Here is a 55,150-nt window from a genome sequence, read left to right on the forward strand (position 1 = left end):
GTTTGAGCCCTGAATTCCAGACCTGAGGAGGCAGGAGCAGTGAGGAAGGCAGCTTCTTCTCCCAGAACTGATAGGTTTGGCTATTAGGCCTGTAGTAGACTGAGATGTTCTAGCAGTGTTCTCAGCCCAGGTATTTTAGGAAGCTGAAGATGATCTTGGGGTCAGATAAGAAAGAATGAATGCAGCCACAGGAGCTTAAAACTAGAAGGACCCTTAGAACACAGAGCAGAGCTGGGAGGGTCCTTAGAACACAGGATGTCAGAGCTGGGAGGGTCCTTAGAACACAGGATGTGAAAGCTGGGAGGGTGCTTAGAACACAGAATATTTGAGCTGGGAGGGCCCTTAAAATACAGGATGACAGAGGTAGGAGGGACCTTAGAATACAGAATGAAGAACTGGGAAGGGTCTTAGGATATGAAATGTCATAACTAGAAAATATCTTAAAACATAACAGTTGGAAGGAAATCACTTAACCCAGCTCTCATATCAAATAGATGAGGAAAAACAAAGGTCACACCAAGTAAATATTTTCAAGTCAAGCAACCAATTTCAGATACTTTCTGTTTCGATCAACCAGGGTCAGTACAAGGCTCCTCACAACAATATTCTCTACCAATGGATTTCATCATCAGAGCTGACATGCTGCCACAAGGGAAGTCTAAGGGGGGAAGGACTTGGCTCAGAGCTTTCTGTGGGTCCCTTCTCTAGGCAGTCAAGGTGAGGAGGGCTGGGTACCAGGTTATCATCTGGAAGAAAAACAAAACCTTGGGAGGACAGAGAGAGAGAAGGAAGAGGACCTGGACAATACTGATGGAACCAAGCTCATGCAAATGACTTCCCTGCTACAAAGAAATCAGAGATTTTCTCTGGGAGCTCCCAAAATTGCTTTTCTGAACCCAGTAGGGGCAGGGAAGAATCTGGCAGAAGCCAAGTCCAAGGTCAGTCACTGGACAAATCTCATCAATGTGATGGGATACAAGATAGAGCAAAAGTCAGTTAATTTTTAATAAGGCAGAATCACAGGTTGCTGGAACCCGAAGTCCAATCCTCTCCCCTTTTGCTGAATAGGGAAAGTAAGGTCCAACAAGAGGAAAGGACCTGGCTCAAGGTCATGAAGGTTGTGTGGCAAGGCTGCCTCCCTGGCACCATGTTCCACATATCACACTACACCATTCTTCTCAGTTCTGGGTTAATTGCTGCAAGGGGTCTAAACCCTAACCCCTCCTGAGGAAGAAGACTCAAGGCTATCTATAGACTCAGCACCTTCCTTTCACCATCTTTGGACCTGGCTTTGGGTTCATTTCTTAAAGTGCAAGCTGTTGGGTCTTTGGATGAGTTGGGTTCTTGGAGTCAGCTCATATTTGGGCTGCTCAATGGGCAGTGTTCTGGTCTTCAGCTTCCAGCTTGAGTCTGTCTATGGAAGGGCAACCCACTCACCTAGGCCAGCAGGGCTCACACCCTCCCTCCCTGTCCCCCTTCTCCATAGAGAAATGGGAGGAGACTGCAAGGCAGTTCTTTGGAGAAGAAATGAGTTAAGACCAAATGGACCTAGTTTTGTAGAAAGAGAAGAGGTAAGAGAAAAGCTGGACTCCCCCTGGAGAGGGGCCAAAAGGCTGGTTATAATACTGTACATGACATGGTGGGAGATGCTCAATAGCACTTATGTCTGAGTGGGAGTCCACTGAATAAATAGGCTCAAAATATCCTATAGTTTGTAAAGACAAAAAAAAAAGCAGAATAAAAAAAGCTGCATTAATAATGCCTTTGGTCTAGTGGTTGATGGGGCCACCAACGTTCTGAGGATGAAGGGACCTGTACTCCTTCCCTTTCCCATCCCCCAAGAGGATGACTTTGGTCCATTTGAGTAGTGATTGCTGGCCTCATTAGCCTGCAGACACTCAGAAGCCAAAGAGGTCGTCCTGTTCAGAGGCACCCAAGTCTGGCTTGTCCCAGTCCACTGGAGAAAGGCACTGGTCATACTGGATGTCCTGGGCTGTCAGCCCAATGTCCAGGACTTGTGGATTCGTCCGTGACTGTGCCAGCCTAGGAGAGTCCAAGAGAGCAATGTGAGAACAGAGATCTGTAAGAACATTACTGGGCTTGGCAACAATAGTGACAGACATAAAACAGAGTATCTCTGTTGGGCCTTGGGACCCTAGAACACAGAGAATTAGGGGTCCGTGAACTTATAAGTTGATTAGTGAATTTCAGGAGAATAAATTTCCTTTGTAATTCTATGTATTTTATCTTATGCATTTAAAAATATTCTCCTAGGAGAGGGTCCAGAGGCTCCCAGATGCCAAGGGGGCCCATAACAGACACTCTAACCTGTAGAAATTTGCTTTGTCTGATTCTACAAATATTTTACAGACTTTCTCTCTTTTTTTCCCTTTCCTTCCTTCCCTCCCCCTTCCCCCACCCACTCTTTTTTTGTAGGGGAAAATGGGAGAGAGAGGAAATGAAAGCTTGTTGTTTGAAGAAAAATTAAATACAATCCAACTTGCTCATTTCATAAATGAGAAAACTGTATGATTAGGTCCAAGGTCACAATGGTTTAGTCAGTAGCTGAGCTTGGGTTACAAAATCCTACCTCTAGCCTTCCAGGCCAGGGCTCTTTCCCTCATTCCTATTGCTGAAAATAGTGGGGTGAATGCTATACACTACCCCAAGGGGGCTTGGGTTAAGAAAACCCTGAGTAAGAGTAAGAACTTAGAGAAGTAAGGGATGGGAGGGGTAAAGAGAGACAAAGCCACTGAGAAGGGAAAAAGAAACATTTTAAAGTTTGGGGCCTTCCATGCAGCTATGTCAAGACCATGTCAAAGAAAAGAAAAAAGTCAGCTGTCTGATGACCCAACCTCTAGCCACTCCATATCCTGCCTGGGTTGACTTCGGCCTTGAAGTCAGAAGAGCCAGGTTAGAGTGGTGGGGCTCAGTGACAACTCTCCAGTCAACCCATCTAACTTCTCTGAAGTTTGGGTTCCTCATCAGTAACATGGGCCATCTTTGGCCAGCCCCTCTCATAGGAAAGGAAAAGTGCTCCATAGCTAAGAAATGGGGAAAAGAGAAGGGGAAGTAAACACCCATCCATTGGGGGATGGCCTGTGAATGGGAGGGAACATTCTTATTTTTTTGCAAGAAACCTAGTGAACAGGATGGAAAACAAAGCAAGGGAGGGAAAGTAAAGGAGCCAAAGTCAGGCAAACACCACATCCAATTGACAAGATGTTAGACAAAAGAAGTCAACTCAAAACCACAAAACCAAATATTGTGAAATGATAAGGAACCAACATGAGAGCTGTGAGAAAACACATCCCTGGGGCTCCTTTGCAGGGGGCAGATCAGAGCACTGCAGAGAAAGTCACATTTTTTTTCCAGGGGATGTTTGGGTGTGATGATTTTTTTCTCTCTTTTTAAAAAAAAATCTTATTTAATATTTTATTTTTCCCAATTACAAATTATAAAAACAATTTTAACATTCTTTTTCCCCAAAATTTTGAATTTCAGATTCTCTGTCCCACCCTAGCCCCCATTGAGAAGGCAAGTGATTTGACATGTGATATACAGGTACTGTCACACAAAACATATTTCCATATAAGTCACTCTGTGAAAGAAAACACAGACCAAAAAAGTGAAAATGAAAGAAGTATCTTTACTTAAAAAAATGTCTTTGTTAAAAGATGGCTCTACAGAGGGGGGAAGCAGGGGCTGCATGAGGAAATCTGGATGATGTTAAAGCATAAACAAAAGAGATCAACAAATTCTATTTTTAAAAAGAACATTAGAGAATGACCACAGGAATGGAAATGTCAAGAACAACCACAAAGATGAATGGAATGAGCATCTGAGTCCCCAAAGGGAAAAAAATGCAGCTACCTCCCTTTCCTGGCAGAGGTGGGGGGCTACCGCAGTGGAAACCTATATGTGTGTGTGTGTGTGTGTGTGTGTGTGTGTGTGTGTCTGTGTGTGTGTGTGTGTGTATGTACTGTCAGACTCAGCTGATGTTTTACTCAAGTTGGGTTAAGCTGCCTCTCTTCTTCTTTTTAATTTATTCTTAGTAACAAGATATGGTTCCACAATGGGGAGCAAGGGGAAAGGAATACATTTAGAAATGGGGACATAAAAACAAGACATGGCAACAAAAAACCAGAACATTAAAATAGAGTTTGCTACAATAAAAAAAAAGCCCTGCAGAGCTATGGATTCTTCCTGTTAATGAAGGCAGTTGGTGGGGGGGGGGGGGGGGGGGGAGGTCATTGCCTCACCAGGGTTTCAGCTGCTACAAATCCCTGGACTTCCCATGACCCAGGCTGCCCTTCACATATCAATACAAAGGGCTCACATGGAAGCCCTGGTGTGGGGGCTCAGGACTCACCATGTGATCACTGCCAAACCCCTAATGAACTGTGCTGTGTCAAAGGGAGAGGAGGAGAGAAGGGAAGTCAGGAAGGGTCATTCTCTCCAGTTATAGTCTCTGGGTTTAGAGGTCAGCCAGGGATGCCTCTTCATCCCTCTGCACCAAGGCTTCCTTCTCTGATTGAATGGTCAGTTTTTCTTCCTTTGTCTCTCCCTCCTCCTCTCTCTCTTCTCTCCCTTCCTCTCTTCCTTTCTTTCTGTTCCTCCCTCTTTCTTTCTCTCTCCTTCCCCCTCTTTTTCTTTCTCCTTACTCTCTGCCCTCCTTTTTTCTTCTCTCCCTATGATTCTTTTTCTTTTTCTCTTTCCCTCCCCCATCTTTTTTTCTCTTTTTCTCTCTCTTCCTCTCTCCCACTCCCCCACTCTTCCTTTCTCTCCTTTTTCCTGTTTTGTTTTCTTTTCTATTTCTGTTGGTCTCCATTTCTACCAATGAACCTAGGGAGGCTCAGCCTCTCCATCTTCCCCCAAGAGGCTTCCCATCCAGGGTCCCTGTTGGCACCAGCCCAGCCCCTCCTAATATGGCAGTGTTAATTAACTTACCTTGAGAAAGCTTCATCAAGGCCATCATCTAGCTCCTAAGAGAAAACAAAAGCCTGCATTAGGATGCATCCTCGGTCTGCCATTGATCTCATTTATGCTCTCCAGAACTAAAAGGGGAAAGGAAGAACTGTCATCTAGCTGGGGGTGCTACCTGAAGGCTAAGGGGACTCCAATCCCACCCTTTAGTCTGCTCACTTGGTGCTGTGGACCTTCATCCTAAAATAATCAACAGCAGCTTTCTCTAGTGGATAGTTGGAAGGGACCTTGGAACTCAGTTTCTCCAACTAAAACATTTAAGAGTGAGATTAGTTGATCTCAAAGTCCTTTCTAAGCTAGAAATTTATGCTTCTTATGAAATATCAGGGTTACTGTCCAAAATGTCATTCTGCCTATCCCAGACATTTAATGTTTTTTAAGGAGTTGTACCTAATTATCTTGGCTGATCTTCCCCTATGAAGAGACTGAGGCTGAGAGGTGAGGACCTGTCCAGTGTTATACAATGAGTAAGATGGATCTGAAATGTTCCTAATACACTCCACCTTGTCCCCAAAGATTCTCCTGTGATCACTATGCAAGAGGGGTTGAGGTGATCAGGGAGGTTAACATACCATGTCTGGGCCCAGGGGCAAGGATTTTATTGCTAATCTCCTAGGCAGCTGGACACGACCAGAGCAGAGCTAGTTATAGAAGCTATGGGCACGAGGGGGCTCAGCTGGACCTTGGAGGCCAGTTCGATTCAAGAGGTTACTGATTCTCCCTCTTTCCCTCTCATATCCCGGAAGCCCAATAGGGCACTGACCCCCTATACAAAGCCCAGATAGGGCAAAGCACTGGACCTGTCTGAGCATACAGTTGGGGCCTCAGGGCATGTCATCCCTGAAGGTGGTGGGGTGACCATGCCCGAATCACACAGTCCAGCATCACACGGCCCAGCTGCCCACTCCTTCTCCTCATCCTCCCACTCTGGGGACTCACCCAGACCACGTTGTTATTGGCCAGGGGCTCAGGCCTCCCCACCTCGTCCAAGTTGGCTGCATTGGCACTCACGGTAGACAGGGGGGCCTTGACTGTTTCCTCCAGGTCCAGCAGGTTTCCAGTGGTGACTGCTACAGAGGAGACCCCAAAGCAAAAGAATTTAGGCAGATGGACCCCCTCCCCTCAACTTCTAAAGACCCTCTTAGTTCTGACATTTGCGATCTAAGGACCCTCCCAGCTCTGACATTTGTGATCTAAGGACCCTCCCAGCTCTGCCATCCTGTGTTCTAAGGGGCCCCCAGCTCTGCCATCCTGTGTTAAGACACTCCCAGCTCTGACATCCTCTGAAAAAAAGAGTTCTCCCAGTCCTCCCCACACTCATAATGAGCTCACCAGTTTCCTTCAGACTGCCCCAAAGCCCACCCCACAGCCTGGCAGACAAGGCACCCACACTTCCCCCCCAAAAAAATTCCTCTTTTTCTTTTCCCTGCTTCTTGTTTGGGCCCAAGCTGAGGGAGCTTCATGGAGCTCCTTTCAGCCCCATCCCTGTCCTAGCAGAACTCCCATTTTATCATTAGGCCTTTTTTAAATGGCATCTTCCTAATGAAAATGACAGAAATGAGGAATAGCTGGTTCCACTTGCCCAGTCCTTTAACACACTCACACACCCGCTCTCCACAACCCTCAGAAGGTCTCAGAAGCATGGATCAATACAGTCCAAGTTCATCCGCTGCGTCAGCAGGCTGAATCAATGCAGGCCATTACACCCATTTTAGAGATGAGGAAACTGAAGATGGGTGGTTTGTCAAATGATTTGTCCAAGGCACAGAGCATGAACAGGACCCACACACCCAGGACCCCCAAAGGATCTGCACACTGTGCACAGGGAGGGGAATGAGCCAAGATGCTGGGGTTCTAATCCAGTTGGATTTCTGCTGAAGCTCTCAAGCCCCCTTAAGGCCTCAGCTCCTGCAGCCCAGACCTATTGACTCACGGCCTTTCAGGGAAGGGGAACCATCCAGCCGAGCCCCACAGGCGACCTCTTCTAAGCTTGCCTTCTCTCTCTTCTCCTTCTCTGCAAGCATCAAAGGCACAGACATCAGAGTCTTGGGGGGGGGGGGGGGAGCCTGGCCTATCAGGAGAAGGAACACTGGGGATGTGCAGGGAAGGATGTTACGGCAGTCTGGGAGGGCCAAGGGCAGGGTTCATGGAGCCAAGCAAGCAAGGTCTGGGGTGAGCGTGTTTGCCAATCATGTTGCCACAATGGAGTTTGTGAGCTTCCTCTCTCCTTGCCCAGGCAAGACTCACCTTCCTTGGACACCTGCCAAAGTTCAAAGGCGACTTTGAAGGCCTGTGCCACTGTGAGGGTTACTGCCTGTGCCTGCAAGAGAGGAAAAGGAAGATGTCGGGCATTCAACCAGATGAGGCCCCACATAACAGTGGTCTGGGTGAAACAGAATGGGTCACAGGGTCCAGGGATGCAGGCTTGGCCACCAAAGAGCTTAAGAGCCAAGGAAACATCCCCTTATTTGGAGGGGGGGGCAAGAAACCTATGCAGAGGCTGGCAAACGAATATCAATGCCCCTCTAGGGCTGAGGTTGTCACCACCTACCCCCAATCCCTGTGTGTGTAAATGGAGATGGTCCCTGAACCACCACCAAGAGAAAAGGATGAAGAGGGCCTAGCTGGAAGCCTGGGAGCAGATGCTGGGGACCCATCAGAAAGCATCCAGTCTAACCTAGAATAAGAATCTCCTCTAGAACACTTCCCTCAAAGGGGCTTCTGATGGAAAGCTTCATACCTAAATTGGAGGATTAATGGAAAGGCATGACTCCTGTGTATCAGCAGAGGTGGTAGCCTACAGAGGCTGAATGAGGTTGACATTTTTAGACAAGCTGATTTGTTTTGCTTTACTGAATGTTTCTGAAAATAAATTCTTTTTATTTGCTTGTTTATTATTTATTTACTTATTAATTTTTTTTATTTTTAGGTTTTTGGCAAGGCAAATGGGGTTAAGTGGCTTGCCCAAAGGCCACACAGCTAGGTAATTATTGAGTGTCTGAGGTTGGATTTGAATCCAGGTACTCCTGACTCCAGGGCCAGTGCTCTATCCACTGTACCACCTAGCCACCCCAAAAATAAATTCTAAAAATGGTTATCCAGCCTTTCCTTGTAGGGCTTCAGTGGTGGTGGTGAACTCCCTGCCTTCTGAGGCAGCCTTCTCCATTTGGAGTCAGCTCTCTTTGTCATAAGATCCCTTCCCTCAAGCTGAACCGAAATGTACCTTTTTGTCATTTTTTTGTTTGTTTTTGCAAGGCAATGGTGTTAAATGATTTGCCCAATGTCTTGCCCAAGCCCACAGCTAAGTAATTATTAAGTTGGATTTGAACTCAGATCCTCCTGACTCCAGGGCTGATGCTCTATCCACCTTTTTGTCATTTCACACCAATGATCCAAGTCCTGCCCCCTGTGGCTGCACCAAATACGCCTTCTTCTACAAGACAACCCTTCAAATATGTGAAAGCCAGTCCTATCACCTCCAAAGAGGCAGCAAGGTGATATACAGGACTGTACCTAGACTCAGAAAGACCCAAGTTCAAATCCACCCTCACGAACTTACTATGTGACCCCATCACACTCAGCTTCCTCCTCTGTAAAATGGAGATAATAATAGCACCTCCTTCCTGGGTTTGCTGTGAGAACCAAAAGGCTTGGCACAGAAGAGGCGCTTAAGGGAACTTCTTTTAATAAAAAAAAAAATGCTTCTTTCTTTACTTCTCTTTCCATTCTTTGCTGGCTCTTTCCAGCTCCAACTCTAGTTGCTCCTCTTCAGCCTATGAACCTAGTTAACCAACCTCCATGTAGCATGGTCCTCTTTGCCCACAGATCCAATGTTCTCCGATTCTCCCTCCCCAGATGAGCTCTATTCATTGGCCTCCTTCCAGAAATATGGCCTCCAGAAGGGAACCCCAGGAGACAGTTGTGGTCTGACCAAAACCAAGGATCAGGGATGCTATCAGTTTCTTGTTCCGATCCTGGGCTTCCCTTGAATGCACTGCTGATTCACAGTGAGCTTGCAGTCCACTAAGACTCAGAGGTCTTGTTTTTTTTAGCCTCTAAGGCAGGAGCTGGGATCCCTTGGCAGGGATGCAGGGAAATTGGGAAAAAAAAAAAACCAAGAGTACTCTGCAAAATGAAAGAGACCAGAACAAAGGTTGACAAAAGCTTAGTCCTTCCCTTTCCTCAATCTGAACTACTTCCCTGTGAAAGGGAATCCCTTCTTTAGCCTTTGTTGACTTCCAGGGGATGATGTAGCTTTGGTTTCCATCACCCATCATCTCTTTCTGGGATTTGCCCAGAGAGGCAGTGCTAGGCTGGGGGCTGGAGAGGGAGAACTGTGAGTCAAACCATGAGACAAGGGGCCACAAACTGGGTGACTCAGCAGAGCTGGTTCCCACGAAAGGCTGGGGAAGAATGCTGGGTTTTAGGGCTACTTGCAGCTCCCAGGTAGGAGGAATTTGAAGGTCACAGGGCCTGAGGGCATCAGCTTGCCCTCCCCAGATTTATTTATTTTTTTTTCATCTGGCTCCTACAGAGCTACTCTTCAAAAAAGATCTAAGATTCCTACAGAAGAATGAGACATATGCTCCAGTCAGCTCAACAGAGAGCACAATAAGAAATGAAACTGAAGTTTCTGGTTCCAGAAGCAGCAAACGGCCAGAATCATTTAGGTTATTTCTACTGTCTCAGGGTAACCATTCCCTGTTCAATCTGGTCTCATCTTAGGTTATGCAATGCCCTCTTCTTGAAGGAGGCAGCATGGCATAGCACTGGCCTAGGGTCAGTCAATACACCTGAGGTCTTCTTCAAGTTCAATATTGGTAGTCTGTGTCCTAAGGGTCCTCCCAACTTTGACATTCTGTGTTCTAAGGGCCCTCCCAGCACTGACATTAGGTGTTCTAAGGCCCCCTCCCACTTCTCATATTCTGTGTTCTAAGGGTCTTCCCAGTACTGAATTCTTGATATGAGTGTCCTCCCAGCCCTCCCCACACTCATCATGGCCTCATAAGTTTCTTTCAAACTGCCCCAACTCCCACCCACAGTCTGGCAGGCATGACACCTACACTTCCCTCAGAGGTTGCTTTTTTATTTTTTCTCTGCTTCATGTTTGGGCCCTGCCTGAGGAAGCCTCATGCAACCGTTCTAAGGCCTCTTCTAGCTCTGCTCACCTATCTAAAGGTCCTTCCAGCATTGACCTTCTGGGTTCAAAGAACCCTTCCAGAGCTGACATGCCTATGCCTTAATATCCTTTGTAGTTTTAACATTTACTGCCTATGGATATGGATGTCAGCAAGCGATAAGAGCCTTTGGGTATAAAGGTGGGAATATTTTCAAATAAACCTGCAGAGGATATAAAATGACCCAAAGTCCTCATTCACTCTTGATTTCCTGGGAGGGATTGGGGTCCAGACTCTAGCATCGGGCACCCAAGTCTTGCCAAGATGTAGGACTGTCTGACTGGTATATAATTAGTCCATATTTTTAGTTCATGGACAATTCTCAATGGTAACTGGGTCTATTAAACTTGATTCCAACGTGACAGCTTAAATTGTAAACAGCTGTGAAGAGTTTCATACTTAATTACCATATTTAAGTTTTGCCATAAAGTGTTCGCATTTCCATCAAAAATGTAAATGCCAGAGACATTCAAATGAGATTTTATACTTCATGAAGTTTAATTGGCACAAATCACTCAGCGTGTTGGGGGATTTTCAATGTTAAAAACAAAACAAAAAAACTACCACTTTTATTTCTTTTTTTTAAAAAAGGCAATAGGCGACAATTCATATCTCAATTAAATCATGGTGTTTTTGGGAATGGACTGTGGGGAATGGAGACAAGGCTCAGGAAGGGGTAGGGAAAGGAGAGAAGATAAATGATTGAACTGACTCTGCCCCCACACTCTAAAGGGAAGGGGGAGGAGGATGAAGAGTGGGGCTGAGTCTTTCTGCCCAGGACCTAGGTGCTTCCCATAGAGGACTGAGCCAGAGAGAACTAAGGCCCTTGAGAACTGAACCTGGAGACTCCCCCTACTCTCCTCCTAAGCCAGTTAGTCACTGAGAACAAAAGAGTTGATATATTATTCAGCAGGATGGGGCCTTAGAGGTCATGACATCCAATCTCTTCATTTTATAAAGAAACCATTGGAGGCTAGAGGGGGGGGCAAACTGACTTCCCAAGGTCACACAGTAAAAGGCAAAGCCCAGATCTGCACTTAAGTCTTCTGACTCTGAATTCTGCCAAATAGCCATTAAAAGTGGGAGGGGACCCTAAAACTGGGCATCCCTATAAGAGGACAAAATGTCAACTGGCTGTAGTCAGAAAAGGAGAGAACTTGAGTCTATAACATCCCAGAAGCATGAAGTCAAAAGGTACTTTACAGCAACGAATGTCAGAGCCAAAAGGGACTGTCCCAGAAAAGAAAATGCCAGAGTGGAGGGGCCTTGGAGATAAAGCTTATTAAGTGCCCACCGTCTGCAAGCTGCAGTGTGAGGCACTAGGGATGAAGAGACAAACACAATCCAATCCTTCAATGCCCCCTCATTTAAAAGATGGAAAAGGGGAGGCTCCAAGAGATCAAAGAATCTGCCTAAAGTCACAGGATGAGCTCAGGGCTGAGCTGGGCTGAAACTCTGGGCTCTAGACTTCCAGTCCAGGGCTGGGCACTGGCACTAGAACATGGAAACTAAAGCAGAATGAGGAGGTCAGGAGCCCAAAGGGAAGAAGTAGAATCTAGAGCAAGGACTGGAAACTGCAACTAGAGATGGAGAGACTTTGAATACAATTGATCATACAAGTAGGTCATAGATCCCTAATCCATTTGGCACATTTCCCTCCAGGGCCAGGGTCCTGTCTTCATCAAACTCTGCCTTGACCTGTAGTGACTTGAACTCACATCTCATCTTCACTACTATGAGGTCCAGCCTCTGAGGGGTGCACATCTACAGAGAGGGAAGCGTGGTCTAGTGGAAGGAGAGTTAGCATGAAGCCCAAATCTGGGTTCAAGTCTGATCTCTGACACTGACAATGTGACCCTGGACATCTTTCACTTCTTCATGCCCCAAGGTCACAGAAGATTCAGACAAGGTGCCAACCTGAGGGTTTAGGACAGGAAGGTACTATATTACAATTGAAATGACAAGGCCAGACCCTCTTCCCATCCTATCACAGGTAAAGCACTTCAGAGTTTAAAGATTTTTTCGCTCTCCATAGTCATAGGAAAAATTGTTCTAAATCACTACTTATAAGAGAAATGTAAACTAAAGCATCTCTGAGGTACCACCTCACACCTCTCAGACTGGTCAATATGAACAGAAAGGACAATGATCAATGTTGGAAGGGATGTGGGAAATCTGAGACACTAATACATTGTTGATGGAGCTGTGAACTCATCCAACCTTTCTAGAGAGCAATTTGGAATTACGCCCAAAAGGCAATAAAAATGTGCATCCCCTTTGATCCAGCAATACCACTACTGGGTCTATAACCCTGAAGAGATGATGAAACAGGGTAAAAACATCACTTGTACAAAAATATTCATAGCAGCCTTGTTTGTGGTGGCAAAGAATTGGAAATTGAGTGAATGTCCATCAATTGGAGAATGGCTGAACTAATTGTGCTATATGTATATTATGGAACACTATTCTTCTATTAGAAACCAAGATGGATGGGACTTCAGAGAAGCCTGGAAGGATTTGCATGAACTGATGCTGAGTGAGATGAGCAGAACCAGAAGAACACCATACACCCTAACAGCAACATGGGGGTGATGATCAATCTTGATGGACTTGCTGATTTCATCAGTGCAACAATCTGGGACAATTTTAGGGTATTTGGGATGGAGAATACCATGTGTATACAAAGAAAGAATTGTGGAGTTTAAATAAAGACCAAAGACTATTACCTTTTATTTTTTAAAAGTTATCATATTATGTCATTTTGCTATTCCTTTTATTTTATTTTTTCCTTTAGGATATGATTTTTCTCTCAACACATTCAATTTTTTATTTAAGGCAATGGGGTTAAGTGGCTTGCCCAAGGTGACCCAGTTAGGCAGTTATTAAGTGTCGGAGACCAAATTTGAACTCAGGTCCTCCTGACTCCAGGTCCAGTGGTTTATCCACTGCACTACCTAGCTGCTGCAACACATTCAATTTTGATCAATGTATAGCATGGAAACAATGTAAAGACGATCAGACTGCCTTCTGTGGGGGGAGGGGGGTGCGGGGAGGGAAGCGAGATTAGGGGAAAAATTATAAAATTCAATAAAAGTAAAAATAATAATAATAATAATTTTTTTTTACTCACAGCAACCCTGAGAGTTAGGATGGCGAGCAATGACTACCATGATAATGGTGGAAACTCACTTGGCACAGTTCCTAGGAGGCTCTTTGCCAATAATAACCAACAACAATCATATGAGACTCAATCATAAGGTTATCTAGCTAGCTAGTGTTGGGCTGGGACCTGAGTTGGAACCTTCAGATTCCAAGTCTCACATTCCTTCTTTTAGGCCACATGGCCACTGGAGCAGAAAGTGGGCCAGACCTGGCATCAGAAGATCTTAGTCAAGTCCAATCCCTGTGACTGGCCTACTGTATGACTTGGTAATTTAACTGATTTCTATGAACCTCAGTTTCTTCATCTGCAAAACAGGGAAAATATGCCTTATTTCACAGTGGTGTTGAGAGTATTCAATGATGTAATGGACAGACAAAGCAATGGGGACCCAGTGTCCAGGCTGACCGCTACAACAAGCATTTGTGAAATGTCTACTGCTTACCAGGAACTTATAGCCTCTGGTCCTGACTCAAGGGAGGGATGTGGACTAAATTACCTCTAGATTCCCTTCTAACGCTAAATGTCTGCTCCTCTGAAATAACTATACTTTCACTAAGTAACAATCAGTTCTGCAGCACAATGCACAGAATGATGGGTCTGAAGTCAGGAAGACCTGAGTTCAAATTCAGTCTCAGACATTTATTAGTTGTGTGACTCTGAACACATCTCTTTATTCTGTTTGCCTCAGTTTCCTCATCTGTATATTGAACTGGAGAAGGAAATGGCAAATTACTTCAGTATCTCTGCCAAGAAAACTCCAAATGGAATCAGACTGAAACAATTCAAATGACACAGCCCAAAACACTGAACATCACTGAGCCCCAATCTCTTCACCTGCTAAATGGAAACAATTATACAGATAACTTCCCAGTAAGGATTAAATATGCAAACTGAACATGGGGACTAAATAGGAGCAATTAGGAAACAGGAGCCACATTTATTCCTGGGGTCAACAGTGGTGCCTCTTTCCCAGACCCAGATAAAGGCTTGGCCTTACCTGGTGCTCAGTAAATGTTTGCTGAAGGGGGTGTGGAGCTGCTCCAGGAAACACCAACACACACACACACACACACACACACACACCAGCACACTTTCCTTTCCTCTTCTGTCTTTCTGTCTTTTAGCTGGGAAGAGACACACCTGGTGCAGATGCAAGATCATTCCAACCAGACGACAGGGCCAACTTCAATTTTAAATTTCAAAGGACCTTATCTTGGCAGAGTCTGGACAGGGCCTGCTCCAGGCTGAAGGTGGCCTGGGAGTGTGAGCATCATCTTCATTATGACACATTTGTCTGCAGGGCCCACACCAGGGATCTGGTTCTCTTGGGAGTTGTCTGTTCTGGGGGGAGGCCTCCTTCAAACATCCTGAGCCTCACACAAGGACATTCTGTTCTCAGATTCCTCCCCAGTTCTGACATCCTGTGTTCTAAGGGACCTCCCAGCTGTGATCCTCTATGTCTTTCTTTTCTGCTCATCCAGAGAGGCTAAGAGAGCCAAGGGCCTTCTTTCTAAGTTATCTGTAACAAGAAGACCTGGGCTTAGATGGTGACAACTTCCTTGCCACTCCCCTCCTATGCTGCCCTGAGAGAGGGCAGGGAGGAGGAGGAGGTTTCATAGATCTGATCAATCCCAGAAAATCCTCCAGATGTAAAAGCAATGACAAGACTAAAAGGCTGAGCTGGGAAGGGAAAAGCCAAAAAGAGGGGATCCAGATAATAATGCACAAACTGAAGAAAACTCTGGAATAGCGTGGAGTAGAGTGTGCTGATAAAAAAAGAAAGGCATCATCCAGGCCCCCAGTTCCCAGGCAGAGTCTCACTCAGCCAGTGGCCATTTCTGTTCCATTCTATGCTTTCCTTCTTCTCTGGTTTCTTTCTGCCAAAGCCCCCCGGAGGCTCGGAGTACCAACCCCCCAACCTCCATTCAGCGGTGAGCTCCTTGAAGGCAGGCCTCAGTCCAGGGCTTATCTTTCCCTCACTCTTAGTCAAGTTGCAGACTCGCAGCAGAGTGAGGCAGTCGAAGCAGGCTGGGCCCATAACCCAGAGGTCGGTGGAACAAAACCACCATCTGCTAGCTTAGGGCTTGGGGCAGCTAAGTGGTAGAATGAATAGAACCTTGGCCCTGGAGTCAGAAGAACCTGAGTTCAAATCCATCTTCAGGCACTTTTGAGTTTGTGGCCCTGGGAAAGTCACTTATCTCCAATTGCCTTGCCAAAAGGGAAAAAAAGTGTCAAATTACAAATTCTCTCATCCCAAAACGGAGAGAAACCTGCTCCCTCAGCCCCAATCCTCCCTCCCACCTGCAACCCATTCCCCGGCCCCAAGCTTGGCCAGCTGCATATGACAGGATGAGAATGAGGGGAACAAAGGGGATTAATGAGCTGGTATTTTTAAACCTGAGCCAGCAGAATCTCAGAAGCTAAGCAACTGGCCACTAATGACTCAGCTAGAGGACAGAAATGTGAAGGAGATGTGCCAAGACCCCAACCCAGAACTACCAGATATCAGGAGGAGGGGGGAGAGGGGGGAGGGGAGAGGGAAAGACAGACAGAAAGAGAGGGATGGGGTGGTGAAGGGGGGGGTCTTAGAACCCAAAATGGTAGGAAAAGCACTGGAGGGGGAGGCAGGGGCCTGTCCAGTATTGCTGTGCTACCTTGGCCTTCCCCAGGAGCTTTAATTTCCTCACACAGAACTCTCAGTGACAAAAAGCCCCAGAAGAACTGCAATGGCCCTAACACCATAACTCATTTGCATTTCAAAATAATGATAGTTAAGATCTATATAATGCTTTAAAATAGAAAGTCTTAATGAGGGGGTCCACGGAGCTATAAGTTTGGGTGGAGGAAAAAAGCAACATCTTTATGTTCATTAACTTTTTAGGTTTTTTTTTTGCAAGGCAAATGGGGTTAAGTGACTTGTCCAAGGCCACACAGCTAGGTAATTATTAAGTGACTGAGGCCAGATTTGAACTCAGGTACTCCTGACTCCAGGGCAGGTGCTCTATCCACTGTGCCACCTAGCCACCCCTATTTTCATTAATTTCTAACAGAAATTTATAGTATGTTGGTCAATGATGAATTTTGTTTTAAAAAACACCTTATTTGAAGGGGTCTGTGGATCTCACAAGATTACCAAAAAGGTTCACAATACATCCCCTGCTTTAAAGGTTTGGCAAAGATCTGACTTCTATAACAAGCCTGGGAGGTAGGTGTTAACATTATGCCAATTTTACAGTCAAAGAAACTAAGGCAGAGGGAGGTCTTAGGAGGACCCAGGGTCCCAAGACTGGCAAGCATGTGAATTAAATTCAGATCTTCCTGACTGCAAGTCATGTGCTCTCCTCCCCATGTGTTAGCATATGAAGAATGAAACCAAGTGATAAGCACACATTTATGAAGCACCTACTTAATAAGCCACAGGAATTGGAAAAAGAAGCACAAAAAAGAGATAGTCCAGAACATCAAATAACTTAAGTTCAAAAAGCGAGGGTTTGAACATTGGGTGATGATCTATGCTGAACTTTCTCATCTCAGCATTACAATAATCAAAGATAATCTAAAAGACTTGTGATGGAAAATACCAACCATAACCAGAGAAGGAACTGTGGAGTTTAAATGCAGACCAAAATTTATTATCTTCAATTTTTAAAAGTTGACTTATATATATTAAATCTTTTTTTCCCTCACTAATGTTTTTTTCCTTCCATATGGATTTGATTCTTCTTTCACAACAAGATTAATATGAATCTATGTTTAGCATAATGCAGAGCCTATATTAGACTGCTTTCTGACAGGGGGTAGGGGAGGGAAGGGAGGGAGGGAGATAAATGTGAAACTCAAAATCTTGCAAAAAAATGAATGGTGAAGACTATTATTGCAGGTTGTTGGAAAAAACAAGTAAATAAAAATATTTTTAAAAAGTGAGAGTTTGGTCTAAATCAGTACTTCTCAAAATAATCCAGTCACAATAAAAACTAACATTTCTACAAGGCTTTAAGATTTGCAAAGCACTTTACAAATATTTGTTCCTTTGAGATGAGTGCAATTATATCCATTTCATAGATGAGAAAACTGAGGTTAAAAGAAGTTTGAGGCCTTATCCAGGACCACCCAGCTAATGTCTGAGGGGAGATTTTAACTCAGATTTTACAACTTCAAGCCCAGTGCACTATCCACTGTGCCTCTTAATTTGGCCAAAGAATCCTTCTGAGATTGAACTACACTGATGAAACTCCAATTCTGGTCCAGCAGAGGAACAGAGGGTGTTAGGAGCCCCACAGGAGGAAGGTGGGACAGAACAGGGAAATCTTAAGACCAGAAGAAAAAAGCAAGTTTATATTTCTTTCCAAAACAACTGTATATATTTCCATTCATTTCTTACACAGCAAGCTCTCCCCTAGTCTCAGGATGTCATCTTTCCAGAGCCCCTACTCAAGGTTTCCCAGGACGCACTTTGGTGAGGGTCTCAGAGCAGCACAATGGCACAGTAGGAAGCCTGGGTCTAACTCAGCCCCTGACTCTGACCGGAGGCTTTCCTGGGTCTCAGATTCTGCTGCCATGAGAGGAAGAGCACTGAGACTAGGGGCCTTTCTGGTCCTCTGCTATGAGAGCCACAGGCAGACAGAGCAGGCCCCTGAGCCTGGGGGAAGTGGCCTAGGGCAAGACCACCAGCATGTGGGGAGCCACGCCTCAGAGATGGCCCCAGCCAGTGACCTCCCCGGAAGCTGCTCTAAATCGGCTCACACTCAGGACTTTAATGTGTGCTTGTCCTCAAACTCACAGGGGTCTAGATTCATCATCATCCCGCTTACAGGCCTCTCCTGACCCCTATGTCCTTCCCCTGCCCCATAACACCACTCCTACTAGGGCAATATGGGGTTCCTTACAAACGGGGATTTGGTGATTGTGAGCAGCAGAAGGAACCCCAGATGGGGGGGTGGGGTGGAGACCTGGGTTGTGGTACTAGATCAGCAGTTAACTCAATGCATAAGTTTGGACCTTGTTTTTTTATTCCATATAATACAGACTAATTTAAGGACCCTCCCAGCTCTGACATCCTGTGTTCTAAGACCCCCTTCCAGCTCTGACATCCTTTTTTCTAAGGACCTCCCAACTCTGACATTCCATGTTCTAAGGGCCCTCCCAACTACAACACCTGGAGTTCTAAAGGTCCTCTCGGTTCTGACTTCCTGTGTTCTAAGGACCCTCCTGGCTTTGACATTCCATCTTCTATGGGTCTTTCCAGATCTGACATTATAGTTCTAAGGGCCCACCAAACTCTGGCATTCCATAATTCTAGGATTCTAGAGGACTCAGAACAGACTAAGTAAGAGGAAAAAAAAGTAGGGGGATCTGACCATCCCACAGGCAGAACACAGGAGACTGTACATAGCCAGGGGCTGGGAGATGGGAAAGAGGTGTCCTCCCTGGCAGACCCCACCTCTCTGACTTCACCCTGATCCAGTTTTGTTTCATGGTTCCCTGGATGTGTGCCATCAGAAACTCCCTCTGCCCGGGCAGGTTGGTATCTGCTCTGCATCTTCCAGTCTTGGAGAGTTTCTATCTAGGCCCAAGCCCCCCCAAGCAGGAGGTCAGGGGCAGACCTCAAGGTGAGGCCTCCTTGACTCTGGGTCACAGTACCCTCTCCCCAGTATATAGGACCTCATGTCCAGGTGTTTTCTGAGGCTTAAGACACTTTCACATTCCATGTTCTATGGGAGGAGGCTATAGGCCTTCAAACTCAAACCAGGGGATTGATCCCTGAGGGCAGGATCTTCTGGGTTTCCCCTTCTCCTCCTCACCTCTCGTCTAGGGTCTCCATGAGGACAAAGTCTCAATTGTCATTTATTTCTTCAGATTTCTCTAAGTCACAGAAGACACATAAAATGATGCCAAGTTCCAGAGGGCAGAAATAAGGACTAGAGATGTGTGGGTACAAAACAAGTTACTCCCAATTCACAATCTACCCCCACCCAAGATCACAGGTAGCTCACACCTCCAGGGCCCAGTTCTCCCACTAACCATTTTCCGCTTGGAGCACAGAAATGCATGGCACTCCAGGCTCTCACTCTGCTGGTTCTGGGCGATATATGCAAAAACCTTGTCGTGCATCTTGTCCGCAGTGCAGTAGGAGATCCTGGATTAGGAAGACGGGAGAGGGAGACCAAAGACACAGGTTAGACGCCTTTCCCTTGGTCAACCCCAGGCCCTCCTTCAGGTAGGCTCAACCCCCCTGGGCTGTCCTTGATGAGGAACTGCAGCTGCCAATGTGCTCCAGGTGCCGGGCAGTCTTGAGCCCATGCTGGCCAGCCAGCCACCTCAGAGCTACTGCAGTGAGCAGAACCCCCAGGACCCTCACTCTCAATTCCTGCTTTGCTTTACAATTCTTTATTTCTTTGACTTCATAAAGCTCAAAAGAGGTCTTATAGAGTTTTTGCAAACTATAAAGTGTTCTATTTAATAGTGATTTTTAGAGAGTGCTTCTCCCTGTGTCCTACCCAAGAGGCCTTACCCCAGGGGGAGGCCATGGTTAGGATGCAAGAATGGAAGAGTGCTGGTCTCAGGAGACCAGGATCTGAGCCCGGTCTTGGCCCTGTCAACAGCAGCCCCATAACTCCTCTGCCTATAAGGTTTTACTTCTGGACGGTGGGGATAATCATGTGTCCTTCCTGCCTGGTGGGGCTGCTATGGGAAAGCCCTTCTGTAATCTTTACTGCACTAGAAGAGAAATGGGGGCTGGCCTAGTGTGAATTATTTCAGTCTTGAAATGACCTAAAAGGATGACAGTACCATGGCCCCACAGCACATCCTTGATAAACACCTATCAAAGTGAGTCACAGAGAGTTAGAGCACAGGATCAAGACATTAGAGCTGGGAGGGTCCTTAGAACACAGGATGTCAGAGCTGGGAGAGGTCTTAGTGCATGGAATGACAGAATTATGAGAGATACCAACTTTTCAGACGAATAACTGAAAACCACAGAAGGGAAGAAATTTGTTGACATTTATATACTGAGTTCCTGATAAAGAAAGAAAAGATCTGAAAAGGTTTCCACATGTGCGTGTGTGTGTGTGTGTGTGTGTACACATGCACGTGGAGGTCAGTTACTCCCACCTTCCTCCCTCCAGGAGCCTCTGCCCTGCCTCTGCTTGGCTCTCTGACCATCCTGCCCTATTGTCTCATTACACAAGCTTAGGTAAGAGCTCTCTTTTCAGATCTCAACGATTTCATCCCCATCTGGAGAGGAGCAAGCTTCAAATAAGGACCCAGGACCCAGGGGTCTCTTCCCCACAACATCAGCCTCAGATCATCATTCATAGGCTTCAAAAATAGCTAGAGTGCAAATCTGGTCTCAGATACTTACTAGCTGTGTGACCTTGGAGAAGTCACTTCACGCTGTTTGTCTCAGTTTCTTAATCTATAAAATGAACTGGAAAAGGAAATGGCAAACCACTCCCGTATGTTTTCTAAGAAAACCTCACACACAAAGACAAAGGGTCAAATACAACTAAACAACAGTAACAACAGGCCAGACCACCAGCAGCTTCCTGAGACTGAGTTACCATATTCTTCCAGTGACCCTTTGAGGCAGGCAGCCCCCACTTTACAGACAAAGTGACCCTGAGGCACGGAGATGCCGCAGCCTGCCCAATGCCACATGGTGAATAAGAAGCAGACCTGAGAAATCACTCAAACCTAGAACTGCAGCTGAAGAGCTGGGGGAAGGGGGGCTTCAGAGTTGGCTGGCCCACGAGTCTCACAGGAAGGAGGGGGGAGGAAGGGGGAGAAGGGGGCAAAGGGGGAAGAGGGGAAAGAGGAGGGGGAAGAGAAGGAGGTTGAGGAGGTGTTCTGCTTCCACATCCACCACCTTTCCCTGGGTTGGAACCCTGCCCAATCCATAAGGCTGAAATACCTTCCACAGTTCTAGACCTAGCCCAGGAGCACCCCAGACCTGAGCTCTCTCAAGGGAGAAACTGTATCCTTTTTATATCCCAAGGGTGGGGGTAATAACAGTAATCACAGTACATGCAGCAGCAGGGTGAGGGACCCACAATTGTTCATCAGCAGAGTGTTGCTGGACAGCTCAAATGGGTGATTAGAGAGGGGCAGACAGGAACAGGACTAGATAGGACTGAAGAGATCACATAATCCCATCCAGTTCAACCCCTTTTACATTACAGATGAGGAAACCGAGGCACATTGCAGGGGAATGACTGACATTGATTGTGCACAGGTTCTGATCCAACCCACAGCCAGATAGCTTCCTGTCTGGAGATGGGATGGTCAGGGACAGAGTTCTCCAGACAAAGGTCCCCAGGGCTTCCTCCTTGGGGCCTCAGGCTGATGTGATACAAGCCAGGACATTTCTTTGGAAGGAGAAGATTAACCATGCAGCACTCTGATCAGGGCCTCCTCTATCATCCAATGCTACCAGGGTATTCAAGGCCCAGCCCATGAAACCGAAGGGCAGCAACCTCAGAGCCCAAGGGTCGCTCTTACTGACCAAGGTCCATTTCTGAATTGGTAAAATCGAAACACAAAAGTAAACTGGTGGCTGGTGGCACATGCCCAAAGATACAAGACTACACCCGATGCCTCTAGAGCCTACAGGTTTGAGAGAAGCTGCCAGCTAGTACCAGGTGAACTAGACCAGACCTCAATTACACACACACACACACACACACACACACACGTGTGCACATACTCCCTCATACTCTCCCCCACCAAAGCTGGAGGCAGGACAAGGACCTGGGTTGAAACAGGAATGCTCGTCTTTAATAGTGAAGCCTGCTGTCCACAGGCTTGGTACAGAGACCTCAGCCAGAGAGCTCCATCTCTGCCACTAACCTGTATGACCCTCATCAAGTCATTTCCTCTCTCCAAGCCTCAGTTACCTCATCTGTAAAATAGAAAACAAAACTCCCACACACCAGCTCCTAGAAGCCTTACATGACCTTCAAAGGAGGAAGCTCTTAACCACAGAGGTCCCCTAGTGACTCCACTAGCTGAGCTCAAGCCCAGCCCGGCAAGGCGTGGCTATCATTGGAAGGCCAGCCTAGGTCCACTCAGAGAGGCTCATCACCAGCAGGCTGGCTGCCCACCAGTCAAGGGACCATGAAACTCTCCTACTGAGGCTCCACCCATGTGTCTCTTTTGGGTCCTGCCCACTTTGGCCATCTGGGAAAGCTCACGGACGTCATCTCAGATGAACGTGTTTGGATGCATGAAAACAAAATCCTCAGAACTGCAGGGGAAACCAGTTATAATGAAATACAATGATCAAAATAGTAGGAAAAGCAAGTACCCAGAGCCCAGGCAGATGAAGAACTTAACCTGCCCTGGCAGCAGGGACTTGCGACCATGGAGGCCCAACCGTCCAGAAATGATGAGAGATAGCATCGGGGGGAAGCCACAGAAAAGGGGGATCTCTTGGACCAAGGAATGAGTTCTGACATTTATAGAGCGGCCTTGAGCTTATCCCTCCTCTGTGGGGAGGAAGCTAACAACACTCTCACTACCCAGCCCACAGCTCTGTAGAGAAGGAAAGTGCTTTAGTCGATGAAACTGAACCAAAGTTCAATGAAACAGCTCCTATGGACCATGTGTCAGTCAGATGCGAATACAGAAAAGTCCCTGCCCTCAAGAAGTTTCCGCTAGGATCAAAGACAGAGAACAGGTGGTGACTTCAGAGATCATCTAATTCCAAGGGTTCTTAGCTTGTTAGGTGTTTGTTGGCTTATTTAATTTTGATAGCTACATTTCAATAAAATGGTTTTCCTAGGTAATCTTTTGTACTTGATTTCATGCATTTAGCATTCTTCTGAGAAAAGATACAAGGCTTCCCCAGCCTACCCCCACAGGTCCAGGACACACAAAAGGTTAAGAAGTCTTTCGACCCACAAAGGAGAAAGCTGAGATCCAGAATCCAGAATCCTCTGCCTCTACATCTAGTAGTGTTTCTGCTCCACCCTGTGCCTTCTCTTACTTAGCAGGATAAAAGAGCTAGAGAAAAACAATGGGGCCATCAGGACTGAGAACCAGCGAGCTAGTCTGCCCTTTAGCACTTAAAAACCAATCAAGCAATTAATAAGTAATTATTAAGGACATTCTATGACCTAATTGGGGAAAGGGATCTTATAGAACAAATTCAATCACTTATAGAACAAAATCAAAGTCACCTGAGGCATAGAGGGGCTGCAGCATGCATCAGTCAGTCAACAAACATTCATAAAGCCTGTGCTAGGCCCTGGAGGGGAATCTCACACTAATAAAATCAGTGGTCACTAATGTATTAAAACAATATGACTTAATGTAGACATTAGATGGATTAAAACTAGCACAGTACAGAAATAAAACACTGGCTTTATTGTTAAGAGGATCTGGGTTCAGATTCTGCCCCTTACACTCACTTACTACCTGTGTGGCTTTGGGTAAGTCACTCAACCTTTCTGGATCTCAGTTTCCAAGTCTGTAAAATGAGGAAGCTGAATTGGATGGCCCTGGCAGGTCCCTTCCAGTTCTAGGTCAATGAATCTATGATTTCTTGTGGGGGAAACTGTCCACTCATTCCACTGACATGCCCCCATCCTTACTTCAAGGTGGCACCACCTGGGGGTGAGGGTAGAGCCTACCTGTAGATGGACACATTCTCAATCAGCTCGTTGGTTCCACTGTCATGTAAGATGATGCCCCTTGGGGAGACTTGGAGGGTCACTTTCCGGAGCTTCTTCCCACTAGCTTTGGCCTTAGGGAGAGAAGACACATTAGCTGAGTCTGGCCTGGCAACTTCACTATCCTTGAAGGTCAGCCCGGCCCTTCCCCAAGGCTATAATGGCTCCTTCCCTGGCAGATCCTGACCTCTCAGTGGCTAATCCCCTGGACAGACACCCCACCAATGCTGAAGAAGGCAAGCAGACAGAAACAGCTCCCTGGATGGCTTCCTGTCACTGGACAGGGCTAGCATGACTGGAATCTCAAAAAGCCTTCTCCAGAGGCTCTTTATGATGACTGAGTAGAGGTAATCAGGACACCTGGGTAATAGACCCTGGGCACACTGCTTCCCCAATCTGGGCCTTTGGTTGTTGGGATAAAGGGGAAGGTTGTCAGACTACAGGGGCCTACAGTACCCCCTCAGCTCAAACACTATGTTCTGTTTTCCCTCTAAGCACTGACATTCTTTTCTAAGAGCCCTCCCAACACTGAATTCTGGGTTCTAAGAACACTCCCAGCTCTGGAATTCTCTGTTCCAAGACCCCTCCCAATTCTGACATTTGAAAATTCTGGGCTAAGGGAGATGAAGCTCTTAGGTAAGAAAAATGATGGTAGAACCACTCCCCATTCCAGAGCAGCATCTTTCCATCTTCCCTACCTCTTTTCTCCTTCCTATTTTCCAATCTAGTGGCTGGTTGATTTTTCTGACTGAGTCAAAGGGAAAGATCAGTCTATGCTAAGAAGATCAGGCCCTTGGGGAGCCTCTGAAACACCAGTTCATCCCTTTGGTACTGTGATTCCCTGCCCTTCTTTGCCCAAGAACTAGGAAATATCATGGCAAATTTTTGAAAGAAGTTTAAAGCAAAAGTAAAATTAACTCAGAAAGAGGGGCAACTAGGTGGCACAGTGGATAGAGCACTGGCCCTGGAGTCAAGAGGAAAAATAACTCAGAAGGAATGTGAGGAGGGTGCTGGGCCATTGTGGTCACTGTGTAAGATGATCAACCCTGTCCCATGTGATGGGGCCACCCACAGCTGATGCAATCCTTAAACATCTATATCAGCCCTTGAACCCCTAGGGGCTTCCACCCTCCTTGTCTGTTATCTGAAGCCCTTCACCGAGAACCTGTGTCCAAGTCCTGCTCTTTTCACCACTAGCACACAGTGGGGAGGCAAGAGAGCAGATCCGGAATCCACAGGAGGCTACACATCCAGGTCTGACCTTTAACTCCACCTCACTGCCCCCATCCCATCCCCCAGACAACAGCGGGAGCTGCCACTGCCTGTCTCCCAGAGGATTTCAGAACAATGTGTTCTTACAAACACAAACTCACAGGGCTTGTTAGAGCTGAAAAAAGCATTTGATTCAACCCTCCTTTTAGGGGGGGGAGGAACTAGGGCCCCAGAGAAGTGACCTGTCAACATCACATCTCCAAATCTTAGCAGCACTATGCTGTGACCCCCATGAAGCCGTTCTGCCCCCTTCTCACCTGCTAGGGAGGCAGCAGAACTGTACCTGCACTAGGACAAGATTCCAGAGCCCAAGGCAAAGACCACACTTGTTACCCACCCTACACAGTCAGCCATGGGGCAAGGTAAAAGCCTGACCCTAGTTTAAATCTTTAGTCCATGAAGTCAGGGCAGAAGAAACCCCCCAGTCTCAGAGCATTCACTCACCGTGGCCACAATGCGCTTCACGGCAGCTGCTGAAAGCTCCTCCCCCTTTGGCTGCTCTACCAGGGTCATGCCCAGGTACTTGAGGTTGAACAGCATCCCCTCCAGCAGGGTCTCCCTGGTATCTGTCCAGTTCTCAGGTAACTCTGGTTGAGAAAGAGAAGACAGGGAACAAAAAGTAATCATGACTACTCATGACTATGTGTGTGCTGCTCAATAATATCCCTTGTCTTACGACTATATCCAAGGACATCCCCACAACGGGGAAGAGCGAGTGAGAAAGACAGAGAGACAGAGGGTGTGTGTGTGTGTGTGTGTGTGTGTGTGTGTGTGTGTGTGTGTGTTGGGGTGGGGTGGGGGACAAAGAAACCACAAGCCCCCTAAGGAGAACATCCTCCTATGGTCCTGGGCTAAGTAAGGACTTCTCGGGAAGGTGGGAAACAAGGTAACAGACAAGGAGGTCAAGGGAGTCGGAGGGGAAGGAATGCGACGTGGTGGCAGGAGGGGAAAGCATTGTTTCATCAAACTAGACAAAGTTTGGTAATGACAGAATCAAATTTCTACAGGAACCCCAGCTACCCACATCCCCACTGATCCAAGGAGAGCTGGGGGATAGATTAGCTAATTAACTGGGTGGCAATTAGGATTGACCAGGTGTGGGATCTCCAAGGATAATAAGGATTCAAGAGGGCATACCAGGGAAAACTGGAGGGGAAGGTGGTGATGGGGTTGGGGGGGGGAAGCAGGGCCTGTATACCCAGAAACCATGGGAGGGGGGCTAACTGATGAAGCAAAGAGGAAGGACAAAAATAATAACAATAATATAGTCAACAACAACCACAATGGCTAAACTTTATCTCACACTTTCAAATTTGCAAAATACTTTACATGTTCAGGGAGATTCAAAAAGAATTTTCCATAATATTTTCCATATTTTCATATTTCCATATTTCAAATTTTCTATAATATTACTCAGTAAGCAAGTCATATGTAAGCATATTGTAACAAACTGTTGAGTTATCCCCTGCCATTTCTTTTCTTCCAAACAGGCCCTTTACATATCAGTTTTGACTACATGTTCACATAGAACTTGGTTACTGACTAGTAAATTCTGCAAAGGTGTTTCTATTCTTTTTGAATCACCCTATATGAAATCATTTGGTCCTTATAACCATCCTGGGAGGAGGTAAGAGCTATGTTTTTTAATAAATTAACATTTTTAATTAACTTGTTTTTTTCTAAAAACATGCAATGCTAATAATCACCAATCTTTTTTTTGCAAAGTTTTGAGTTTTACATTTTTCTCCCTCTCCCTTCCCTCCCCCCTCTCCAAAAGAAAGCAATCTAACATAGGCTCTACATGTACAATCATTCCAAACATAGATCATATTAATCATGCTGTGAAAGAAGAATCAAATCCAAAGGGAGGAAAAAAAATTAGAACAAAAAAAAAGACATCATACATAAAACAACTTTTAAAAATTCAATATGGTAAGCTTTGATCTGCATTCAAACTCCACCATTCCCTCTCTGAATATGAATGGCATTTTCCATCACAAATCTCTTAGAACTGTTTTTGATTATTGAACTTATGAAATGAACAAGGTCATCATAGTTGATCATCACTCAATTGTTAATGTTGAACAATGTTCCTCTGGTTCTGCTCATTTCACTCAGCACCAGTTCATGCAGGTCTTTACAGGTTTTTCTGAAGTCCTGTCCCTCATGATTTTTTTTTTTAGGCTTTTGCAAGGTGAACAGGGTTAAGTGGCTTGCCCAAGGTCACACAGCTAGGTAATTATTTTAGTGTCTGAGACTGGATTTGAACCCAGGTACTCCTGATTCCAGGGCCAGTGCTTTATCCACTGCGCCACCTAGCCGCCCCTCCTCGTGATTTCTTATAGAACAATCGTGTTCACATTCATATATGCCACAGTTTATTCAGTCATTTCGCAATTGATGGATATTCCCTCAATTTCCAATTCTTTGCCACCATGAAAAGAGCTGCTATGAATATTTTTGTACTGGTGGATTTTTTAACCCTCTTTCATGATCTCTTTGGGATATGGATTTTATAGCCCTTTGGACATAATTCTAAATTGCTTCCCAGGACTGGATCAGTTCATAACTCCACCAACAGTGCATTAGTGTCAGTGGGAATTATTATTACCCCCACTTAACAAATGAGCAAACTGAAGCAGAGGATAAGTGACTTGCCCAGATCATAAAGCTCTGAAGAATCTGAGGCCAAATTCAAACTAAGGTCTTTCTGACTTTGAGTCCAGAGTGAATGTTACTTACAGGGATAGCTAGCTAGCTAGACAGACAGGCAGACAGACAGACAGACACTCTCTCTCTCCCAGGCCACCAGTCATGCCTCTGTATCTGAGCCCTAAAGAAACCTCAAGCAAATAAAAAATATAAGGATAAATAAGACATAAGAGCAGCACATGCTTTTCCCATAATCTACTGCCTTGGGAAGCCCTTGAGTGTAACTACAAATATCTGACAACTGGGGAAGCTAAGGTTTCTCTGGGAGAACAAAGGACATGTCCAAAGTCACCAGATGGTGATTCAAACCTAAGTCTTCTGTCCCCAAACCCAACTTGCTTCCCATGAACCCCACTGCCTCTCCACATAAGGAATGACTTCCTAACATGTAGAACTATCCTGAAAAGGGGTGGACTGTCTGATTAGAAAAACAGTTCCCCACTGGGGAATATATGTGAGCTGGGGTTAGGCCATTAATGAGCTCCGGAATCCTATGATTCAAAGGAAAGGAAAGACAGACAGTGGGGCAACAGGCATGAGGAGGAAGGTTCTAGAACGAGCATGGAAGAATAAGTTAGTATTTTCATTCACACCCTGTCTCCCTCCATGCTGGAAGCCACATTCCCTTTTAGAAAAGCAACTCAAAATGTTTTGATCAGAGGCCAAGAAGCAATATCTGGGAGCTTTCTAGGGAGATGAGCAGAGCTGGGGGAAGAACAGGTCAATCAGGGTCTGAGGGCACAGGAGGCTGATGGCAGTCTGAGCTCATATGTGCCACAAAGCCTGGAAGATCACCCAATAGGAAAGCTTGTGAAAGGTCTTACCCAAAAGGCCAGCCTGCCTGAGAGGAACAGAAAGACCAGGGACAACAGAAGACCCCCTCAGTCCCACTCCCAGCCCCAGCGGGACACTCTCTGTGGGGCCCTACGTGTTGTTGGAGTTTACTTTCCAAAAGGAGGTGAGAGTCCAACTGACCAGGGAACATTGAGTCAAACAGTCAACATGTTGAGTCCTGAGAATTTAAAAAAAAAAACAACCAAAAAACACCCCAAACACCTGTTTCATTCTGAGCACTAAATTTTAGGGGGGACAATTAACAAACAAACTAGAACTGATCCAAAGGAAAAGAGTACATGATGGGGAGGTTACTTTATATGAAAATCAATCAGAGGAAGTAGGGATGTCTGACCTGAAAAATGTATCAATTAGCAAACATTTATTAGGCCCATATTTAGTTCCAAGCACTCTGGTGGGCACTAGGATAACCAAAAAAAAAAGAAAAATTCAAAATCTCTACTTGGAGAGAACTTACATTCTATGGGAGACCATAAGTCCATATAAAAATCTATACAGCATAAAGAGAATGAAAACCATCCCATACAGGGCAAGTGGGGAGGAAAGGCATGCAGTAGCAATTGAAGGAATCAGAAAAAAGTTTCTGGCAGCAGATGGGCTGAGATGGGCTCTAGGAGGCAGAGCTAAAGCATACCCTGGCACCAGTGATGGTCTGTGCAAGATGGGAAATGGGTGTCTTGTGTAAGAACAGAGAGAAAGCTGGTTTGGCTAGCCCAAGGTAATCAGAATGAGGCCAAGATTGTACAGGGTTTCCAAAAGCTAAATAAAGAAGACTTAGGGAGAGCAGAATCACTGTCTTCAATTCTTTAAAGGCCTCTCTCAAGGAGGAAGGGTTAGATTTGGACCGCCTAGCCACAAAGAGCAGAACTAGAAACAATGGAGGGAAATTACAAAGAGGAAGATTTAAGAGTAGCTAGTTAAGGAAAAACATCCTAACAATTGGAGCCTTCCAAAAGTAGGATGGGCGGCCTCCCCCAGGATGGATATCTCCAAGTAGAGCTGAGGAGGAATTTCCATCAGAAATGGAGGAGGAGGAGGAGGAGGAGGGGTGGCTAGGTGGCATAGTGGATAAAGCACCGGCCTTGGAGTCAGGAGTACCCGGGTTCAAATCCGGTCTCAGACACTTAATAATTACCTAGCTGTGTGGCTTTGGGCAAGCCACTTAACCCCGTTTGCCTTGCAAAAATCTAAAAAAGAAAAATAAACAAGAAATGGAGGAGGAATTCCTGCTCAGATAGACATCAGATTAAACAATTTGGAGGTTAGAGTTTCAGGGCTAATGGTGGCTTTGGCCCAAGGAAAAGTCCCTGGATGAGATGGGCAACAACCAAATGCAGCCAGATGAGGGACATAAGTAACCGCTTGAATTTGGGGGGTCACCATTTGACTCCGGTGAAACAGGAGTCCTGGTCGGGATACAATGGGGAACACAGGATAGAGCCTTGAAGCCTGGGTTTGAGTCCTGCCTTGTCCACTTCCTAGCTCCAAGAGTTCAACCATGCCCACTCCTGCACAGCCTTATCCATAAAGAGAGGACTCTACCTCATGGGGGAGGGAGAGGAAAGAAGAGGGGGAAAGAAATCCCACTGCTAGTTCTGAGACCTAAGTCAGATAGAAAAGCAACAAGGTAGTCAGATAAGCAAAGGCCTAAAAACAATACTGAGTATGGAGAAGCATGGGAAGATTTATATGAACAGATACAAAATAGAGGAAGCAACAATGATTTCAACAATATAAATGAAAAGAACAAAAACAATTAAAATAACAGATATGTAACTCTAAATGAACTTCCCTCTCTTCTCTTACAGAGGTGGCAAGATTGGGAGAAACACTTGCCATATTGTTAGTTTTGCTAATGTGCCTTTTTTTCTTCTATTCCATTCTTTGTTACAACAGCTCATTGGAGAGTGAAGCAGGTTTCATGGTTCACAGCTTTAGAGCCAAGATCTTAAGATCAGATCCAGAGTTAGAAAGGATCTCCGGGGTCATCCAGTCTATCTCCTTCATTTTACAGATGAGTAAACCGATAGGTTAAATGACTTCTACAAGGTCACAGAAGGGCTAAGAGGTAGGGACAAGAAACCAGCTCTCCTAGTTCTAAACCTGTCATTTATTCCATGACTTATTTAAAAATTAAGCAATAAAAAGTTATTGACTTTTTTTTTTTAAACAAAAAAATAATGCAGCCCTATGAAGGCGAGCCCAAATTGTTGCTGCTATTTATTTATCCGGAGTCCTAGCTTGGCTAGCTTCCAGCCCTGGAAGTAGGAGCTGCCTTTTCCAGTAGAAAGTCTGCAGGAGTCCAATAGCCCAAGGGAAGACTGCTAAATCCAGTTTCAGTTCTGGATACTCTAACCCTGAACACCAGGAAGGGCCACTTTTACTTGCAACATACCTGAGGAAAGGCTCTGTAGTGAAACTGCCTCCCCCCCAGGGCCATTCTCACCTTCTGCCCAGCTGGCTGGCAGGAAAGCCGAGTGAGCAGCTAGGAGGGCGTTTCCAACAAGTCTGAGGCAGGTGATGTGGGCTTGCTACAACCACAAGCCACAACAGGCTGATGCACTTACATCTAATTAACCCTCTGGAGGCTGTACCAGAAGACACTGTGGCTTCAGGCTGTCCCCACCCTCTACATCTTGGAAATGAGATGAAGAGATGTGGATTAAACTTTGAGGAGAAGAATTTCCTGCACTCTTTCCTCTTTGCTTCTTCTCTATCTGTTCTCAAAGGAAGAAACTAGGAAATGTTAGAACCAGGACGGATGTTAAAGGATACCTGGTCAAGCTCCTCATTTTATAGGTGATCTGCCCAAAAGCTAGTTTGTAAGGACCTACTGCTGGGTCTGCACCTTAAGCCTCATTAATAGGTCAATGCAGACCAGAAAGTGGCCCTTAGTATGGCCCAAAACCACACTAATGATCTCTTAACAGAAAGATGATAGATGGATGAGCAACACAATATTAGACACGGACAACAAGGTCAACTGTGTCTATATGTTACAAAAGTTTAGGTTTTCTTTTCTTTTCTTTTCCCCCTAAAGAGTAGAAAGGAAGTGGGAGAAAGGATATAAATTGTTAATTGGAAAAATAAGAATTTAACTAAATTTTTTTAAACAGATGAGAAAACCTGTAGCATCCCAGAAGTCCTCAGATGAAATCCTGTTGTTGATACTCACCTATTTAATTGTGCACAACCCCCAAGGTCTCAATTTCCCCATCTGTTAAAAGTTAGGGGATTGGATAAGACTGCCTCAGAAGTCTGTTCTGTAGCTGTGACTCCCTCCTCTCGCTGAAAACACTCTCTCCAGTGACAAGCAGGATCTCCCACTTCCTTCCAAAGGACCCATTCCCCAGGGACCTTTGTAATCTTCTCCAACCCTCACCTTCCATCCATCATTAATGCTCAGGACTCCAAGCCTGGGCTACCTTGTGCTATGCCCCCCTAAAGGCTCGCCATCTCCTCTCTTTCCTCTAGAAGAGATACCGTGCTTCCAACACTCTCTTGGACCCTCTCCAAAGCAGTTTCCTTCCCCCTCCAATCCATGGCAACAGGCACTTGCCAAGGTCACCAGATGACCTCTTCGGTCTCAAAACTTTGCGGCTCCCCTCTGACTTCTAGATGCTTGGCTCTCGGCAAAGCAAAATTCCTATTAACTGGCCAGACTTCCTCCCTCCCAAATGAAAAAGCTGAAATCCCTCCTCGGAAAAGAAGCCTTCCTGGAAATAATGGGAACAATCTCACTGGGGAACTAGAACCTATTGTGCTTCCAGCCTTTCCCCATTCCCCTGCCCCTGGGGAAGTGAGCTGCCTCTCTTCCTCTGCTGATTTGGAGAAGACCCCCAAGAACATCTATTCTAAACTCTATCAACTCCAAAAGCCATAAACACCAAACAATCTAACACAACCAGAGAAGTGCTCCCTGGCCTTAGCATGGAAATTTCTAAGGACAATCGACCACTTCTTAAGACAATCTAGTCCACTCTCAGGCAGCTAAAATTGTTAAAATTCTTTAGAGTGAGTCCAAATGTGTTTGTTTCCTTGAACCTCCACTTACTGCTTAGTTCTGCCATAGAAAAGTATAGTCTTTCCAAGTCTTCTGACTATGGGAGTTCCCCCAGCGCTCAGACCAGGATCCTCATCTCCTTTTGCTCTATATTATCGGACTTGTTAATCTGATCAGCACCCATGGAACGGGTCAATTATGCTCTTATCTATAAAGCCAGCCTGGGTCTCCTGGGCTACAAAATACATTTCCATCTATCTCTTAGACATCTGAACTAGATGTCCTTAGGCATCTACAACTCAACAAGGGTTCAAAAACCTCTTTATTTAATCTCCAAAATCCCTTTTACTGTAAAGGGGTCCCAGGCTGGTAACCTCCATGTCATCCTCAACTTCATCTCCCTCACCCCTAAATTGAATCCGTCACCAAATTTTGACAGCTCTACCTTTTTTTTTTTCCAAGGTTTTTACAAGGCAGATGGGGTTAAGTGGCTTGCTCAAGGCCACACAACTAGGTAATTATTAAGTGTCTGAGACCGGATTTGAACCCAGGTACGCCTGACTCCAGGGCCAGTGTTTTATCCAATACGACACCTAGCCACCCCTTGACAGCTCTACCTTGACAACATTTCCCACCTGTGTCACCTGTCTGCTCCTGCATCCACAACCCTAGTTGTGATGCTCAGCACCTCTCACCTGGACTGTTGCAACAACCTTCCAACTTAACTGATCTCCTTGCTTCAAGTCTCTCAACACACTAAAACTTAGACTGGACCATGGAACCCCTTCCCCTCAATGAGTACCAGTGGTTGGCTCCCTAACACTCCTAGGATCACATGATACCAAGGAAGAAACTGGGATTTCAGAGACTCTAAGTCAACAGAAAGGGTGAACCAACAAGGTTCCCATTCTGTTGGACCCTATAAGCTCAAAAGACTTTAGGCTCCGGCCCAGGGAAGGATTCTCCCCTTTCATCTGTCCATCAAGGCCTAGCTTCACTACTTTCCAAGGGGCTCATTCATCACCAGTTTGCCTACAAGGTTACTAATTGTGGGAGACACAGCAACACAAAGAAGCCACTGACTAAGTAAGCCCAGAAGAGTTTGTAATCTATGACAGTGGAGAGGGTCACTCTACTACCCCAATGGAACTCTAGGTCCTTCAAGTTCAGAACATATTTACTTCAATTCAATTTCACCTAAATTCAGTCCAATCTTCTAACCTGTAAAGATCTGGGATTCTGACTCTCCATTTATCCCAACAACATGGGAAGCTCCTTGAGCATAGGGCTATTTCTGCCTCGCTTTGTACCCCCAGAGCTTAGTTTGTTGACTTGATGTTATTACTTTATTTGATTTTAGTGATCTCATCAAGCTCAAGAACTTCCAGTGTAAAAAAAATTCCCTCTACCAATGTCAATTAGCACCTTACCTATAATGTTCTGCCTTAGGGAGAAGCCCAGGGTGCAGACAGGTAAAAATGACTGGCTCAAGGTCCCATGGCTGGAGTGTGGTCCTGCAACATGCGAACCCAGGTCTTCGTGACTCTGAGGTCAGACTGCTATCCACTAAGTCATATGGCCTCATTGGCTTTGTTATCTGCCATTCTGATCTATGCCTGTAACCATGGCCAAAGGGAAGGAAGGAGGCAAGACGTCCGGTCTGGGCTCAATGTTCACTGTAGAGCCTAGTTAGGAAGTAAGAACAACTCAGGAGAGGCATAATGGGTCAGGGAGAACCTCAATGGAATGAGTGACAGAAATACCCTCCAATTTAGGAGAATAAGTGAAAGGATCTCTAAAGTCCCTCCCAGCTCTGACACTCTATATCCTTATGCCCTTCCAAGATGAGAATCTATGTCACAAGAGTTCTCTCAGTTCTCACATTCTGAGTTTTAAGGTCATTCCCACTCTGCTATTCCAGATTCTAAAGTCCCTTTCAATTGTGACATTCTCTGTCCTAAGGGCCCCTCCCAGCTCTGGCATTCTCTGTCTGAGGGTCCCTCCCACTCTAACATTCTATTTTAAGGGTACTTCCCAATCCTGACATTCTGTGTTCTATGGGCTCTCTCAGTTCTGACATTCCATGTTCTATGGGTCCTTTCAGTTGACATTCTGTTTCCAACTGACAACTTCAATAAGTGATGTTCCAGGTTTCCTCCTTGCTCTAATACTTGAAATTCTAAGTCTCTGACAATTTATGTTCTAAGGTTCTTGGAACATTATACACAAACTCCTAAGACCCAAAATTCTACTTCTACTATGGACAGCAGTCACGCATTGGATCACATATTTCAAACCAGAAGGCACCTCAGGGAACAAAAAAGGTCCAGAAAGTCCTCTGGGCTTCCCAGATGGTGACTAGAGGTCCAACCCTGAAGGGATTATGAATCAGGAGGCTAGCAGCGGCTCGCACTGATCATGAATGCTTGGTTATTCCACTCCCAAAGCTTCAGAGATTCCCTTCCCCTTCCGGCCTCCGCTCCCTGCAGTCCAGCCCCTAGCTGCCTCACTCCCCCCACACAAGTCCGGCACAAGCCTTCTTTCCTCTTTCCTCCCCTCGCACGTGGTAATCTCCCACTAGCCTCTCACCACACACTTCCAACGACTCCACTCCTATCCCCCTTTTAAGGTCTTAAGTCAGAGTAACATCACAGAGCTGAAAGAAACCTTGGAGACCAGCTAATCCAACCCTTTCATTTTACAAGTGGATTGCCCAAGGTCACCCAAGCAGGAAGCGACAGAGGAAGGATATGACTCCAGAGCAAGTGTTCTCCCTGCCACACGACTTCAGGCCTCCAGGAAGCCTCCCTCCTCATCTTCACTTCATGGAGCTCTATTTTATAAGTTCCTCCAAAACAAAGTCAGTCTCACTCTATAGTCAAAGACTCACATACTTCACAAAAGAAACAGTCTACAGGAGGAGCTCAGTGGAGATCGATGAAATCAAATGTAATTCAGAGACCCTCACCTCCTCCATTCCCCCCCCCCCCCCAAGCCAAGAGATTCTAATGACTGGTTCATATGGCAGCATCATGATTCCATACCAAATGGGGATCTTTCAGGCCTTCAAACTCTGTCAGGCAAGAAGGGTGTGCCTCAAATTCCCCAGAAAACACCAGGCCAAAACCAATCCCTCAGAAAAATGCCCCCTTGCTTTCACCAGCCCTCAGCCCTTATTCCAGCTGGGCCTATTTTTAGAGATACTTGGTCAGGAGTGACAGCATTATTTTAACTCTGCCATTTTACAGATGACCTGCTGCCGAAGCTAAATGAGGACAGACCATATGCTCCATCTAACTTGCTGCCTCAAGTTGGTACACAAGCAGATGTTAATGAGATCTGTCCATTCTCATTATCATCTGATCTCTCAGAGGATTTGGAGAGACAGGCCTCAACACAGGACCCTGGGAGGGTGAGGAGCATCCAGGGAAGGGAGAGGTCCTCATTCTAGGAGGATCCCTGGAAAGGTAGCTGACAAGGACAGGATCACATATGGGTCACAGGCCCACGGACCCTGCCTCTTCCCATCCAAGAAGCTAGCATACTCACATAATGTTAAAGCTGTGAGGGCCCTCAGAACCAAGAATGTCAGAGTTAGGAGGGGCCTTAGAACCCAGAATATCAGAACTGGGAGGGTCCTTAGAATACAGAGCTGGGAAGACCCTTAGAATAGAAAATGTCAGAGCTCAGAGAGACCTTAGAACCCAAAATATCAGAGCCAAGAAGGATATTAGAAATTTATTCTTTAAAAAAAAAAATCGATTCTAACTCCTGAGGACCAAATTCTTAAGAATGTGTGGGGAAGAGGGAGGCACATAAAATATACTTCAGGAGAAAAAAAACACAGGAAAGGAAATCCAGAGACCAAGGTTATATGTAGTGCCACCTTTGCCTCTAAACTTAAGCAAATAACCTTGTCTTGTTTTCATCTGTCAAATGGGAATAAAGCCACCTATCGTAGGGACACCAGAAGAAGAAAATGAGATAAATGATAAAGTGTTCTATAATATCACCACTGCTATTAAAGGGAAGGGGGGAGTTGCAAGAAGCTGGGCCATAGAGAAGCCTTGCTCTGTCTTAATGCTCAAGCCTCAATTAGGTTCTGTGGGACCTTGGGCAGGTCAGTTCTCTGGGACCTTTCACTTTACTCATCTGTTGAAGAGAGGGACTGGGCTAGATGTCCTCTGAGGTCCCTTCTCTCTTTGGGGCTGAGACTCCTGTGACTGGGTTTCACCATAAAGTTTAATTTGGAGTCTTCAGCTCTTGCTCTCAGCCTTCTGGCTCACTCTCCAGGATGGTACATACTGTCAACTACTCTGCCACCTGAGCTCCCGCAAAAGGAAGACCTGCCTCCTCATGTGGGGAAGTCTGAGCCACTGCTCAGGTGGGGAGCAGAGCTGGCAAATATTCTACCCAAAGCTTCCCCCAAGAGCCAGTTTATCCCTGGGGTCTTCCCTCACTTCAGGGCAGGAGAGAAGTATCTCCCTTTCCTTCCATTCTCCCTTCTCTCAGCCCAAGCAAACACTCAGACCACCCGAAAAGTTCAAGATCAAGGTAGCCAGGAGCTATAAACAGCTCCCCAAGCAGTCCCAAGGAGAAGAATACCGTAAAATATTTATGGTTGTATGAAAATTCCCTGGGGGGAAGATGTGAAGATGACAAGGAAGCAGAGAGCTACCCAGGCACAAGAATAATTGGACCTCAAGTTAGGAGGCTCCAGCCCTGCTCTCAGTTCTAGCCAGACTTATCTGCATGACCTGCTCCCTCCTCTCTATGGGCTTCAAGGGTTCCTATCTATTGGAGCTGGGTGGTCACTAAAGGTCCTCCAAGCTCTGGCATTCTGTGTTCTAAGATTCTCCCACTGCTGTCATTCTTTGTTCTAAAGGTCCTCCTAGTTCTGATATCCTGCGTTCTAAGGGCCCTCCCACCTCTGACACTCTGGGTTATAAGGGCCCTCCCAGTTCTAACATTCTGGGTTCCAAAGCCCCTCCTGCTCTGACATTCTGGGTCCTAAGATTCTCCCATTGCTGCCATTCTATGATCTAAGGATCCTTCCAGTTCTGGAGTCCTAAGACTTCTCCCAGCACTGACATTCTAGGTTCTAAGACCCCTCTTGCTCTGACATTCTGGGTTCTAAGGATCCTTCTCTCTTTCCCCTCAGAGAGAGCTGAGCAGTATCTCTGAGGATAATTATGACCAGTTACAATTGTGACCCAAAGTCAGTTCTAAGATTTCATCCTCCTTGACAAAATGCTGGTGTCTTTCCAAAAGTTGCCATTTTCCATGTGTCCCTGGGGGCAGAGGCAGGAGCCACGTCAGCCACCAGCCCATCCCAGGATACAAGAGCTCTTTGCTAAACCCATGGCACTCCCCTCCTGCCAACCCCAAGGGGTACAAACCACAACTAACATCTCAGTGGCTTCCTTAACAATTTAATTCCACGTAAGCATTTCTTTGAGTGCTTACTGTCAGGCTAAGAGAAAGTTTAAATTCAGCTAAGTCGAGGGTCTCAGGGAACTTGGAAATCTAGTCATGAAAACCATGTTAATTATCAGATTGCCTTTTTGGTGGGGGAGGGAAGGGAAGGTGGGAAAAATTGTAAAATTCAAAACCTTACAAAAAAAAGAAGATAGGTAGAAACTACTATTGCATGTAATTGGAAAACAAATAAAATATTTATATAATTAAAAAAAGAAAACCACATCAATGACAGGCTCAAATATGTTCTGTCTTCAATCTGAGGGGGAAGATGTGACTGACTTTGGGGGGAGGAAGGGATGATGGAAGGCTTCCTGGAGCTGGTGGCATGTCAGTTCAACTTTGATGGAGGTATGAATTCAGGAGAGGAACACCTGAACCTTGTGTATCTAAGAGCTAAGAAAATACAGGACACAATTAAGGACGGTCCAATTTGTCTGGAGAGAGAGGATGTAGAGGGGAGCAACAGCACCTAGAGAAAGAGGGTGACCTCAGATGGTAGGCAATAGGTAGCTACTGAGGAATTTTAGGTATCAGAACAACACAATATCTATTAAAGATTATTTATAAAAAGAGCCTTAAGAACACAGAATAATTTATAAACAGGGCCTTGAGAACATAGAATATATTTATAAATTTATTAAAAATTAATCTAGACAGATGAAGAGGCAGAGTGGTGATGATTATAATGGGCAACACAGTAAAGTAGAAAAAGCACTGGTTCTTGACTGAAGGCCTGGGTTCAAATCATACTTTTGAGGCTCAATGCCTATGCACTTTGGGCTCAAGCCCATTCCTCTCTCTTTCCCGCTGTTTCGTCAAGTATAAAATGAGGGGTCTGGATTCTGAGGTCCCAATCCTAGGATTTTGAGGTAATACAGGTGACCCCATTTCAGATGAGGAAAATGAGGTTCAGAGAGGTAAAAATGACTCGCCTAAGTCACACAGCTGGTGAAAAGACTGGAATGTGAACTTGGGTCTCAAACTCAGTTCTTTCCCCATTACCACGCTGCCACTTCTGGAATGGACCAGATGAAGGAAAGAGAAGGGGCAGGAAGACTTACTAGAAGAGTATTTCCTCAGTCTAAGCAGGACTCCTCTACCAGAAGAGAAATGTTATAGGAAGGCAGTGTTGTACAGAAGAAACCCAGAGGGACAACCTGGGTCTGGATCCCACCTCGGACATCACTGGCAGCCAGACTGGTGCAAGCCACTTAATGCCCTTAGTCAGCCAAGAAGCATACATTAAGCACCTACGTGCTCAGTCCTGGGCATACAAGGGGGAGGCAGGGAATCCCTGCACTGCAAGGTCTCATACTCTAAAGGAGATAAGACAAAAACAACTATGTAGGACCAAGCTATAATGGAAACCAAGCAATGTGTATACTTGGCTATTAACGCAAGAGGTAACTTGGAGATATTCAACAGGGGCAAAAGTACTAGGATTACGGCAAATCAGGAAAGCCTTAGTAAAAGACTGGATTTTAGCTGGGCCTCAAAGGAAACTGGGAAAGTCAGCAATCAGAGCTTAGGAGGGGAAGCAATCCATGCAAACAGTGCGAAGACGCAGAAGGTGACTAGGAGGGATTCTGAACACTAGAGGCAATAGGGAACCCCTGAAATTTATAGTGTGGAGGGGCAGAAAGGAGACAGATGGTCATCCAGGGCTTAAGGGAAATTCTCTGAATGGAGTATAGATTGGAGTGGGGAGAGACTTGAGGCAGGAGCCTCACCATTGGTTACAATGTACAATAGTACAAAAGTGAGGTGATGGGGGTCTACCCCAGGGGGTAGTAATGTTAGGAGAAAAGGGGGCATGCTATGCTCAGTCCTTAGCCCTCATCTGCAAAATGAGGGTCTGGGGTTTGGACTAGATTGCCTTCTAACTCTATATCTATGGTCTAATGAAATAAGCTAGGGTCTTTGAGGGTTAGCTGACAGTGGGAGGGGGCTTTGGCTCACCCCCAGATTCCACTTTCGGGGATTTCCTCCCCCCCGTACTCTGAGCTCTTTCTACATCATCCTTAGTCTGCCAATAAACATTTATTAAACTTGCACCACATACAAGGCAGTGGGCCAAGTGCTAAAGATACAAAGACAAAAAAATAAAAATAAAAAGTCCCTGTCCCCAAGAAACTCACAGTCTAGTGGTGGAAACAACATAAAAACAACCAGTCCTTTAAGTCAGTGCTTTTTCCTCTCTCCAAAGCTCCAAATCCCAAGGGTAGGAACAGACCCGTGAGGCATAAAACTTAGTAACCACCTACCTACCTCCCTAACCTGATCTGCCAGGCCCTTATGCAAACCCACAGCAGGTACTATCTCACAGGCAGAGATAGGAAACAGAGAAAAAAGGACTCAAAGCTCTGCCACTTATTCTTTGTGACTCTGAGCACATCATTTTACCTCTGAGTCTCAGTTTCCTCATCTGTAAAACAAGATAGTTAGGAAGATGATCCCTAAGGGACCTTTCTATTCTGTTCTATGGGCTGTCAGGTCAGTTGATTTGGGACTACAGTCTAGTCTAGGTCCCTTATTGGTTCCAGGGCCAAGCCCCTTCTTCACCTCTTTAACCTCAAGGTCTTCATCTGTAGATGGGGGTCGACAAGACTCATCCTCCCTACCTTACAGGTCCAGGTGAAGAAAAGTGTTTTATATAAAGTTTTACAAAAACAAGGAACAGTTTATTAATCTCTTGAATGAATGAACCAAAAGGCAAGCCTCCATTCAATAGCTTGAGATGACCTGTTGGGTGCTTTTATTCATTAGATTGTAAGTTTCTGGAAGGCAAAACCTACCTTTTGCCTCTTTTTCTATCTCCAGAGCTTAAGGACCAATGTCTGGCACATAGAAGATGATGATAATAAATATTTACTGACTGACTAACCTTGCAACTCAATCATTTCTTCTCCTCTCCTCCTCAGATGTAGACACTACTTGTTGTGTCTGCCACCCTTGCCCATGAGAACAGCCAAAGCAATTAACAAGATCCGAGGCCCAGGCCAAGAAGCAAAAGATTAAAAAGGCAAAGGATATAGTCAGGATAGCAACTCAATGTGCACTTATTAAGCAACCTACGATTTTGTAGGCTCTGTGCCAAGCAAACAAAGTCACCACCAAAACAGTATGGATCCCTAAGGAATTTCTTATCCTACTATCCTAGTACACAAGGAACCCAAGTCCTGAACGCGTCACGCCGCCACAGCTTCAAAAACCATCAATGGCTCCCTACTACCTCCAAGATAAACTGCAAACGACTCTGCGGGCTTTTAAAATCCTTCACCATCTGGCTCCCCCTTCTGTCTTTGCAGACTTCGTTCCTATTACTCTCACATTCTCTATAGCTGACTTGCTCTTCCCATCACAATATCTTCTCTCTCCAATCTCTATGCTTTGCATGGAATTCCCTCCCCTTTGACCTTCTGTGCTTAAAATACTTGGTTTCCTTCAATGCTCAGCTCAAGCAAATGGGGAAGAGTAGGGCAAATAGCAGGAGAAAAGATGCTGCAGACAGGCCTGATCAAAAAAGGACACAGGAAGGTTCACTTCAGAGGAGTGAAGATAAAATGGGCCTCTCCTCTTCCTAACCAGGAGAGTCATCGCAGTGGAGGAGAGGCTGCCTAAGGAGGCTATCAGCTTCCCTTCAGTGGGGACCTGTAAGCTTAGGTCTTCTTTCCAGAAATGAACTGGAATAAATGGAGACCAAGGCCCCTTCCATTCTCCATGTTGGTCATTTTGTGATTGCCCTAATAGAAACTTTATGCATCATAAGCATGGTCGGTAGAACGCTTTAGTTTGCTTCATTGTTCTCGGTCACAACTTTTTTTAAAAAGACGTGAGCTCCAGAACTATACTAAATGGATGGACAGTAGGGTAGGTCAGGGAGAGAATGCAGACACTCTAATCAAAAGATCCAAGCTCTGAGCCTGGCTCTCTTTCACATCTAGGTGACTTCAGGAAACTCATTTTTCTTTCCTGGCCCTCAGTTTCCTTGACCAGGATTCTATAAAGATCTCTTCATCTCTAAGTCTATGATAATATGACAATTGGAGTAAAGTGGGAGAAAGTGAAAGAGATAGCAAAAGGAAACAGAGATAGAGGGGGGAGGGGAGAGATAAAGGAGACAGAGGAAACAGATGCAGAAGAGGGAAGACAGAGATAGAGGAGCCCAACATAGAGAGGCAAAGGGAGAGCTGACGTAGGTATGGAAGAGAGAAAGATAGGTGATAGAAATAGAATGGATGGAGAGATGATAGATATAGATGAGACACAGAGAGAGACAGAGACAGAGGCACAGAGACAGAGAGAGAGAGAGAGTAAACCAAATAATGGAAGTATATAGAGAGTGAGTGAGCATTAATTCAGGGCTTACTCATTGGGGTACTGTGTACCTGGGAGCCATAAAATATCTAATTTGCTTTATTTTTGGCAAGACAATGGGGTTAAGTGGCTTGCCCAAGGCCACACAGCTGGGAGGCCAGATTTGAACCCAGGTCCTCTTGACTCCAGGGCTGGTGCTTTATCCACTGTCGCCCCTTGGGATCCATGAAACATCAAAAGAATAAGAGGTGTTTATTAGGAAAATTTACAGAGGCAAGTGGACAAGAATGGCAAAACTTCTGAGATGCCTCTATCTGAGACTGGGCGCATGTCTGTCCAGCTCCAACTCACCCCCTGTACACACACAGACACACACACTCTCACACGCACATACACATGCACACAGACACACACTCACACACGTGCACACACATTCACAGACACGCAGACACATGCACACATCCACATACATTCAGACACTCACAGACACACAGACACACTCAGACACATACACATACACTCAGACACTCACAGACACACATACACACAGCCACGCAGACACGCAGACACACACACAGCCACGCAGACACGCAGACACACAGACACGCAGGCACACACACAGCCACACAGACACACAGACACACAGACACGCAGACACACACACATACACACACAGCCACGCAGACACGCAGACACACAGACACGCAGACACACACAGCCACACAGACACGCAGACACACAGACACGCAGACACACATACACACAGACATGCAGACACGCAGACACACACACAGCCACGCAGACACACAGACACACAGCCACGCAGACACACACACACAGCCACAAAGACACGCAGACACACACACAGCCACGCAGACACGCAGACACACACACAGCCACACAGCCACACAGCCACACAGACACGCAGACACACACAGACACGCAGACACACAGACACGCAGACACGCAGACACACAGACACGCAGACACATACACACAGACACACAGACACGCAGACAGACTCCACAGCAATGTGCCGGACCACGCGGGTTCAGGCCACAGCCCTCTCGGGACCACCCAGTGGGATCGGCTCAGAGTCAGGACCCTCAGACACAGGCCCCCCAAACCCGGGGCCGCAGAGTCAGGACCCTCAAAGCAGAGCCGGGGCTGGACCTGAACCCGGGCTTCCCCGACGCCAAGCCCGGACCTGCCTCCCGCGGCCTCTCAGGGCCCCCATTTGGGACACGTCCCCCCACTAACACGCGTGCCCGCGCCCCGGCCCCCCGGCTCTCCTCCCTAGCCCCCTCCCCTCCGGCCCCCCAGCCCCCGGCCCCGAACAACCGGCGCTTCCTGCCAGGCAGGGCCCGAGGGGGCCCCCGGCCGGAGTCCCGAGAGGACGGCCCGAGCCCGGCCGCTGCCCCCAGTGCCCCGGGTGGAGCAGCGCCCGGCCGCGGGGGTCCGGGCCGCGGGGGTCCGGGCCGCGGGGGTCCGGGCCGCGGGGGTCCGGGCCGCGGGGGTCCGGGCCGCGGGGGTCCGGGCCGCGGGGGTCCGGGCCGCGGGGGTCCGGGCCGCGGGGGTCCGTGGAGGGCAGCGCCGCGGCCCGGCCGGGAGGGGGTGAGAGTCCCTCCGAGTCGGGCTCCACGCGCGCGCACGGACACGGACACGCGCGCACTCCCGCGTGCACGCGCACGCGCGCCCCCGGGCAGGTGGCCGCCCCGGCCTCCCGGGCCGCGGCCAAACTTTGCCAAAGTCCGGGCGGGAGAGGCCTCCGGCGGGGGAGGGCCGGGAGGGCTGGGGGAGGGGAGGGGGCTCCGAGGGGCGCGCACACTCACTGCGGTGGCGCCCGCCGCCTCCCCACGTCTGCTTGGCGATGCTGGGGCTGCGGATGAGCGCCCGGCCCGCAGACTTGAGCGCGTCCATGGCCCGCTCCGCCGCGCCGCCGCCGCCGCCAAAACTCTCCGCCTGGAAAACTTTTCCGCTGGGGCCGCGCGCGCCCCGCCCCCGCCGGCCCCGGCCCGGCCCCGCCCCGCCCGCGGCCCCGCCCCCGCCGGCCCCGGCCCCGCCCCCGCCGGCCCCGGCCCCGCCCCGCCCGAGGCCCCGCCCCGCCCGAGGCCCCGGCCCGCCCGAGGCCCCGGCCCCGCCCCGCCCCGCCCGAGGCCCCGCCCCCTCCGGCCCCGCCCCGCTCCGGCGGGCTCTTCGGCCAAGGGGCGGGGACATGCAGATGAGGCCCGAGCGCCGGGGGGGGCGGGGCTGCTGCAGAGGGCCGCACGTCCCCGGCCCGGCCCCCCCGCAGAGACAAAGCACTCGGAGCGCGCCGGCGGGCGGCGGGTGGGTGGGCTCTGCGCCCCCCCCGGCCGGGGGCCCCCCGCGCCCCCAGCCCGCTTCCCTGTGCCACCAGGGGCCGCCCGCCCAGGCGGGGCCCGAGCCCCAGGGGCATGGAGGTCGGGCCAGGGTCACCCCCCGCACCCACCTTCTCCCCTCGAGCCAGGACCCTGGAGCTAAACCCGGGCCAGAGTCAGGACCCTCAGACACAGGCCCCCCAAACCCGGGGCCGCAGACTCAGGACCGTCAGACACAGGCCCCCCAAACCCGGGGCCGCAGAGTCAGGACCCTCAGACACAGGCCCCCCAAACCCGGGGCCGCAGAGTCAGGACCCTCAAACCAAGGCCCAGGCTGGAACTCCACTCCTAGTCTGATAGATCTGGAAGGGACTTGAAACATTATCTCAGATTCTCTACCTGCAGTCCTGAGTTCTGGGTCATTTTTAGGGGGTCCATGAGCTTGGATGATAGAGAAAATGCATCTATTTTCTGCTAATCTCTAAATGAAATCTAGCATTTCCTGCAGTGATTTGACATGTCCAAAAGGATCCTTCAACAAATCTAACCTCCCTCATTCTTTCTTTAAAAATTAATTTTTTCAAGTACATGCAAAACTAGTTTTCAACATTCATCTTTCTACAAGCTTGAATTCCACATTCCCCCCTCATTCTTATAAACAAGGAAACTGAGGCCCAGGGAGAAGCAGACATACGCTGATGGCTCTTGATTCTTTGGTGAGGACGAGGTCTGGGGTCAGGGTCCACCAACAGAACTTGGGTGAGACCCCAAGAAGTGAAGAAGACTGGGCCTGTTCTTATCTTAACACAGGTCACCACAGCAAACTTGGGAGGGGACAGCTGGCTTCTTATCTCTGAAACAGGCTTCCTGGAGTCAGGAGCAGAACCAGTCTGATGAAGGAAGGGAAGGCTGGCAGAGGGCAGGATGGTGGGCAGGCAGAGGTGTGAGAAGAGAGCAAGTCCAGCCAGCACCTGTAGGACAGCCAGGAGCTCCGAGGATCCACTCTTCCCAAAAAATAATAAACAGCTCCCTTCATCCTTTTTCATAGGGTCCAACCCTGCTCCCTAAAGATAAGGGATGAGTTTCCAGTCTTTTCCCCTAGGAAGTCAGGGAGGTAATTGGGTTTCCAGGTGACTCAGGAGACTTGCCCACAGGCTCAGGTTCAGGATTAACCTTCCACCTCTTGCCCTGCCCTGGGGCCTCTCCTGTTGACTCAACCACACACTCCTTTCCCCAGCTGTTTCTGTCACTCCACAGAGCCTGAATAACTCCTCCTCTCTCTCTCTCCCCTAGCTGACTCTTGTTCAAGGTCCCAGCCTTCCCTCAGCTGCCCAGCACTACTTTTGTCTTGGCCTCCTTTCCAACCAGCTTCCCTTCCCCGATCTGGGGAAGCTTGTTGGCTACTTGGGGAGGTCCTCATATACACTTTCAACACCCACCTTAGCCAGAGGAACCTTAAAATAGATAGGGAGGGACCTTACACACCATCAAACTGACCCTGTCATTTTATAGTTGGGAAAACCAAGGTCCAGAGAAGGGAAACACTTGCTGGAGGTCACACAGTTGGAGTCTGGGCTGGTCCCAGAATCTTTTTTTGAACAATCTATAACAATCTATAACAAAGTGCTTACCTTCTCAAGGCAGGAGGGAGAGAATTTGGAATTCAAAAATTATCAAAAAAAAAAGGTTAAAATTTGTTTTTATATGTAATTGAGGGAAAAAAATTCATTTAAAAAGAAAAGGGTTAAAGCAGTGGCTAGAGCACCAGCCCTGGAGTCAGGAGAACCTGATTTCAAATCCAGTCTCAGAAACATAATAATTACCTAGCTGTGTGACCTTGGGTAAGTCACTCAACCCTGTTGCCTTGCAAAAACAAACAGAAAACAAAAAGGGAAAAGTTAATCTTAGGAAGCTCCAAGTTAAATTGTCTTAGATGAATGAGTTTAGGTTGTAAATTCAATATTCCAAAGCACTTCTAAAGTTTCTTATATATTCCATAAATGTGTCTTAATTAGTAAAACGCAACACTATTGGGACTTCTAGATTTCTCTGGTAGAAAGAATACAGTCTAATAGAGAATTATACTAAGAGGCAGGAGACTAGGGTTCTACTGACCCTGCCACCTCTAAAATATGTGGGTTTATTCCTCTCAACATCAATTTCTTCATCTATAATTGAGGTGTTTGGATTAGATAGTATTAAAGCCTCCTCTAGCTTGGATATTCTGTGTTTTAAAGACCCCACCCCACCCCGCAACTCTACCATTCTCTATACTAAAGTCCTCCCCATCTCTGACATTCTGTGTTCTAAGGTCCTTCACAGTTCTGTTCTAAAGCCTCTCTAGACTCTTGACATACCTTGTTCTAAAGTTCCTCCAGGCTCTGATATTTTGTATTTTAAAGACTCTCACAATCCATATGTCCTAAGGACCCTTTCAGCTTTGATATTCTCTGTTCTAAGGCCCCTTCTAACTTTAATTTTCTATATAAATGGGTTCTATTCAACTATAAATGGTAAGACCCTGGGGTCTTACATTTCCCTAAGCTTCTTTCCCCATCTGTACAGCAAGGATCACCTTAGCCTCTATCTCACAGAGTTGTTTAATGAGGTTTACATGATATAACATACAGAACTTTTCAAGTTCTGAATGGCACTGAATGATATTCTTCCATATTCTGTGTTCCTTCTTTCCAAATCTGATTCACTCTTAATCATACCTGCGTTTGCCCATTCCAGTTAGAGCTGAGGCAGGTACCTGAAGGCTAACGCCCAACAGCTCTTTTATCCAAACTGGGTGGTACCAACCCAAGGGCAAGGGACTTCTCTCTAGAATGTAGAAGGGGTAGTTTTGTTGGGGGCAGTGATTCGACATTTCTTCTCACAGGGCCCCGCCCCATGCTGGGCCAGGCTTTGCAACCCCAAAAGGGCTCCCTGAATTCAATATGCTGAGTCAGTATGAGGAGGGTTGGCTTCCACCCAAGGAATTTTTCATTCACTCTCTTTGGCAGCCTGCAGCCTCCACCTCCCTGGAACTTTTAAACACAAAACTGCCTTCCATGGTTCCCTCATAACTTCCTGTTTCAAATGGCTTAGAATGTGGCTTCCCACTCCGCGTCTGGATGGAGCCTTTAAAGACCCCAAGATGGTATAGTGGAGAGAACTGGGTTTGGAATCGAAAAACTTAATGTTTGAATCCTCAGATACTTATTAGTTGCATAATCCTGGGCATGCTACACACACACACACACACACACACACACACACACACACACACACACACCACACAAACTCCTTGCCTCAGTTTTCTCATCTGTAAAAGAAAATGGTTGGATCTGACTTCTTCCACTCAGCGGCAGCTTGGTGGCACAGCAGATAGAATTGGAACTGTAATCAAGAAGACCTGTGTTTAAATGTGACCTCAGATACAAGCTATATAAACCTGGGCAAGTCATATAACTTTGAGAAAACTGAGGCAGAAGGCGGCGTAGTGGATAAAGCACTGGCCCTGGAGTCAGGAGTACCTGGGTTCAAATCCGGTCTCAGACACTTAATAATTACCTAGCTGTGTGGCTTTGGGCAAGCCACTTAACCCCGTTTGCCTTGCAAAAACCTTAAAAAAAAAAAAGGTTAAGTGAGAAGGGTCTTGAGTCACATAGTTGGTGTCAAAAACTAGATAAGAGCCCAGGTCTACCAGGATCCAGGGCCAGCACACATCTCCATTGGTCCATGCTGTATCATACTAGATCTGTCTTCTTGTGTGGCATGATGGCAGCTTATGGACTTTGTCCTCCTCAGAGTGGTAGAGAAGGCCCACCCAGGGTGAAGGTGCCAAGATTACTCCAACTGCACTCTGTCTTCCGCCTGCATTTGCATAAGAGCCCCATTGTTACCTAGAAACCCTGCTGAAACCATCCATCTTCTCATTTGTAAGGAAGGACACACTGGTCAGTATGGGGCCAGTAAAATCAGAGCTCAGTCCTGGAATCTGCAGGTCAGTTAGGCCAGGGAGAGAGACTGAGCAAAGGAGGTCAAGGCTTCAAACCCAGATCCCATGTTTAGTCATATCTGACTTTTTTGTGACCTCATGACCAAATCATGCCAGCCCTGTTCATGGGACCTTATGCAGCCCTTCTAATCTCCTCACTGCCCCTGCAGATTCTCAGACTCATTTCTGTCCCCCCACTTTCTTCCATTTAAGACTCTTCAAATTCTTCCCTTTAGAGTCCATTGAACAAGCATTTATTAATCACCATGTTTGTATCTTGCACTGTGCCAGGGATACAAAGAAAAAGGAAACAATTTTTGGCCTCCAGAATTATATAACTCTGTGCTCTACATTTGGGAAGGGGTGACCTCATGAATAGGTGGAGTAAGCAGCTGTTTGAATAGTGACTTCAAAATTATTAAAAAGTCATTGCTGGAAAGGATTCAGTATATATAGACTTGTCAGAGCTGGGAGGATCATCAAAACATAGAATATCAGAGCTAAAGGGGTCTTAGAATATTTTGGTTTTTTCCCAATTGCATGTAAAAACAATTTTTATCATTTTTTTAAAATTGAATTTACAGTTCTCTCCCTCTCTTTCTTTCCTCCCCTCTCTCTGAGACAATAAGGTTATACATGTTCAGTCATGCAAAACACTGCCATATTAGTCATGTTGTGAAAGAAAATACTTACAAAAATAAAGTAAAAAATAACATACTTTGTACTGCATTCAGCCATCAGTTTTTTGGAGGTAGAGAGCATGTTTCATCATTCAGTCCTTCTGAATTTATCTTGTGTTATTGTATTGCTCACACAGTAGCTTAGTCATTCACAGTTGATCATGGTACACTATTTCTGTTACTGAATACCCTATTCTCCTAGTTCTGTTCACTTCACTTTGCAATCGGTTCTTCTAAGTCTTTCCAGATTTCTTACGAAATCATCTTGCCTGTCATTTCTTATAGCACAATAGTATTCCATTACAATCATATACCACAATGTAGCTATTCCACAATTAAAGAACATCCCCTCAATTTCCAATTCTTAGCCACAACAAAAAACTACTATAAATATTTTCATACAAATAAATCCACACCCTGTCCCTTTTTTTTAATCTCCATGGGATATAGAACTAAGTCGTTGTATTGTTGGATCAAAGGGCATTCGCAGATTTATAGTCCTTTGGACATGGTTCCAAATTGCTGTCCAGAATGGTTGGATCAGTCCACAACTTCAACAGGGCATTAGTGTCCCAATTTTCCCACCTCCTCCAACATTTATGATTTTCCGTTTTTGTTATATTAGCCACTCTGATGGATCTGAGGTTGTACCTCACAGTTGTTTTTTAATTTACATTTCTCTAATCAATAGTGATTTATATCATTTTTTCCATATACCTATAAATAGCTTTGAATTCTTTGTCTGAATCTGCCTGTTCATGGCCTTTGACTACTTATCATTTGGAAAATGGCTTGTATTCTTAGAAATTTGACTCAGTTTTGTATATATTTGAGAAATGAGGCCTTTATCAGAAATGCTTGCTATAAAAAATTGTTTCTCAGCTTTCTTCTTTTTTTCTCATCTTGGTTTTGTTTGTGCAAAAACTTTTTAATTTAATATAATCAAAAGCATCTCCTAATGCTCTCTCTGTGTTGTTTGGCCTCCCACTTAGCATAGGCATAACAGATAAACTATTGCATGTTCCCCTAATTTGTTCATGGTATCACCCTTTATGTCTAAATCTTGGTATATAGTGTAAGATGTTATTGTACATCTAGTTTCTGTCAATTTCTTTCCAGTTTTTCCAGCAGTTTTTTGTCAGATGGTGAGTTCTTGTCTCCAAAACTTGGGTCATTTACTATTGTGTATTGTGTATCTAGTCTGTTCCATTAATCTACCACCCTATATCTTAAGCAGTAACAGATTGTTTTGATGATTACCACTTTATAATGTAGTTTGAGATATGGTACAGCTAGGCTACCTTCTTTCACATTTCCTCCCCCCTTTAATTTCCTTCATATTCTTGACCTTTTATTCTAATCTAGATGAAATTTGTCATGATTTTTCCCAGCCCTATAATTTTTGGTATTTTATATGACACTGAATAAAAAATTAATTTAGAAAAAAATTGTCAATTTTTATTATGTTGGCTCAACCTATCCCATGAGCAATTAATATTTTCCCAGTTGTTTAGATCTGACTTTATTTGTATGAAAGGTATTTTGTAATTTCATTCAGCTAATTCTTGGGTTTGTCTTGGCAGGTAAATTCTCAAGTATTTTATGTTGCCTATGGTTATTTTAAATAGAATTTCTCTTTCTATCTCCTGATGCTGGATTTCATTGGTAATATATAGAAATGCTGATAATTTATGTGGTTTTATTTTATATCTCGCAACTTTATTAAAGTTGTTAATTATTTCAACTAGTTTTTTAATTGATTCTCTAGGATTCTCTAAGTATATGGTCATATATCAGCAAAGAGTGATAGTTTTGTTTCCTCATTTCCTATTTTAATTCCTTTAATTTCTTTTTCTTTTCTTGCTGCTATAGCTAACAGTCCTAGGATAATATTGAATAATAGTGATAATGGGCATCTTTCCTTCATCCCCATCTTCCTGGAAAGGCTTCTAGCTTATCCCCATTACAGATAATGTTTGCTGATAGTTTTAGATGGATACTACTTATTATTATTATTTTATGGAAAACTTCATTTATTTCTATGTTCTCTAATGATTTTAATAAAAAAGGATGTAGTTTGTCAAAAAGCTTCTTCTGTAGCAATTGAGATAATCATATAATTTCTGTTGATTTGGTTATTGGTACTCCGTCAACCAGCACCACACTATCCATATGTGGAACTATTGGTTACAGTAAATAGAGAAGTTTTGAATATTATAAATAAGTTCATTTATCTTGGCAGTGTCCTTTCTATTGATAAATGAGGTTGACACACACATTGCCACATCTAGCTCAGTATTTGGGAGACTTCAAAAGAAAGTATGGGAGAAAAGAGGTATTAGACTAACTATCAAACTGAAGGTCTAAGCAGTTGTGCTGACCTCATTGATTATGCCTGTGAAACCTGGACCAGCATCATATCAGGGAACTGAATTGCTTCTATTTTAATTGTCTTAGAAAGATTCTGTAGATTGCTTCACAGGAGAAGATACCAGTCACTGAGGTCCTTTCTCAAGCTAAACTGCCAAGCATTCAAACATTACTATAGAGAGAGCAGCTACATTGAGCTGGCCACATTGTTCGAATACAAATATATACTTGCCAAAAAGACTATTTCATGGAGAACTCACACAGGACAAGTGCTCATAGCGGGGGTCAGAAAAAGTGATACAGGGAAACCCTAAAGATCTTTCTTAAGAACTTTGTAATTGGGGCAGCTAGGTGGCACAGTGGATAAGCATCAGCCCTGGAATCAGGAGGACCTGAGTTCAAATCCCACCTCAGATACTTAATGATTACCTAGTTGTATGACCTTGGGCAAGTCATTTAATCCCATTGCCTTAACCTGCCCCCCCCCAAAAAAAACTCCCATAAAAAGAATTTTGGAATTGATTGTTCAGCATGGGAGACACTGGCATAGGACCACCTAGAATGGCAGGCCCTCATCAGAGAGGGTGCTGTGCTCTATAAGCAAGGCAGAATTGAAGCAGCTTGAAGGAAACTTATGAGAAATGGAAGTTTAGAATACCTACCCTAGGAGTTCCCATGGACTATTTGTGTCTGACCTGTGTTAGGACATTCTAAGTTTGTATTCGTCTGATACTGTATCTTGTCTCTAACCTAGTGATATTGTTTTGGTCTTCTTCAGTAACAAAGGGCAAGAACCAACCAACCAACTGTGCTGATAGTTTTCCTAATATTGAACCAACCCTGCATTTCTGGTACATAGTCACCTAATCATAGTGTATGATATGTGAAATGTTGTTATAATGTCCTTGCTAGTATTTTATTTAAAATTTTTTGCATCAGTAATAATTAGAAAAATTGGTCTGTAGTTCCTTTGTTTTTATTCTTCCTGGTTCTGGCATCAGTACCATTTTTGTGTCAGAAAAAGAATATGAAAGGACTCTTTTGCCTAGTTTCAAAATACTTTATATAATATTAGAATGAATTTTTTAAAATTTTGGTAGAATTCACTTGTGAATTCATTTGGCCTTAGGGGTTTTTCTCTTAATATTTGTCCTTCTTTATGGAAGAAGACCATGACATCAGGGAGGTGATGCCATGACAAGCACATGAATTGGATCTAAGAGAGGGGAGCTGTGCTAAGTCACCAACCTCCCTTTCTTCTCCAGAGTCATCTGGGTCCAGTGGCCAGGTATGAATCAAGATGACTGGAGGTGGCGCTGGAGGAGAAGCAATCAGGGTTAAGTGACTTGCTCAAGGTCACACAGCTAGTAAGTCAAGTGTCTGAGGCCAGATTTGAACGCCCATCCTCCTGACTCCAAGGCTAGCTGCTTGGTACCACAGTGAATAGAGAGCACTGGCCTTGGAAGTTAGGAGAATGGGCGTTCAAATCAAGCCTCAGACATTTACTAGCTGTGTGACCTTGAACAAGTCACTTAACTTGCCTTACATGTAGGGCCATTTCTAGTCCCAGATGTCTCTGGAAGAGAAAGTGAGACCAGTGTCTTAGACTAGTAACTCCTCACTCAAATCCAATTTAAGTGCTTGTCATGGTATCACCTCCCTGACGTCATGGTCTTCTTTAAGAATGAAGGACAAATACATTATTATTATTATTATTATATTATTATTATTATTATCCACTGAGCCACCTATCTGCCCTATGGGTTTTTCTCTTAGGGAGTCTATTGATGGCTTTTTCTAAGATGGGGTTATTTGAGTATTCTATTTCCTCTTCTGTTAATCTAGGCAATTTATATTTTTAAGATATTCCTAGATTGTCAGATTTATTGACATATAATTGGACAAAATAGCTCTTAATAATTGCTTTAATTTCCCCTTCATTGGTGGTGAATTTACCCTTTTCATTTTTGATACTGGTAATTTGATTTTCGTCTTTCTTTTTATAAATCAAATTAACCAATGGTTTATTTATTTTATTGAGTTTTTTCCATAAAACCATCTCCTACTTTTATTTATTACTTTGATGGTTTTCCTTATTTTCAATTTTATTATCTTTTCTTTGATTTTCAGGCTATCCAATTTGGTGTTTAATTAGGAATTTTTAATTCATTCTTTTTCAAGGCTTTTTTCAAATTCATTGGTCTGTTCATTATTTTACTGATATATTCATTTAGAGATAAAAGTTTTCCATGAGGTCCACTATGACTATATCTCATAAATTTTGGTATATTATCTCATTACTGTCATTCTCTTTAATGAAATTATTGATTATTTCTATATGTTCTTTAACCAACTCAGTCTTTAGAATTAGAATATTTAGTTTCCAATTAATTTTTAATCTTTTTTCCTTGCACTATGATCTAGAAAGGATACTATTTCTACTTTTATGCATTTGATTGTGAGATTTTATGCCCTAATCATGATCAGTTTTTTGTGTGAAGATGCCTTGTTATTATTTGGTCATTTTTCAGTTATTTCTTTCTGCTTTTTCTGATACCATTTGGGGTTTTCTTGGTAAAGACACTGTTACAGTTTTCTATTTCCTTCTCCAATTCATTTTATAGATGAGGAAACAGAAACAAAGAAGGTCAAGTGACTTGTCCAGGGTCACACCACTGGTAAGTGTCTGAGGCAAGGTTTGAACTCAGGATGATGAGTCTTCCTGACTCCAGGCTCAATACTGTATCCATTGGGTCAAACAGTGACCCAATATTTCTGAGAAACAATTTATTCCTTTCTATTCCAATTCAATTTTCTTCAGAGGATTATTATATATAACTTTTCTAAAATTCTATTTACTTTCTTATCTTCTTTCTTGTTTATTTCTTGTTTATATCTATCTAATTCTGAGAGGATAAAATTGAGGTCCCTCACTAGTATAGTTCTAACTGCCTATTTCTTCCTGTAACTCATTTAACTTCTTTAAAAATTTAGATGCTATATATTTGGTGCATATATGTTTAGTGATGATATTTCTTCATTGTCTGTTGCCTTTGAGCAAGATGTGGTTTCCTTCCTTATCTCTTTCAATTAGATATATCTTTGCTTTTGCCTTGTCTGAAATCATGATTATTTCCCCT

The 55,150-nt window shown here is 45.5% G+C and overlaps 1 protein-coding gene across 3 annotated transcripts; it reads right to left on the reverse strand.

The window, feature by feature from the left end:
- Positions 1 to 981: 981 nt before the first annotated feature.
- Positions 982 to 44,609, reverse strand: LDLRAP1 (low density lipoprotein receptor adaptor protein 1). Of its 3 annotated transcripts, none has more exons than XM_074218083.1 (9): positions 44,469 to 44,609; positions 25,713 to 25,855; positions 23,958 to 24,070; positions 19,348 to 19,462; positions 7,234 to 7,306; positions 6,920 to 7,000; positions 5,926 to 6,053; positions 4,951 to 4,985; positions 982 to 2,043 (listed from the first exon to the last, which is right to left on the reverse strand). In XM_074218083.1, the coding sequence occupies exons 1-9, from the start codon at positions 44,554 to 44,556 to the stop codon at positions 1,899 to 1,901; spliced, it is 921 nt and encodes a 306-aa protein (XP_074074184.1). In that variant the 5' UTR covers positions 44,557 to 44,609; the 3' UTR covers positions 982 to 1,898. The 3 variants fall into 3 exon arrangements, with proteins under 3 accessions (XP_074074184.1, XP_074074183.1, XP_074074185.1); XM_074218082.1 differs by having other exon boundaries at positions 5,926 to 6,056; positions 44,469 to 44,607; XM_074218084.1 differs by lacking the exon at positions 44,469 to 44,609 and adding an exon at positions 34,269 to 35,789 and having other exon boundaries at positions 5,926 to 6,056.
- Positions 44,610 to 55,150: the final 10,541 nt, after the last annotated feature.

Source organism: Macrotis lagotis, chromosome 1 (genome assembly GCF_037893015.1).
Source record: "Macrotis lagotis isolate mMagLag1 chromosome 1, bilby.v1.9.chrom.fasta, whole genome shotgun sequence".
Lineage (NCBI taxonomy): Eukaryota > Metazoa > Chordata > Mammalia > Peramelemorphia > Peramelidae > Macrotis > Macrotis lagotis.

Coding starts and splice junctions, on each gene's coding strand:
- LDLRAP1 (XM_074218082.1), bottom strand. CDS start 44,556: ATGGACGCGCTCAAGTCTGCGGGCCGGGCGCTCATCCGCAGCCCCAGC. Junction 24,071..25,712: donor TGAAGCGCATTGTGGCCACG/GTGAGTGAATGC, acceptor TCTCTCCCTAAG/GCCAAAGCTAGTGGGAAGAA. Junction 7,307..19,347: donor TGTGCTCCAAGCGGAAAATG/GTTAGTGGGAGA, acceptor CCTCTCTTGCAG/GCACAGGCAGTAACCCTCAC.